The sequence below is a fragment of the Peromyscus eremicus genome, chromosome 7, assembly GCF_949786415.1.
Source record: "Peromyscus eremicus chromosome 7, PerEre_H2_v1, whole genome shotgun sequence".
In the NCBI taxonomy this organism is placed as follows: domain Eukaryota; kingdom Metazoa; phylum Chordata; class Mammalia; order Rodentia; family Cricetidae; genus Peromyscus; species Peromyscus eremicus.
In genome coordinates, this window is record NC_081422.1 from 10,427,038 (window position 1) to 10,499,126 (window position 72,089).

General features: G+C 45.6%; 1 protein-coding gene across 1 annotated transcript; it reads right to left on the reverse strand.

Annotated features, from left to right (window-relative positions):
* Positions 1–1,874: 1,874 nt before the first annotated feature.
* Positions 1,875–46,968, reverse strand: LOC131914612 (uncharacterized). The gene is given in 3 exon segments (XM_059267220.1): positions 1,875–1,979; positions 41,774–46,456; positions 46,616–46,968. Coding segments are annotated over 3 exon segments (5,094 nt in total). The 5' UTR covers positions 46,922–46,968.
* Between the last annotated feature and the right edge of the window lie 25,121 nt (positions 46,969–72,089).

The window sequence follows — 72,089 nt, forward strand, 5'->3', positions numbered from 1 at the left end:
ATCAAGATGTCAGGTTTTTCTCTTCTCTCAGAAATAGAGCACAGAAATGTGAAGGTTAATAAAAATAACATATGAGATTTCTATGAGTCTGTTGCTCTTACAAAATAAACAATTTATAAACCTTGGGTCTTTACTTGTGGTAACAGTTTGTTTCTAGTACAACACAGAGTTATAAAATCACTGTTTAGCTGACCCTGGCAAGAACCCTCAGATTTCTGAGTGGGTTTGACATCCTTTTCTTGCTAAATATTCTATCTAGCTCTGTGTGTGTGTGTGTGTGTGTGTGTGTGTGTGTGTGTGTGTGAGAGAGAGAGAGAGAGAGAGAGAGAGAGAGAGAGAGAGAGAGAGAGAGAGAGATTGTAAACTATAGATGGAAATACATATTCATTTTGAGAAGGGAGTAGACTAACCATTGGGGATGACCAAATAAGTCATCCCCACCCCTGTGTGGGATTCTGATGCTGTTTGTGTGGGGTCCGCCTGTCCCAAGGCTCTGCATCACTACAGTAATATTGAGGAAGTATTGATATACTTTTTATTTTCTTGGGTGGATATTTTCAGCTGCTTAGTTCTTATCTTTGAGTTAAGAAGGCCACAGTAGACATTTTCCTTAGGTTACATTGCAATCTAAGAACACGTAAGAATGGGTGACTGAGAATACCCAGGTACAAGTTGACATGATCTGCAGAGAGAGTATACTGTTTGAGGCACATACAAGCTGGGAGCTCAGGGGAAAACCATTGTCTAGGTGTGGTAAACTGGCAAATCATCATCTTTATGAGTCTTAATGTTGCCCTCCAGAACAATCTAATCATACACAGAAGACATTTACCTGCCTGGAGATTTTAAAGCCCACACTGGCTGGTACTTTTTGACTACAATAACAGTATTAGTACTTGAACTCAGCTAGGCAGTGGTGGTTCACGCCTTTAATCCCAGCACTTGTGAGGCAGAGCCAGGTGGATCTCTGTGAGTTCAAGGCCAGCCTGGTCTATAAAGCGAGATCCAGGACAGGCTCCAAAACTACACAGAGAAATCCTGTCTCGAAAAAACAAAACAAACAAACAAAAAGACTTGAATTAATTTTATTGATTAAGTAAAATAAATTGTTAAAATCCCATCCTATGCTTAAGGCATGGATTCCGCCAGCTAAGGGAATGAAGAGAACTGGAGACAAGCACAGTGCTGGGTCCTACTCCCCATCATCTCACCAGACACCATTGCTTTGCCTAGGGTTCCTCTTGTCCACTGTGTAGTTTCCTTTCCTGTTCTGCTCTGGCTCACAGACTGCAGCCTCTCAGGGTAGCCAAGTCACAGTGGCAGGAGTTTGAGGGATAAACGCAGAGTCGAGAAACATGCTTATCTTTTTCTCCATTGTATACAATCCAAGATCACCTCAGGAAATAGCCTAGCCCACAACCAAACTGGGTCTTCCTACTCCAATCAATCAAGATAATTCCCCACAGACATGTTCAGGGGCTCTCTCAGGTCCAGACAAGTTGACAATTAATATTGATCATCATATCCATTTGCTGAAAACCGTGTGTGTGTGTGTGTGTGTGTGTGTGTGTGTGTGTGTGTGTGTGTGACTTATGGGAGGACTAGAAGATAATTTTCTAAGACCAAGAGAAGATGGTGACATGTGCCAGCACCCTCAGGGCCTCAGGCTACTCTGAGAAGTCTGAGAGACCCACAGAAGCTTCTAAGGGAGATGCAGTGAGGAATGGGTCTGTGGAGCACACAATACCTCCAGAACAACTTAAAAAATGGCAGGTCTTATGGGGAAATGCTTTGAAAATGGTTTCATGGAATCCGAAAAAGAAGGTGGCAGAGCAGGTGGCACGCAGAGTGGAGAGAGGTGGATCTGGTGGCTCTCAGCAGTGGGAGCCCTGCCGTAGACACAGGAGCATGTTGTTCATGAGTGGGTCGGGTCCTTGGGCCACCAGCTGCTGCTGCCACCGCGTGTGCTGCTCCCCCTGCTGTGGGGAGCAGAGTGCAGAAGCATGATGATCATGCCAAAGCTGCCAGCAGGGTGTCTGGAGCAGAGAGCAGGGCGGTGCACAGCAGCCTGGAGATCTCGCAGGTCCTGCCTCCAGACACACGGTCACCCTGACTGAACAACAACAAGATAGCTGAGATAAAGAACGGTTCATGTTCTGGACTAAGTCTCCTTGAAAGACTTTGGTGGTCTGCGCTGCTGTAGGAGGCCTTGCTGGTGTCTGTGGTCCATGTTGCCACTGGAGGCCATGTTGATGTCCATGGCCCATGCTGCCAACCAAAGTCATGTGGAAATCCATGATCCATGCTGCTGCCGGCTGCTATGGGCTTGGAAGTGTCTTTTGCAATGGTGTGGATGACTGCAGACCCATACTGAGAATGAGGGATGTTGAAGGCCTCTGTTACAAGTACTCCCCCAACAACAACAACAACAAAAACCCAAAGGGGTTATGACCCACAGGACAAGGAAGCTGTACTTATAAAATCTCAACTAAATGGTTGTTTAAGCAAGACCAGGACAGTGACGACCCAGCTGGTACATCCATGAGGTTGGGGGGAATCTCACCGGCCCCCAACCCTAGATGCTACTGAAAATCAATGGCTGCTGAGCAAGGGAGATTCAGTCTTCTCTAAGGATGGGCCCCTGATAGGTCATCCAATCTGAACGGTCAGCCCTAAACACATAAACATATAGCCAACACTAAGTGGACTCAGCAGGTTGTATTTACATATACATGTGTATACATGAGTGTGTGTAGTGTGTGTGTAACATGATATTAATTAAAGCAGAAAACCTCATGAATTTAAGAAGGAATTAGGGAAACATGAGAGGAGTTATATGAGGGGCAGAGAAGGGTGGAAATTATGTAAATACAGTACTCTTTTATGAAATTCTCAAAAAATTAAATTAAGAAATGTAAGAGACAAAAGACTTTTCCTCCAGGAATATTTATTCCAACAGACTTCTCAGAGCCAGCCTATATTTCAGAGGAGTTACTGAGGGAGATACTAGGGATGTTGAAGTTGGGAAGGATGGGAGAATAGAGTTATGAATGTAATGCACTCATCAATGTATATGAATGTTATGTACTGATGTACTGATTTTAACATAAGAAAATGTGTCTGAACATACACAAGACACTTTTCCTGGTGGCTGTCCATCTCTTCCTACCACCTCCTCTGGAACCAAGGGTCACAGATAGAAGCCAGAGATCCTCCTTTTGGCTTGGGAAAGAGAAATCTGGGTGTATTCAACCCCACCTGGCTGGTTTCCACGGCCACATAGCAGTACTGTTTACTCTTTCCCACACATTGGCACTCAGCAGACAGTTACCTTTCACTGCAAAAAACTGCAAACTGTACACCAAGGGGAAACATACACACAGGCATTCAAACCAGGCTTTTTATTAAGTGATCACAGTGCAGTTAGTATTCGTTTGAATAATGTGCTGGATTGTCTGTGGGATGTGTGTGTGGAATCAGATTTTCCTTGCATGTCACGTTGTTATAAAGTTCCCAGCTCGCCGCAGAAATCTGTTTACCACAGAAACCAGGCAAGTTTCTGCTGAACTTTGGTTTGGAGAGGAGATGAGAGTCTCAGTCTGCCAGGTCAAACCATTGAAGCACCCGAGTGCAAAAGAACAAACAGCCCAGGTTCCTTCCTGAAATTCAGCAACACTCAGACACCAAGTGATTGAAAAAGTTACCTTGGAATGCAGCATAGCCACAGTTAGTTAGAATCACCCAGAACGGCACAAAGTGAGAAAGCATACTATAATAAGCAAGCATGACACAAATTTCTGCTGGCCACAGCATAGGTTGTAATATGAGAAGTCATGGTTGACCCACACAGTCTTCTGTGGGTCAGTGTCAAGGAGACTAGGTGTGACAAACTACATACCCAGCAACTGGCTTCTGCTTTCAATTCTACACTAATATTATTTATTTTTAATATTGCTTTGGAGACTACATGCCTATGCACACAGGCTACATATGTAGGTGTATTTGTAGACATACAGATGAAATACATGTTACTGTTAATCCCGAAGATGAGAAAGACCACCAACCCAAATCATCATGGCCAAATGAATTAAAGCAAGCCTTTTTGTTTGTGTACACAGGCTGTGTCCCCTCTAAAAGTGGGGTTCAAGAGATCAGCATTGGACTTGAGGAAGACAAGGCCTTTATAGCTCAGGGTAGGGGGTTTCCAAATGGGGGATTTGGCAGGCAAATAGGCGGGGTTACAGGAGCAGAACATAAGCATAACAAGTTAGTCATAACAACCTCCTGAAATAAAAACATGGTTTCAAAAGTGGTCATAACAAGGCAGTCATACAACCTATTGAAACAAAGGCAGGGTTGCAAGATGGTCATTACAACTTTTTCAAACAAAGACGTGATTGTTGTTTCCTGGAACAGGCAGTACAGAGCCATTTATAATGAAGGCTACAGGTGGGGCACAGCCCAATCCGTGAGAAACAGATGTTTATCATAAACAGGAACAGGCCTGGTTTTTCTTTGCTACAAGATGGATTTTAAGCCTAAAATGGAGGCAGGCTCCTTCATCATTACATAAATATGTGATAGAGAGAATATGAAAGAAAACCCCACCTCAAGCGGAGGCTTCTATTTGCCTTTAATAGAGTTTACTAAAGTCCAAGCATTTCATTCTCTCTCTCTCTCTCTCTCTCTCTCTCTCTCTCTCTCTCTCTCTCTCTCTCTCTCCCTCCCTCCCTCCTTCACTCCCTCTCTCCACTATTCCTTTGAGATAGTATTTCATATGTTCCAAGTTGGAATCAAACTCCCTACATAGCCAAGGATAAGCTTGAACTTCTGGTCTGCTGTATCTACCTCTTTAGTGCTGGGATTGCAGATTTACACCACCATGCCCAGTTTGTGGGGTACTGGGGAGTGCAACCAGGCAATGGATACCAGGCAAGTATCCAACCAATTGAGCTATATCCATGACCATTCTCTTTTTCTTGTAAGAGGGTTTGTAAATGAGTCCTTTCAAGCCCTTTCTGATAAGCCCCCATTTGTGTTCACACCCTGTCGGGGGCTTCTCTCATCCTGTAGGAGTCAAACTTCTAGCTATTTCTGCTTATATTGGAATTGTGGCCTAAGGATTCCATTTGTCTTCCTTCCTTCCTTCCTTCCTTCCTTCCTTCCTTCCTTCCTTCCTTCCTTCCTTCCTTCCTCAGACAGAGATGTTTCCCGTTCTTGAGGAAGGCTACATCTGCCTTTCACTCTGTAGGTGTCTTTCTTTGCTCTATTTCACCAGGAAAAGGAATGTACAGTCCCACTCTGACTTGAGCTGTGGCCTTGACCTTCATGAACACCCTGTGCCTTTGTTTGCAAAGCTCTGTTTTGCTCCATGTAGCCCATTCTCTTCTCATCTGCACGGATGGAGTTTGCTGACCTCCCTGCTGACATCCACATCCACCATAGAAAGCAGTGCTCTCTTCTTCCTGTCCAGCAGGAGCAGGAGAGGGAGAGATGAGATGGGTTTGCACATTACTTTTTTCTTCAAAGATTTATGTCATTTTCAAGCAATCAGTATTTTCTTTGCTTATGCTATCAAGGAATCTTTTTTAAATTTACTTTAGAATTTTTCCAGGAATTTGTAAGCAGTTCCTCTAGTCTCTGTCTTTTGAATGTTAGGACAGTATGTGCTTGTAAACTTTTAAAGCTTTGTTTATTCTTGTTATTGGAACTATAGCCTTCTACCACTGGCAGAAAATTGACAGAGAGCCAGAATGTTTAGAAATGGTGTCCAGATCAGAAAGATCTGAACGGCATATGCCTTTAATCCGAGCACTCAGGAGACAGAAGCAGGCAGATCTCTGAGTTCGAGGCCAGCCTGGTCTATAGAGTGAGTTCCAGGACAGCCAGGGCTACACAGAGAAACCTTGTCTCAAAAAAAAAAAAAACCCAAAACAAACAAACAAACAAACAAACAAACAAAAAAACCAACTAAAAGAAAAAACAAACAAAACCAAAAACCAAAAAACAACACAAAACAAAAAACCCCAAGGACTTGACTTCAGGAGACTTTACGGATTTTATCAAGTATATATTGTTATATTTGATGTATCAAAGCCGATACTGGTTGTCAGGCTCTTCCTGTGATAGACTCCTGGCTCCTCTCAGCACTTTTCACCCCGTCCTGAACCCCGTCCTGCAGCTCCTGAGCTCTGCTGCCCTTTCCTTAGCCTCTGACCCCTGTGTAGTCCAGTCGTTTCTGCCTGACCGTCTCTCTTGGCTCCTGGTCCCCTCTCTTGCCATCTCTCCTCTCTCACTCTCCACTCCATCCTCTCACGACCTGTTCAGTCTGCTGGCCGTGTTCAGTGTGGGCTCAGTGGACTAGAGCACTCATGCAAACATGTGGACCCAAATTCAAATCCCTAGCTTGTGGGTCACTGTGCTTTCTCATTTCGTAGTATTTTCTGTCCATGTCCTCCCAGAGGCAGAGTCTCACATGAGGCTCACATGCAGGCTGTTTCTCCCGAGACGTCATCTCTGAGAACAAGAGTGGGACTGGGAAGAGTAACTAAGAAACAGACCAATGCTTTCATCTAATAGGAACCTGTGAGGAATGCCTGGAGAGTGGCCAGAAATGAAGGGGAGAGGAGCTTTCCCCCAGATTCCTTTTCCCACAAATCTAGTGTTCCCTTGGGAAGATAAGGGTGTTGCCTCTGTAGTTTCTACATGTCCCAAGACTTAACAAATAGGACTACATGAAAATGTAAAAAGTTTCTCACAGTAAAAGGAACAGGCAGCCTACAGAAGGGTAGAGAATCTTGGCCAGCTTTATCTCAGTCAGGTGTTAATATCTAGAATAGATAAAGAACTTCAAAAATTAAACATGCAAAACAGTCCAAAATGCCAATCAAGAAACGGGTTAGTAGAATGAACAAGCAGTTCTTAAAAAAGAGAGACAATGGCCAATAAATCTTTTAAAAAGGGTTCAACAGCCTTAACTTTCAGGGAAATGCAAACTGAAACTACTTTGACGTTCTATCTTATTTTACTCACAATGGCTGTCCTCAGGAGATCATAACACCAAAGGCTGAAGAGGCCATGCAGAAAGAAGAAAACATTTCTGCTGTTGGCGGGAGTGCGGATTGGTAAAGCCCGATGGAAACCAGGGTGAAGTTTTCTCAAAAAACTGAACTATCCTATGACCCAGCTGCCGCACTGCAGTCTATGACCAAAGGACTCTGTATCCCATGACTTCGATACTTAAACATCCATGTTCACTGTTCTCTTCGCAGAGGCAATGAACTGGATCCAACCCAGATGCCCATTAACAGACAAACGGATAATGCCAGCTTGCTGCGTACAGCAAAGGCCATTTATTTGGCTATAAAAGGTGAAATGTGACAACTTTGGATTGATCTGGAAATTATTCCTTTAAACAAGGTGACCCAGATTCAGAAAGAAAAGCATCTATTCTCCTGCACACAGTTGTGTGTAGGTGTGGGGGAAGTAAGGAGTGTTGAAAGAGAAGACGACAGGACACACGGATGAAAGCCTCATGCCGGCAGCTGAGCTGGAGAGAAAGTGGAGGGGTGAAGCACAACAAAATATGTTTGGGCATGCTGTAACGAAACAAACTCTTTATCCACCAATTTAGAGTAAAGATTTCAAAAGGAGAGAACAGGCAAGCAAGGGCTCCTGCCTCCTAGCAGGAAGAACAAGCGACTCGGGAGGGTACCAGTGACAAGGAGCGGGTGTGTTTTGGAGCTCCAGGGAACAGCAGTGAGGCAGTGACAAGGCTCCTTGGAGTTCCCATGAGACGGCATCTCTTTTCTTCTTCCTGCTCCTGGGTGTGGTGGGGACATGGCCCAGCTGACCAGTCACCTCACACAAGGAAAAGGCAAGTGATGGGCAGGGAAACCAGTGTTCCTCAAAATCCCTCTGATACACACGCCCAGAAGTTCAAGGTAGCTGAGAGTCTTAGTCATCCAGAAGCAGGACTGCTGGTCTAAATACTCCACTTCAAATGGTAAGAGTGAGGCCAGAAGTCAGAAGAACAGCAAGACGTAAGACTGGGACTTGGGAGGACACACAAAAATACACAAAGCTCTCCAATTACATGTCTAATGTGTGTTTTGAGTTGTTTTGAGGCAGAGCAAAGATGGAAGCAGTCCTTTGGGACCCAGAGGGATGATAAGGAACAACTCCTGGGCTAGAGGCGCAGTGGTGGCCAGCATGTGTGAGACCCTGCATGTTTGATTCCTACCTCCACAAAAAATAAAGTTAGATGGCAAAATAAAATAAGCAAAAGTTAAAATCTGAGTCCCCTATACCATAGGGACACACGTTTAGAGACTGGCTCCACTAGCAAGTTGGTCAGCTGTTAATTGTTTCTTTAAGGGAACTGCATGACTGAAAAATCCCTAAGGCTTTATCTTTTCCACCTCCCAAATCCCCTAAATCTCTGAATCAAAACCAACAGCAATGGACCATGAGGCTTGGTAGAGTGGAGCCATTTGCCAAGGAGGAATCCCACAATGCTCTTTTCTTCTTGGACTGGCTACATACGACCAGGAAGAACAGAGCTGGAGTTGGCCAGAGTGGCCCCAGGGTCTCCCTCCACTGAATGTGAGAGTTCCTATCTACCCGTGTGGGACATGATCAAGGTGACTCCTGTGTGTGCCCTTACCAGGAGAACAGAATGGAGCATTCCTGATTCAATTCTCCCGTCTGTATCAAACAACCTGTTTTGAAGGGAAGATTATTCAGTAAATTTCCACTTAGTGCTGGATTAAGGCCTATGAAGTACCATATCTGGCCTTGCCCTAAAAGAATGCTTGCCAGATTGATAGCCCCAAACAGACGTAGGAAAAGGGAAGCCGGTAATTGAATTTTTCCTGTGGTAGAAAAGAGAATCCTCTCTTTCCTGTTGTGCCGCACCACGGGAAGGCATATGTGGTGACTGAGACATTGTGGGCTACTCAGCACCATTCCACCTCCCTTCTTTTGAGGAATCACCCTAGTTTTATAGGAATTCTGTTCCATCCTGTGGCTGAAGAGCAACTGAATCCTTTTCGCCAACCCTGGGGTTGAGCTGTTTTAGACCTTGTGGATCAGAATTGTTCACACACATGACTAGAGTACTCTATATACAGATGCTCATGACAAACACATAAGATTCTCCAGTCTTCCTAAGGCCTCCTCACTGCTGCTTTTGGCTATATCTAAATAGTGTCGGGGGCTTTTCAAGAGAAACTAAAAAGATGGGCTATAATTTATAACTGCAAGTTTCACAACTAACACTCAGTTTCATATAAAGGGAGCATTTCCTAATCTTCAGAACTGACCAAGAAAGGAGCAGACCCTTTTAAGTTCCCTGCCCCTGGTAGTGATCCAATTCCTGCTAGCTATTATCTACCAAAAGGAGACTCCAAACCTCATATACTACGGTAGGAACTCTAGATTCTTGGGGTGTGTCAAGTCTAAACATGAGTCCATGTGACCCAGAGGAAGATCCTCCTAAGACTTTCTGTGTGAGAAACAGTAGATAAGGGAGTTTGGAGTCAACAGTAGACAGTATGTGCTAGCATGGTAAGATCTTAGGCATTCCCCAAGGTTCCATTCAAACCTGATACAAACTCATCTTGTAAAATAGATGTTGAATAAAATTGGTGGGAAATTGCTTTGTTAAAATTTTAAACCTTTTTTGAGACAAAGATTCATGAAGTCAAACTGGCCTCAAACTCTCTGGGTAGTGGAAGAGGGTAACCTTGAACTTCTGCTTTTTCTGCCTCAGGGTTGTGATTGCAAATATACCACCACCTCCCCCTGCAACTGCTTCTTAGAGTCTTGGTTGTTTAACGTGTACCTTCTTGCCTACTTTGTCTCCAGGTTCAGTGGTCATTGTTTAACCTCTGTTCCTCTGGGCATTAAACTATCTTCACTTTGTAACTGGGAAATGCTTGTTGGGATTCTTAGCCCTCATGTAAGTTGATGGAGATCACTGCCAGGAGTATATTTTTGTTGTGAGGCATCTGTATAAAGTCATTTAAGTCCTGGAACAACTTAGATTTGGAGAGGCAGGACATTTCCTTCTGTTACTCTTTTAAAAAATAATAGTGATCGTGCCTGTGGCTTGTGAAGTTTTATAGGAAGCCATGACAAGAAGCTGCAGTATGGAAGGATGCTTATTAAACCCACATACATTATGCATGAATCTGCCCTTGTTTTGACCTCCTCCCCTGGAAGCCTCCCAATCCCGATTACACCAGGCTGAGCTGTGAAGCTCAGAAAACTGTAAAGCCCTTTAATTGGGGCATTAGAAGTTTCAAAATACCAGTTCAGAAAAGCTTCTCAAGGCTTTAGGTTTCTCAAAATATATAAGCCAAGTTCTTGTACAAGTGCCATGTTTTTCTACCCTGAGAAGATGGATGCAGTCGACACTGAGTGTGTCAGGCAGGCAGCCTATCAACACGAGGGATGGAGCACCCATTGTATGAATATGCAAGGGACCAGCAAAACCAGGGAAGCGGTTAGTGCAGGAGTACAGTTCCTAGTTGGACTTCAAACTACAGACTCTCCACTTGCTCGCATTAAAAAGGACATGGAAGTCACACGGGAAGAGCAGATGCATTTTTAAACACACATTTAAAATTCTTACAACCAGCTGGTTTGGAGTTCTGGAAGAAGCCTGGCTTGATCCTTCATTCTGGTGGAGGTGTGTTTGCCTTTAGTGGAACAGGGGCAGAGAGCTCCAGGCTGTCTCTAGTAGCCGAAAGCTCCCCTTTGATGAGAGGGAATAGCTTAAGTCAGTCATGGCATAGCAGTGTCGGGTGGGTTAGATGGTGAACCACCCATAGCTCCTCTTCACCCACCTTAGCCAGTTGTTCAGTCTGGCAGGCACTCTTTGCCTTCTGAGATCCACTCAGAGATGATACAGCCATGGTTGAGGGGGGGAGGTGGTACCCCAACTTGCTGCACACAAACACAGTCCCACCCTTGGGTAATGGAACACTTTCTTTGGGGATCTGAATACAAAGTTAGATACAAGCGTCAAATCTCTGAAAATGCAATTGAGAAAAGCGAGCTTTGACTTTCGTGCCAACCTCCAAAGCGTAACTGAGCCATTTCGTAACATCATGCCTATCCTATATTCGTTATCTAGTTAAACTTTCATATTGTATTTTGTTCTATACATTAGTTAGCCAAAAAGGAACCTTGAAACAAATTCATTTCATCTTCTTGTTTTTCAGTAAGAATTACCAAAAATGCCTGACATGCTGCATGGTGGTCAGGAGAGTTAGTCAATCCACATCTGTCCAGAGTTTGGAAGCAAAAATCACAAGCATACACACAAAAAACTAAGATTCTAGTTAAAAATGATTGACTAATGATTATATCCTCTTTCCCTCAAATCCTGCTAAAATTGTAGTGAGGGGAGAGAAGATACTAATGCACAGATACAGAAGGAGTAGAAGACACAAGCAAATATGTACATCCTTGGAAAAAAGAAAACAGAGCCGGGCTAGGGAGATGGCTCGACAGTTGAAACACTTGCTGCGTGAGAAAGAGGACTGGAGATTCCTAGGACCCAGTCAAAATGCCGCCTGCAATTCCAACCTAGGAAGACAGATACAGGGAATACATGGAGACCAACCTTACAGGCGAGTTCTGGGTTTCACTGAGAGACTTTGCTTCTATGAATAAAGTAGGAAAGGAAGAGAAAGATGTTAGACATGCCCAAACATATGGATAGGCACCTGCACACACACCTGACAACACACATACACACGTGTGTGCACATGCCATACATACCATCTCAGTGCCAACTGAGAAGGAAGAGAATGAAGAAGTTGTTAGGAGAACATGGTGGGAACACTGGTGGGAACATGGTGGGAACACTGGTGGGAACATGGTGGGAACATGGTGGGAACACTGGTGGGAACATGGTGGGAACACTGGTGGGAACATGGTGGGAACACTGGTGGGAGCATGGTGGGAACACTGGTGGGAACATGGTGGGAACACTGGTGGGAACATGGTGGGAACACTGGTGGGAACATGGTAGAAACACTGTGGGAACACTGGTGGGAACACTGGTGGGAACACTGTGGGAACATTGTGGGAACACGGTGGGAACATGGTGGGAACATGGTGGGAATACTGTGGGAACATGGTGGGAACACAGTGGGAACACAGTGGGAACATGGTGGGAACACGGTGGGAACACTGTGGGAACACTGGTGGGAACATGGTGGGAACACTGGTGGGAACATGGTGGGAACACTGTGGGAACACGGTGGGAACATGGTGGGAACACTGTGGGAACACTGGTGGGAACATGGTGGGAACACTGGACATGACTAAATTCATGACCATCAGCCACTACTTTGAAATTTTCAGTACTGTCAGCCTTGGGTAGAAGCTAATTACAATACCAAATGGATCCCATCCCTTCCAGGACTAAAGGAACAGGGGTGAGTGGGCAGCTGATGGGAACTCCTTTTCACAGAAGATGGAACTAGCTCTGTTTGTGCCTAAACTGAGGGTAAAGGGAGCTGGTATCTTCCATGGTCCAACTGTTCTGTTAGCAGCAAGCTTCAAAATAAAAATAGAAATAAAAAATAAAAAGGGGTTCTTTAGAGGACTGGACTGGTCTTGTTAGTGTAAAACAGTAAGGCCAATTGGAAAGCCAGCCAGGTGGTGAGGATAGCCCTGCTGTTCACATCGTTCCCAAATCTGGAAAAAAGCAACAGGAAGGGAGTTTGGCCCGAAGAACTTACAAACCACATAAACCATCCCAAACTCCTTTTGGTATGCCCCAGCTACCCAGCATTTTCCAAGAACACATCTCCGTTTGTTTGGCATCTAAACAAAGCCTGTCAGCTACAGGGAAGGTAAGGGCCCACCCTCCTGCCTGCTAAGGAGGGACACACATGGATTAAAGACCTGCGGTTTCATTTGGAGTTTTCCCTTGTGACCCCAACCATAAAATTTGAGAATGTTCAGTTGCGCAACTAGGGCTAGTGAGTAGGTGGAGTTTCCATTTCTGCTTTCTTTTTGGATAATTCAATGGGAAACAGATTAAATATTCATGTCTCCCCCCCAGTCTCTTTGGAAGCCAAAAACTGTCAGGCTGTGCATAGAGATTGTGGTAAGTTGTCTAAAGAAATAGAGTGGATAGAATATTGGGTTCAAATCGACATTAAGAACTATATTTTTATTAAGATATTTTTCCAATTTCATATCCACTGCTGGTAATTTGTGACATGCGGAGACACATAAGGTGGATGGTTAGGTGTTGGATGATGGTTGATTGACAGGATATGTACAATAGTGATGGGGAGAAGGTTGAATGGTTTATCAACCTTCTAAGAACGACAGGCTTTTACTGTGATAGATACAGCTTACACCAAGATACCAGGGTACAATTTAGTTTGTTATTTGGAACACATGGGCAAGGCAGGCTAGGGCTTAGGAGAGCAATACAAGGTGGAGGCTCTGACTCGGAAGCCTGCTCAAGCACATGCAAAGAAAACCACAGGGGTGGATGAGACAGCAGGGCTGACAGGGAGGAAGGAAGTGAGCAGAGAGAAATGGGAATTCATGGAGGAGAGGAGATGGGACGTCCAGAGAAGTCGCACAGAACTGGAAGAGAAATGAGAAAATGATGCCAGTGAGCACAGATGCTTCAAGACACGTGGTGATGAGAGGGAGAGGAACATGATGGGTGTACGCAGGAAGCAGATCCAAGAAATAGGATGAAAATCCTGCATAGAACCATCACAACAAGCAACCGACACCCTGCAAGGAATCCTATGGCGCTGGGCTCAGCTTCTTGTTCATGCTCATTTGTGGAAGAAGCTTTGCTTTTTAAAGAAAATTTATTTTTTCCTTTGATGGTTTCATACATGTAGACAGTGCATCTTGACCATATCCACCCTTCACTCTCCCACTATCTGCCTACCTAACACACCTTCCCACCTTCATTCCCTCCCAGCTTTTTATAACCTACTGAGGCCTATTAGTGTCCACATGCTCACAGGGCTGATGGGTGTGGCACCACCCCCCAGAGCATGGACAGCACATCAGCAGCCACATCCCCACAGAGACCATTAGATGCTAATAGCTTCTCACCTGTGGGTGGGGCCTCATGAGCACTTTTATCTGTGCAGAAGTGCTGACTGGCTTGATCTTACACAGGTCTTGGACAGGTAACTACAGTAGCTATGAGTTTATGAGCACCATGGCTCTGCTATGTTCAGAACTTCTCAGCACTTCTCTCTATGCTTCCCTGACATTCTTTCCATCCTTTCTTCCGTGATGTTTCCTGTGGATTGGGGACAGGGAGTAATTGATATAGATGCCCCGTTTAGGACTAAACATGAACTTGTCACACATTCTCACCAATTCAACTAGTTATGAGTCTCCACATAAACCTTTGACCACAGATGAGAGAGCGCTGAGCTATGAACATAAGTGTTTAGAAGGTGGTTTGGCTACGGAGGCTTGACTGTCTAGAGTCAACTCTACACACTCTCAGCAATCATTCAGCTCGGCATCACCGTAGACAGCCAGAGTTTGCCTCATTTAGTCATGTGACTGGTACTGTCACCGGGCACTCCATACTGCTCAGCCGCCCTTCTTCCATAACTCTCCATGGCTTCCTGTCCTGTGACAACCCTCCTCCTCCGTCCTCACTCTCAGCTGGGCGCCTGGCTGCATGCGCCACCAAGAGAACAGTTTATAAAATAATTCCCATTTTCCTGCAAACGACAGACTTCATTCTTCTTTACGACTGAAAAAAAAAGATTTTTTTTTTGTATATAAACCACATTTTCTCTACTCATTCATTGGGCATCTACGTTGGGAGGCACTTGGCAGATGGTGTTGCTGACATGTATGGACTGTGGACTGGTGTCTCTGTGATTTGCTAACTTAGCATTTTTTAGATGGAGGAAAAACATGTTAGGAGCCCCATTCAGTCTTAGAAAGACAGATACTGCATTTCACGTTTACCTGTGGATCCTGGACTTTATAGCTACATCAACTCCCGTATGTACTGAGGATGGAGCAGAGGCGGTACTGGGGACGAGAAGGGCCAGCGGAGGGGATGGAGCAGGGGGATGGACGCTCAGAGCACATTAGAGATGCCTGTGAAAATGGCCTGACTCCTCGGGGCTGGAGAGATGGCTCTGGTTAAGATCCTGTTCTTACAGAGGATCTGGGTTTGGTTTCCATCATCCACATGGCAGCTCACAACTATCTGTAACTCTGGTTCCAAGGGATCTGACACCCTCTTCTGGACTCTGCCAGGACCAGACACACATGTGCTACTCTATTGTTCACTGTTTCAACATAACTCCAAACATGCTCCCGATTTATCTCTCTAGCTCCATTTTACTTCACCCTCATCTGTACATTTTATGTTATAGCAACATAAGTTTAACTATGATTTATAATTATGTGTCTAATTTCTTTCCTGTATGCCTTTTTTCCCACAACCCCTAACAGAAATGATTTTTAAAGGATTTAATTCTAAGTGTGTGTGTGTGTGTGTGTGTGTGTGTGTGTGTGTGTGTGTAAGCGCACACATATGTGCATGTGCAGCACACACATGTTTACAGATGCCTGAGGGGACCACTTTTTTGAGTGTCATTTGGTATTCTTCTGACTTACCCTAACATCTTATATTACCAGATGAGAAGCTTGGGCTGGGACACAGCTCCCGGGGAGAGCACTGTTTATCTTGAAGGATGCTCAGGTCTGGTCCTCAGCACTGCAAAGCCAACAAACAAGACAGAATATGGAATTCACCAAGTACCCTGGAGTTCATGTTTGGACATGGGTATTGTCTTACACACCCAATTCCTTCTCAAGGTACTTGCTTTCTTCAAATCACTTCTCTAAGGTATTTTTATTACATTTTTAAAATATATGTGTGTGTGAGAGCACACATGCCACAGTGTGCTTGCCAGAGGTCAGGAGTCAGCTTTCAGGTCCTTTCCTTCCACTATAACTTGGGTCATCAGCCATCGAGGCAGACACCTTTTCCCCCGAGCCATCTGGCTGGCTCAGAACATCATACCTAGGAAAACAGGCATGATAATGCTCCCCTCAAAGTTCACCAGTGATATAAACTGAGATACTGTATATAAATGGCTTAGAATTCATGGGCACACAATACCAATGGGCCTTTTAGTTACTTCTCCTATCGGCCGAAAAGTATCCAAAACTCATTGACTTGATCTGCAAATCATTTGTGTATTTACTGTAACTCACATGCCAGAGTTACCGATACAGACAGGTACTTTGTGACAGTTAAGTCTTACTCAAAGCCTTGGGGTAGAGGACAAGGAAACCTCAAACTATCCCAGAAGATGAAGTCACAAGCAGAAATCCGAGAGCAAAAATGTTAGAAAGAGGGATCTGGGTAGAGTGGAAAACACTCTTCCAGCCCCCAGTGGGGGTCATGGAAGAGCATCCTGAGAGAGTGGGTCTCATATCACAAGCCTCCTGAAACACTTACTTGTGAAGAGAAGGGCAGTTAGAACAACCAGCTCCCAGGGAGGGAGAGCCTTGATTGGCTCCCTGCATCTGTGGTGAGTTTGGAAAGATAGAGCAAGGCACCAGTCTGAAGCTAAGCCTGCCTGGGAGCATTGTGGGCTGGTGAGGACAGCCACTATTCTTAGCTTTCCCCTTCAGAAGCTTGCTTTTATTATTTATTTTCACTCTCCGTCCCCCCAGACTCTGGCTTCTAAATCACTTCCTTCTCTGACAGGCTGGTGGGACAGGCTTTGCTGCATTCTGGAAGTTTGGCAAGCTCGATTCTCACAGGGTACAAAAGGTGAGTGTCTTGCCTGCAGGAGTCAAAGCCCAGAGTTTGCCAGTAGCCTCTTGGGAGGCACCATCATAGTGTCTGACTATCCTCGCCCTAAATCTATCACACAGAAAATAATGGGCAGAAAGTTACCACCCCCAAGAACTTTCCCTGAGGCCACTCACTTGGAATAAACTGGGTTATCTAAAAGGTAGTGGTGACTCTCATGCTGGACCTTGGAAGAGACTCCTGTCTTTCCACCCCATCCTGTATTAACTGCCTGTCTGTCCCTGTGAGAGGACACCATGACGGAAGCAGCTTATGGAAGGTTTATTTGGGCTTATGATTCCAGAGGGACAAGACTCCATCCTATTTTATCCAAATGGCCTGTCAGAGAAGGGAGTGGTTTATAAGCCAGAGTCTGGTGAACTAAACAGGAAAAATAACAAACAAAAGAAAGCCTGGTGCGGGAGAGTTAAGAGCGATTTGCTCTCTACACGGGCCCATGGTGCTCTGGGGCAGGCTTAGCAAGTAGACTGGTTGTCACATGGCCTGTCCCCACAGACGCTGGTCACAAATCAGGAGGAAGCGTGACTGCTGGAGGCAGGCGTGGTGGTACAGGCAGGGTGCTAGGGCTCGCATCCTTTAGCCATGAAGCAGGGACAGCAAAGCGGTAGTCGGTGAAACTTTTCATTCTCAAAGCCTGTGGTGTACTTCCTCCAGCAAGGGTGTGCCGTCACAGCCTCCCCTGACCACACCACTACCCGGGACCAAGTGTTCAAAAGTCCATGTTTACGGGAGAAGTTTCTCATTCCCACCCTTATGCCTCCTGAATCATGATGCCCGATGGGAAAGCCTTGGTAAGGAGGGCCAAGGCACCTCACACTCAGCTAACTGGGACTTCCAAAGGTTAATCATCACTGAGCAGAAGGGAAGAATGTGAATCAGTGTTCGCAAAAATTTCTAGACAATTTTGCATTTTAATATCTTTCTAAAGATGTTTGTGCCCTGTGAGAAAGACTTTCTCAGAGAAAGACTCTGAGAAAGCTGGGCAGAAAATCAGGTCACAGACTTTGTAGCGTGACTTTGCTAAGACTTAATCTTAATCCACACAGGCATGCATGGCCTGTAGGGTCTGCGGCACGTTGGCAGCAGGGAAAGGGTCTCCCTTGCTTCTTCGCAGACAGAAACCAGAAAACCATTTCTTCCAGGTACTATTGGAATCTATCAAGGTGCACTGCCATAGATGATGCTCCAAGCAAAACCATGAGAAGTCTGGTGTGTGTGAGTGTGTGTATGTGTGTGCATGTGTATGTGAGTGTGTGTGTCTCTGTGTGAGTGTGTGTATCTGTTGAATGTGTATGTGTGTCCCCATGTGTGTATGTGTGGGTACATGTGTGTGCATGTGTATGTGAATGTGTGTATATGTGTGTCTTTGTGAGTGTGTATGTGTGCACGTGTGTGTATGCATATGGATGTGTGTACATGTGTGTATGTGTGTGCATGTGTAAGTGTGTATGTCTGTGAGTGTGTGTGTATGTGTTCTCCATTTGTATGTGTGTGAGTATGTGTGTGTATATGCATGTGTGTATGTATGTATGCATGCATGGGTGTATGTGTGTGCGTATGTGTATGTAAGTGTATCACTGTGTGAATATGTGTACTTTTGTGAGTGTGTGTATGTGTGTCTCTGTGTAGAAAGCTGAATTGTTACACATGGGACCTGACAGAAAAGAATGCCTGCTGTTCTGCCAGGAGGCATGCTTGGAGATGTCAAAATATACGTTTAATTTACGGGGTGGATACTGGGATGACAGGTGGGACAGGGCTACATTCCGGAGGAAGGAGCAGTCTGCAGACGCCCGAATGTGAGATGGAGGCCAGCTCCCTCGTCGGCTCTGGAGCATGGTGGAGCATAAAAACCGTTGGTGACAGAGCTGGAGAGGACCCTCGCAGTCACACACCGACCAGACAGAACGAGCAATCTACAGGTTACTCCTGCCTGCTCCTGGCAGTGGCTAACTCCCTCTCTGCTAGCCCTTTGCCCTTTCCCCATCCCTGGCGATACCTTTGACACACCCATCACAGCTGCCATGGTCCTTTCTTTCGGTAACAGAAACGCATTTCTCACTCATATACTGTGGGGTTTAGATGAAGTGAGAGCCTCTCTCTCCACTCCCCAAACTAGGGATAGACTTGTGACTCAGAACTAGCCAATAAGGTCCTGACATTTCCTGGCCACTGTGCTTGGTTCAGGAACATGTGCAGCTCAGTCTGGACTAAGGCCTGTAAATACTGGAAGTCTGGCTGTGTTAATGGAGAAATGACTCGGGAAATCACAACACCATTACTTCAGTGGGGCAGGTGAACAGAGGAGTGTGAGCCTGGAGCTGTTAGCTGCACTTGTCACCATTGGAAGAACCAGCCTGAGAACAGACCTGCACCAGGACCACAGAGCTGTGAGGTGGAGAAAGATAAACCACGCACTTGGAGTACCCGAGTCTTGCGATGTCTGAAGCTGCTTCACTTCCTTGTCTGTCACTAACACGAAGTAATAAATCTAGTTTCCAACTAAACACATGGTACTCACAGATGAAGTGACTGAGAAGCCTGAGCTCCTGGCCAACCCTGGCCCCTCGAGCCTCGGTGCCCAGAGTGTTTGTTACCTGGACTTGACCCAAGAGCTAGAGACTCAGAGAAAAACGTAAGTGTACAAGGAGAGTGGTCACTGAAATAGGACATATTAGTCTCCATGGCTCAGATGCCTTTAACTACTTTGATTTCCTACCCTGAATCTTTCTTTTAATCCGTTTGCTGGGACATGTGGCATCCAACAGTAGATAAGGACTTACCCAGAGTAGGGTGGCTTTAAGAGTCTTTGTGCGTCTATGTGGTCACCTTGGATCTATTCTTTAATTTACCTATTCTAATTTCCTTGCCCTGCTTAAAACATCATTGTACCTGCTGGAATATAGGGAATTGGTCTGTATCAAGACCCATATGCTTACATGACACCATGAAAGAAAACCACAGCTCTTGGCCAATTAAAATTAACCATAATCTGGTACCATCCAGCCACTGCCACATAAACCCAGCCTCACTGTGAAATCTCAGCCAAGCAGGACTGCCTCTATCTGCATGGCAGGGATTTCATGGGGGGAACTCTAACCCAATGGATGGTTCTGAAGTAAAAGCTGCCCATCGTGCCTTGAAGGTAGCTCTCCTGCCAGTGCCTGTCGCTTTGGCTTTCTTGTAGTGTGTATGAAAAACGTGGCCTTTTCTACTGTGCCCTGACGTGTGCAGACTTGTTTCCACTGTATAGATGTGTGGGACTTTAACAACCACAGCAACAGTTTCCTAAGCCTGTGAGGCCAATCCACTACACTTCCAAGGTGCCAGCATAGCTCCATCCACAGAAACCACCTCATGCCCTGATGAGCTGGATCCCTTCCATCCCGGTACTTCTGGGACTGACACTTCCTTTGCCCAGAATGTCCTCCTAGCCCTCTTCAGGACCCAGATCAAAACCATCTCACCCAGCAATTAATCCTTCTTAGACTAGGTCACCTTCTTTGTGAACACCCAAAGAATGTCTGGGGGGGAAGTTACCCACTTACCATCTTGAATTGGCTATTTATTTATCTAAACAGGGTAGCAGTTCTCAACCTGTGGGTTGTGACCCATGGGGGGTGTCAAATGACCCTTTCACAGGGGTCAAATATCAGATATCTTTTGTATCAGATATTTACATTACAATTCATAACAGTAGCAAAATTACATTTATGAAGTAGCAATGAAAATAATTTTATGGTTGGAGTCACCAGAACATGAGGAACTGTATTAAAGGGTCTCAGCGTTAGGAAGGGTGAGAACCACTGAGACAGGGTCTCAGGCTACAGCTCAGACCGGTCTAGAACTCACTATGTAGCCCATGCCGGCCTCGATCTCAATGAACTTCCTGCCTTTTGAGTGCTGGGGTCATAGGTTCGAGCCACCATGCCTGTCTGAATATGCGCTTTCTTTTATACCTTTCCATCCCCGGCTAGACTTCATTCAAACCTCCTACACAGAAGTGGTCCTCAACAATTGTTAATACTTCCTTTTCATTCTAACGGATCATTTTTTTTCATTGGGTAATGCTGAAATTCTAAGTCAATTTAAAAAGAGACCCTGCTTCCCCCGCACCCCCAAGGCTGCACAGCTTGCGTTCAATCCTGTCTTCTACTTTTGGATTCGAAATTAGAAACATATGTTGATTTGCAAGACAGCCATTTTTTCTTTGTTATTTTCTCCCCCCACTTCTGAATAAACCTTTACAACCTCACTAAGTATGTCAAGAAACAGCAATGAAAATGTCAAGAAATTGTAATAATGCTCTCTGAAACACACACACACACACACTCACACACCAACACACTCACACACATATGCAGAGCAACATACATACACATACTCCCAGACATACATACATACACACACACACACACACACACACACACACACACACATACACACACACACACACACCACTGCTGGTATATTTACAAAGATCTAAGTTGAGAAAACAAGGGCTAATTTTAGATTTGGATTTTTCCCTCAAGTCATAATAAAAAAAAAAAAACCCAAACATTAACTGAAACCCCCGTGCACAAAAACTCTTAGTCAGAACCACCAGGCACTTTGAAAAAGCAATTTTCTAGAGAAAAGATTCTAATTCATAGCGCATGAAATCATGATCCCTGCCTCCCTGATGAAATGAAGTGATGGAAAATGCCACCACCAGGGGCCAGTTTTCATGGAACCATCAGGAGTAGGAGCAGGGCCTGATCTGCTGTTTTCTAGGTCATTTCCTACCTTGATGACATCCTACAATGTGAAAGGATCCTTCTCTGACCCCAACCCAGAAGAGAGTGATGAGCTCTCACAGACAGCCATGCCAATCTTAGGACATCCCATAATCATCACAGCAATCAGTAAATTGTGCAGTGAAATTTTGACCTCGTTTGGGAAATTCCCCACCAGTGCTGATGTGGTGTCCATGGATGACAGCACTTGGACTTTCTAAACACAGTTGATAGCTCAGGTCTCAGTGCAGACCACAGAGTGGCCAGGGAGGCTGTTTCTTGGTTATCTTGCTTTCTATGGGAGGAGTTCCTGTTGTCTGAGCTACGGGGGTTCCAGAAGCAATGCTGCCTCCTTCAGAGTGTCTTGCAGGATGGCCCTGGGCCTCTGCCTTCTTTTTCCTCCACTTCTTTGAAATGTCTTAGGCCAAGGCAAATGGATACATTGAGAAGATGTCTGTGTTTCATGTGATGTCTGCTCTTTACAACTTTCCTAGAATAAGCTGTTTCTTTCTCTTTGTTGAAATTGTGGTCAATGGGGCTTTGATAATGAGAGATCTCCATTATGGGACAAATTGTGAGTCAAGAGCTGGTCCAAATCTCAGCTTCTTTGTGAGCCTTTCATTGACCTCAGTCCTCTGGAAACCCCTGCCTCTCAGCCTTCAGAGATGGACTGATTGTACTGTATTTGTTACTAACTATGAACTTCGTATAATTATCAGGACTGGAAAAACAGGCTCACTGAGACATCATTGGAAAGCTACAAGCCGTGTAGAGCAAATTAATTTCTGAGCATAAATTAGAAAGGAAAGGATGAGGAAGGGTGCAAGTCTGTGGATGAGTAGGCCGTGTCTGTCCTGGGCAGGGCCTCCTGCCTTTTAAACATCCCTTCATTGAATTCTCCCGAAAGCGTATGTGTCAATTCCAGCTTCCCAGTGCTGTCCAGTGCAACTTGACCAGTGATTTAATCTGCAGAAATTTCATTTCCCCAACTGTTTGACCCATCCTACCCCTCTGCCCCCGAGGCCTCTGGATCTCTCTGCATTTTGGGATTAGAATAGATTTGGTCCCTAAAGTAGCTCCACAGTATTCCCTAATGGTGTGTGAGAGCAGATCAGGAAGAAGTCTCCTTACTTTCAGGCTGTCATCCTGTTTGACGTTGGCTTATGAAAATAAGAGCCCCGCCCCGATAGCCTCCCAGGAGGACTTTTATGATAGGAAAAACTGGGGTGGGGGGAATTTTTTGGGGTTAGGTATAACCCTGTGGTGCCTGACAACTTAAAACAGCAATTTCAATCTTGTTCTAGGAAGTGATTTTTTTTTCCTTCTCTTTCTTTTCCTCAATGGCTCTCTACAACAGTTTTTGATACACAGTCTCTCACAGAACCTGGCTCTTACACATCTAGCTAGATGACTGTGTCAACAGGACAAGGAATCTGCCTATGTCTACTTCCTCAGCACTGAGATTACAGATGTGTGAGGCCACGCCTGGCTTTCACTGGTGCTGGAGATCTGATCAAGGCGACTGAGCCATCTCCCAGTCATCGTCTTGAGTTTTGAACGAGGATTAAATGAGTTAATGCAAGCAGTACATTTGTTACATTACCTAGTGTATTTTAAGCACACAATTCTGTCTTTTAAAAATCTGTTTGTACAAAAACTTTTTGTTTTCCCTGCAGTGACTAATGCATACTGCTGCTTTTTAGAAGGGACTCTGGACAGCAAACACAAACATGGATCTTTGCTGACACGACACAGCGGCTTTTGGTTGAGCAAATGGTAAACTTGGTGAGTCTCTACAACAGCCCGACTCATCATAGCATGTTGGGTTGTGTTTGGTGGTTTGTTGTAAATATTCACAAGACTTGAACTCATCAAAGTTAGCTCAGCAATTACAGGAAACAGTTCCTGGCTGAGAGGAGCTTAATGACTTAAAAAAAGGCAGCACCAAGTCACACTCCCTGCAATTAAAACAGGCTAGTTTGACCTGAATGACCACAGCGGGGATGGACGGGGTGTGGGGCTCTGAAGAGAAATTGGAAAAAAGCTGTGTTCTAGTAATGTGGTATGCGCTGGATAAGGATAAGAGGGACCCTTGCTCTGGTGTATTTGTGAATTCAGGAAGCACCTGTGGCCGGAGCTGGGTAGGCTGGAGGCTGTAGATACAGATCTACCGTTCCTCTACATGAAAAGAGACCAGAGTCTCTGCAGCAGAACATATGTGTGTACATTGCATGGATACTGAGACTCTGTATTTCCTCTAAGGAGACCACCTCTCTCGCCACTGTGGGGGCTTCCAGCACAGAGCACAGCATGAGACATGAGCGGGGACTTAGGAGTCCTGTTGCATTTGTGTGAATGGAATTACCCGAAGTTTATGCCCCAAAACAGATCCATCTTTAAGTTCTTGCTCAAATTGCATTTCTTTTGTATTGCCCAGAGGAACCTATTACTGTAGTCTTATTTTATTAATGAAATGATGCTTGCCAGCCCAGGGAATAAGTTAGTGATTTCCAAAGTATGGTCTGGGCCATCTGGATGCTCATTTATTCCAAGAGATAGTAAAGTGTGAAGTTCAAAAAAATAGATATGATTTCTGTGTCAGGGATTTGGACTCCCCTTTTGACAGCAACAGACGACAGAGCTCGGGTGAGAGAGTTTTTCATGATTGCTTCCTTTCCCTGAACTTGAAGTGACTCATCATACAGACTTACAAGGTCAGTCTTTACTGGATTTACAGAAAAGGCCCTGTTAGTTGGGCCCTTCTATGCCCCTCAACTTACAGCCACTTATCCTTGCGTGGTTTGAAGAGGGTGCTTAATGGGAACTTCATTTTAAAGGCAAGAATTTTGATTAAAAAAAAAAATAATAACTTGGTCACTGACAAACACAGAGTAGGAGGCAGGACTTTCCAGTTCCCCAGCAGAAAGACAACAAAGGAGCCCTAAGGAACAGAGCAAGCCCCGCCCCCACAAGTAGCTGCCTCCGAACAAAGGGAATGCTTGGTCCTTTTCACCAAAACTGCCCCCTCTTTCCTCACTCTCTAGCTTTTTCAGCTATAAAATGAACCAGTTCTGGAGAACTAACGTGTAGGCATGGTAAATATTGTTAGCAGTTAGATATGCATGAAATTTGCTCAGAGAGTAGGCTGTACGTGTACACTGCACACATGTGTGTACACACACACAGACACAGACACACACACAAATGCACACCCAGACACATACATATATACACACACATACAGACAGACACACACGCATACAGACACATACACATGCACATACATATGGATACACAGACACACTTGTCAGATAGGTAGTCATACATGAGAGGGATAGATAAGTTAATGAGTTTGCTGGTGACGACCATTTCACACTGCTACCAAGACATTAGTATTTGACAATTTGTTGTTACCAAAACATCACACCATGTAACTTAAATATATGTAATTTTATTGGCCAATTCTATATTATTAAAGCTGGGGGCCAACGATGCTTCTAAAAACATAACAAAAGCCATCTTTGCGGAAAGAGGAGAGGCACTATGATTTCCCTAGGTCTTTTAGGAAACACAGAAGTGTTCCTTTGGCCATGAGAATCTAAAGAATGGTGATGTTGTAGACATGAAGGGACTGGGCACTGTTCACAAAGTAATGTCTGTAAGTGTTGCCATGGAAGCCAAGAGAAGGGCACCTGGGTTCAGCTGAAGTGCCAGCCCGCTCCACCCGGAGAACCAATGGAAGGAGCCTGAGCCGCTGGAGCCCACTCCTTATGAATCATGGCTTAATGTACAAAAGGAAGTAAAGAACTGAGACAGAAAAAAAAACCCAGCTGGCTTCTTTAAACTTAAAAATAAAATACAATAAGCACAGCTGTTCAACGTCACGCCTCAGGCTGACCCTGGATTGCCATACTCTCTGATCTTGGTTCTGCAGTCACTCTGTGTTTGGTGGGGGAAATGAAGTTCAGTTCCTTGTGGGCTCTGACTCCCTGGTGGACATAGGGTGTGCCACCCCGATACCTCTACATGGCCAGACCACCCTGATGGCTGTGGAGGTCCCTCTGACTGAGACAGCCAGCATCCATTTGGGAATCTCCTCCCCTTAGTGGGACCACCTGGCCAAAAGAGACAAGTCTTTCCAGAGATTTTTACATCCAATGACTGGTCCAAGAGGGAATGAATACAAGGGCTGAGGACCCTGGCTAAAAGATAGAAGAATAGACAAACCCGACTAGTCGCCCAGCTTCAGCATCCCTCTTGGGACAGCCGGGTTCTCCAAAGAGATTGAACTCAGGTTGACCTCTCCTCTGGCCTGTCCATTCTGGTCTTCTCTTCCACGGGCTTGGATCTCAATATCAACCCTTACAAATGACGTCTACATGCCTGCTGTTTTTCAGGCTTCTGCAATAAAGCACACAAGGCTATACAGCTTATAAACTACAGAAATGTGTTCTCACCGTTCTGATCAAGGGGCTCAGAGACTTGGCCTTTGTGTTTCACATCTGGCCATGTTCTAGCAATGTCCTCATGCAGCAGAGGAAGCGAGGCAGCCCATTCATGAGAGCTCCATGCCTCACACCCCCAAAGGTTCCCATTCCCGATCTACTCCAATAATTATTAGGGCTCAGGATATAAATATTGGACAGACTCAGCACGCCTCCTCCACCCTGGACCTGTTTCCCAGGAACTTCGGTCTCCTCTTCGGTGAAGATAGGGAGACATCAGGGAAAGGAGGGACCTGGTGACACTCATCAAGGCCCTGGCCTGGGTTTACATAAGCACACCCCACTGATCCATAGAAGGTTCCATCCCATTGGAGAAGTCGGGCTTAAATGTCATTCTTTCTTCAAATTGTATGAATGAGTCCATTAGTCATAGAGAATTTTTTTCCTAGAGAGTGATATGTCCCAGAAATTTTATGCTGACACTCCAAATGCCACATATAATCTCCAGAAATATCTGTTAGACCTTCTACTGAGTTAAGAATGGCAGGGTTTGTTTTTGTAAGGGGACAGAAAATATAGTTAGAATTGATTGCTTCATTGATTTTTTCATTCATTCTCTCATTTACTCATCCACTGACAAATAAAATTTGGGTGTCTATTAACATAATAGGGACTGGGAACCAAGAACATGGTCTCTTCAAGTTTACGTCACAGACGAGGGGAGACAGAAAATAAATACAAACACAGGAGGGTGCCAATTAAGGATCAGTGCCATAAGGCAGTAAAGGAAAGCAATGTGACAGAAAATGGTTGTACACAAAGGAGGCTGTGAAGGAGGGACCACGTACACGTCTAAAACTAAGATCTAGGATGAGAACCAGATAGTTGAATGAAGTCCCACACAAGATCTGCATGGAGGCAGCAGGGCTTGTGAAGGCCTGAAGTGGGAACAAACTCAGAGAGGAAAAAAGGAGAAAAAGCCAAACGGCTCTGTGTGAGTATGTTAAGAACGTGTGTAAAGATGAGGTCAGCAAAGAACGCCAAGAAACTTCTGGTAAAGATTTTATTTTAGGTTAAATTGCAATGCATGTTTGTATACGTATGTCTGGATGTAAGTGTGTGCACATGAGTGTAGTGGCCTCAGGGGTCAGAAGAGGCCATCAGGTCCCCTGGAGCGGGGGTTACAGTGATGTGTGCTGTAAAATGAACCCCAGGATGTGTTCTTAACTGCTGATCCACCTCTCCGGGCCAGGAGTGGAAGTGTTAGGGTATGAGAAACTTTGGATTTTATTTGAAGGACATTAGGAAAGCCCCTGAAATATCATCAGCAGAGGAACGGCTGCATTCCACTTACATTTCAAAGAGATAGCATCCTTGAAGAAGACCAATGGTAAAGAAGCTAGCATTCATCCCAGAAACCAGCCAGGAGGTAAGAAATGGGGGTGCTTGAGCCATGTGGGGACTGGAAAGATGTGGGTGGCTTGGGAGGATGACAGAGACCCCGAAGACAGGGCGTGACAGTAGTTTGGATGTGATACTTAAAGGAGCTAAAAGAAAACCAGAGTCGTCCCAGCAAGGTTTCCGTCCTGTGTCTGCTGTCGGGTGGGTGCAGGTGCTACTTTCTGAGAGAGTGAGGCTGTATTTGAGAATCCCTATAAATGACTGATGTGTTTTGCCCTGAGTGGCACTGGCTCTTCCTGAGAGCGGGACTGTCAGCGCCGAGCCTGGAGTTCCCATTCTTCCCCGGTCTCACCCGCTAGCCCCAGGGGATTGGGTACATGGTGGAGAGCCGTTCCGTGTTCCTGCAGCATCTCTCCTGAAACTTGCCATGCTTTGCTGTTTCAGGACACTTTATTATAAATGAGTAGCTAAAGGCAAAGTGTAATTAGGGACGAGGGCAGTGAGGCATGGGAAGCTGGCGTCACTGTGAGGTCTGTATCTCCAAGCAGGTGCCGGTTCTGTGCTGCACTATTGCTTTGCCACAGGGCACCTGCCTTCTGATGCCACTAACCACCACATGCATCCTGATGGTGGAGGCGGGGCACAGGTAATAGTTCCTCCATATCAGGAGGCTGCCTTTCCTCAGGCATTGATAGAGAAACAAATTAACTGGCTTAACCAGGTTCACGCGTTTCTTCTAAGGACAGCAGAAAGTACATGGGTTACTAAGAGAGACTTTCAGAGCCCTCTTATTTCTTTAACAACAGCGTGTTTTATCAAACGGGTTCTCTATCTGTACTGTGGAAACGTTCCGGTGGTTTTCATGGATGCTATTGCATTGCCATGAGGCTTTGAGTTTGGGCTGCAGTGATTGGGTCTCTCCCCATCTCCTTGGGTTTTCATCTCACGTTGGGGTGTTCATGTAAAATGGAAGGAAGGAAGGAAGGAAGGAAGGAAAGAAGGAAGGAAGGAAGGAAGGAAGGAAGGAAGGAAGGAAGGAAGGAAGGAAGGAGAAAAGCTGACGCTTGCCTGAAGTTTTCAATGAAGAGCAGCACAGACTGATCTCCAGGCCTTCCCTGTGCAGCTGTGCAGCCTAACTTTCCTGCAGAGGATGAGATGGAAGCCGTTCTGCTAGAAAAGGATGCTGAGATGTTGAAGCCAGGGACAGCAGCACAGAGGGCAGAGAGTTAACAGTCTGACTAAAAGTGAGACCAAGCCATCATGGAGGCTTGTCAAAGGGAACCAGAGAAAGAGAGAAGCCACGGAGAGCAGAGGAAGCCCCAGTGGACCTTGTATGGGTTAGGATTAAGCTTTTATGTAACACGTGCTTGAGAATTTGAGGCTTTTCTTTTTCAATTAAAGTCTCACCGCCCTTAGTATGCAGTCCAAAGACAGCCATGAGACGTCTGAGCTTTCTTTTGGCTCCAGAGAACTGCCTCAAAGAGAACCACACCTCTTCCCAGGGTAGCTCAATGCTTGAGCACCAAAGATTGGTCATCTCTGCCTCCTCAGGAACACACTGCAGGGCAAGCGTGAGGGTTCCAGCAGATTATTGTAAGAGAGTTGAACGGCTGGACAGTGAAGGCAGAACAGCCAACTGAGGGCCCATAAATAAATGACCAGAGGGGCAGCTGGTGCTTCCAGAAGGACTTCGTTAATTCTGGCCAACAAAAAACACATTCCTGGAAAATGTTAGATATGCAAAATTTAGTGGACCAAGTACTTGCAAAGGAAAAAGAGGAGGGAGCTTGAAGATGTGGGGCCAGCTGGGCAGTTCCATTCCAAACCTCAATCCTGTGAAAGACAGTGGGGAAGAAGGCTGGGAGGTGTCTCAGCCGGTAAAATGTTTGTTGTCCAAGAAACGGGACTGAGTTTGGGTCCCTCGGACAGATTATTGTTAGGCATGGTAGAGTATGTTTATAGTCCTAGTTCTGGGGAACAGAGACAGGGAGGTCCCTGGAACTTGCTGGCCACCAGTCTAGCAGAATTGGCGAACCCAGGCTTGGTGCAAGAATATCTCAAAAAATAAGACGGAAATGACCATGGAGGACACCTGACATCAACTTCCAACTCCCACGTGCACTCCCATAGGTATGTATGTGTGCACATACACAAACATGTACATGTGAATACATTATACATACATTTCTAAATTAAAAATAGAGAGTTAGGAGGTGTGACTCTCAGACTATGGTGCGATTGTAGATGTAACTCTAAACAGTCTTATTAAATAAGAAACACAGAGCCAAGTAAGGAGTTAAAAGTCCAGAGATCAGAGCAGTAGCCAAGAGCTAAGACCACCTTATCTTACCACTCGCTGCCGTCCTTCCCCTGAGAGAGACCTTCTTCCTGTGTCCTGCCTTTTCATTGCCTTTCTGTTCTGCCTTCTCATTGGCTCTAAACCCAACCACATGACTTCCTCATCACTGCCTGTCTATACAGACCTCCAGGTCTCTATGGTTGGTACTGGGATTAAAGGCATGTGTCACCATGCTGGCTGTGTCCTTGACCACACAGAGACTCTGCATGCCATGTGATCGGATATAGGGTGTGTGCCACCATCACTGACTTCTCCTAAATGCCTTGCTCTTAGCTCTGATCCCCAGGCAACTTTATTTATTAACATACAAATAAAATCACATTTCAGCACAAATGAAATATCACCATATTTCCCCCTTCTATTCTAATAAAAAAAGAAAAAAGGAAAAAAGTTATAACTAACATAAGAAAAACTATAAACAATAAGTACAATAACTATATACAATATATATATAAACAATAAATAACTAAACAATGTCTAGTCCATTTGCATTTGACAAGCTCAGAGAAAATATTCCATTATCTATCCTGTTTTGGTAAATCTAAAATGTACCTGATTCACTTTCTATCCTAACTTATATTACTAACAGAACTATCTTATAAGTCTTTCAAATTTATACACTTACACCTCTTTAGTGAGTTTCTTTTCTAAAATTCATAACAAGGAAAACTATAACTATAACTACTAATTTTTAACTATAACTATGACTATAACTATCTAATCTTCAACTCCCTCAGAGACCCTAGAAGGAAATAACATTACCTAAAAAAAAAAAAAAAACAGGAAGTGCACGCAAGTGGCTTCCAAAAAAAGTTGTGAGTTGACAGAAACAGCCAGCTGCCTGGACAGTCACCTGAGGTTTCTCCGCAGTGCTGGGGCATCATCTTCAGCCTATAGGCTTAGCATATCTGACAGACTCATTTGTGAAGCAGGATGTACACAAGGCCAACAGTTCGACCTCACATTTGGTGAGAGCAGTCCATGTACCAGAAACACCTGAATTCCACTAGTGTCAGGTCATGATTCAGGATTTTAAATTCTGGAAATTGTTGATGTTTTTTTTTTTAATTCAGCTGTCCATTCTTCTTGGCTTGTGGGTGGCTTCATCTTTTTTATTAAATGCCAGTTTACCATTGAGAGGTTAGACTCCATCAGCTTAGTTACTCTTCAAGAATAACTGTTTCAGCTGCTGTTCCACTGCACACCAGAAGCCACTGGTCCACTGCCAGTTCAGCTGCCTTCGAAGAAAGGGGTACTGTACCTTTTCTGGATTGCAAAGGCCACTTCAGGGATGGTGCCATATTGCTCTGGCCTCAGAGGATGCCTGTTGCTAAAGCCACAACCACACTTATCTTGGCAAGAATCGGTAGTCCTTTGTTTCATGTCCTGTCTGTCCATTTTGTCCTGTTTGTCAGCAGTCGATTCGAGGACACTTTGTTGTCCAGTGGCTAACTTTTGCCACAATGAAAGTTAACTCCATATGCAGTTTCTTCAATGCCCATATTTTCTCTGAAGTAGATTAGTACTGCCAGGATTTAAAATGTTTTAATAACTTAAAATATTCTGTAGATCTCTGAAGGGTTTGAAGATGACCTGTCTATCTAAAATATATCTGCTTGATCTTGAAATTATACCTAATATGACTACCAGTTCGACTGTAATGTCTGTTAACTTTCATTTCTTTATATTCTAATAGTTGGTAATAATAACATTCAAGGATTAGCAAATTGCATTACATTGTTAAATGAACTGCATTAAGTACAATATCTTGAACAAGATTAGAAATATACGAATGGCATTTTCTAACAATATCAATATATATATATATAATTTGTATACAATATGCAAAAATCCAATCCAATGTAAAGTATTTAAAACTAGTAACTGTCTTTTAAAAGTAGATTAAATAATCTATCTTTTATCTATATCGTATGTATATCTTCTCTTTACTTTTCAGAGTAGATTCAATAATCTACCCTCTAGAACCTCAAATCTAATCTCCTTTGCTTAGCCCTTTTCCTAACCCTTAACAACAACTTGTAACCAGCCCTCCTAAACAATGAAAATTATCCCAGACCCAAAACCCATTAAAAAGACCAAAAACCACCTGCCCCACACCACCTCTTTGGGAATGTGGGTGTCGTGTTCTTAAAATTGCTTCTTTATTCTGAAAAGAAAACTTTTGGGTTAATTGTCAAATTCTAGGAAAGGTAGCTATATCCTTTGCTGTCCAGTCTGTGCATAATGCCAAAGTTCAGGGCTTATTTCAAGTCATTATTCAAGTAGTCTGTGAAACTGGATCATCTCAGCTAGCCCTCTCAAAATTGCTCTGAGCAGTTTGTAGTTCAAAGCTGATCTGTAGATGATGTTTGTCAGCTTAGTGGTATTATTATTGTCCACGTAGAATTGTTGTTGTTGTTGTGGGGCCCCATCTTCTTCCTGGAGACTTCAAATTTGATGTTAGGCCTGGTCATGATTTCCTGCAGAAAACTGATAGAGACTCAAACACAAAGACATGTATAGGCAGGTAATTGAAGCCTTTGTTCTAGAATTAGTACTCTATATGACCATTAATGTCTTAACAAAGTTTAATATATATATATATACATTAATCTTGTAAATTTTGATATAAAATTCATACTTTAAGAAAAGTTTAAAAGATCAGAATAGAATCAAAAAATTGAGATTAGTAGTAATAGAATAGTCCCTTAATTTTTTTTGTTTGTTTCTTTTCTCCTGTCCCATATCAGAAGATGGCTCTTTCTTCTGGCATGATACAAGGAGTTTGCATTTTCCTTTTAACAACATGCTTGGGTTTAAAGAAGGAGAGAGCCATTCTCCAACTCCAAGGCCAGCTTTAATTTTTAATTGAACTGGGGTTACAAGAAGACCATTAGTGTTAAATGTCTTTAGAGAAGAGCAGAAACAACATTTAGGAAGACTTATGAAATTTTATAGATGATATACCAATAGGCCATTTTACTCTTTTTCTGGGACATTTTTCTCTAGATCATTTGTCCTTTTTCTTCAGATGTCTCATTTGTCCAGTGTTCTTCAGATTCCTTAGATTTCATTCTCCTAAAAGACAAAAACAAAAAACTTTTCCTAAGACTAATTTTGGGGAGGTTCCCTTTTGGCAAGTTATATCTGATTAAATGAAAAGGCATGTGTTAACGGTATGTTAGTTTAAATTGGATGGTCATGCTGGTTGATGAACTATCACCTCCTCTAATTAAGAGGTCTGTCTTGTTCAAATTGAACCTTTATCGATTTTGATGGTATCCATAGCTTATCATCTCCTGTAGAAACAAAAGCAAAACCTGGTCCCCAACATAACACATATCCTGGTTTCCATTCTGAGGTCAGCACGTCCTTAAAGTATATAGGCTGATTTAATTCTGTAGTTTTTTCTATTATCCAATGTCTCTCTGCAGCTGTTGTTCCTTTCTCATTGGCATTGAGAAAATTCAAAGTTAATAGAGCATTATGCAGTCTATTTCTGGGGGGTTTTGTTACCCCTTTCTGTTTATTTAGCATATCATTTAGAGTTCTGTTTGATCTTTGTATAACTGCTTGACCTGTAGGATTATGTGGTATACCTGTAATATGCTTTATATTGTAATAAGAAAAAAACTGTTTCATTTTAACAGAGACATATGATGGAGCATTGTTAGTTTTAATTTGTGCAGGTATACCCATGATGGCCATAACTTCTAGTAAATGTGTCATTACAGAATCAGCTTTTTCAAAACTCAAAGCAGTTGCCTATTGAAATCCTGAATAAGTATCAATGGTATGGTGTACATATTTCAATTTTCCAAATTCTGCAAAGTGAAACACATCCATCTGCCAGATTTCATTCCCCCGAGTACCCTTTGGGTTACATCCTGCTAGTAATGGCGACTGATTGTAAAAAGAACAAGTAGGACATTTCCTTACAATTTCCTTGTCTTGTTCTCAGAAAATTTAGACCTCAACAATGAAGAATCTGAGAGAAAGCTGTGGCTCAGAGAAGACCAACATACCTCAGGAATTGCTTGCCTTAATTCCTTTATGAGTCCAGTCACTGGTAGGGAAATTATTTATCTGAATTATAACTTTTAAATAAATGCAAGCTTTTTCTTCATGGTTGCTTCCCCCAATAAATCTCTTACAAGTTTGACTTATCTTCATGTCTACTTCCTGAAGGACCTAATGAACATAGGCAGTCAAGAGAGTTCTCAGAAAAGTGAAATAGGAATTTGGGACTGGCATGCTTGTCATTGGTCAGGAGAAGAGGCTGCTGTTCAGATGACAGGTAGACATGGATGGTCCCTGGCACAAATATAGATTGTTCGCTAACAATTTCTCCAGTGGTAATGGGATCATGTCCTCATAGACATAAAGAGGTCACTTCACAAGCAGTGCAGTGATTCAGGTATTTGAAAACTTTGGGGAAAAGCATTCTTTATGGTCTGCAGAACTGGCTGGGTTCTGCTAACTTGTACTGATACCTTGACTGCTAACTTGTACTGATACTTTGACGATGGATAACGCTTCTGTGGGTCACTGACAACAAGTAGTTAAGGCTAAGGAAACATCTATCTCCTTCAGTGGAAAAGCACACACAGCTGGTGAACACATTGAAGGCCCAGAACAGACACAGCTCAAGGTCACTGAATGCTAAGCAAAAGCAGGCTTGTCAGTTTAAAGTTAGAATCTTGGTAGAGACAACTTTGAGATCCTAAGACATGTATTTGGGAAACTTGGGTGAATATTCCTGAAGGCATTGTCTCTGAAGATCCCCGTGGATGACTTTCACTCTGTTGGAGAACACAGAAGAAACCTAAAAGGCAACTGATGTCTTTCCAGGATCTGCCTGGCTCTGGTCCTGGCTGATAACTGGGGATAAACTCTATCATAGTCCACCAGGAGTTTTCTGAGCCTGATAAAGATGGACAAAATTCCATGCCTAAGAAATTCACTAAGCAGCTGACATGTGTCCCAGGAGCGAAGCATTGGGAGGAGACTTTCAAAGTCCTTACCCAGAAGGGCTGAAATGTGGGTAAGGCTGGATGGACAAGGATTCACTGATCTGGGGTTACTCTCTTGTGACATGAGAGTTAACATTCTGATGAGAAGCCCAGATGTGAAAATGTGCTTCAAGGGTGCCTCTTTGACACTTGCAGAAGAACTAACCAATGCGGGATGCAGAAGAGCCTGGGTCTCTTCGCCAGAGTTGAAGACAGGACAAGGGGGCAGAGAATACATTTTTGTGAGGCCAGAAGACCCACCACAAGAGGATGCATCACAGAAGCAGGGGCAGAGCCGGGGGACTATGCAAGCCACTAGGCCACCAGCACTTGCAGGAAGTGACGGCAGGAGAGGCAGCCGTGGAGCTTTACTAGGTAGAGAAAGATGTGGTCCCCGAACACAGGGCAGGTTTGACAAACCACCACCACTTTATCGTAATCATGAGGATGGACAAAGTGGTTTGACACACAACAGAACTGACTAAAAAAGCATGGTTTTCTCGGAAGAAAACGGATAGAAGGCTAGCAAAGGTTCGCTAAGCATCCACAACTCAATGGAAGAAATGGACCAAAAAGCAAGGGATTGTCCCAGGCCAGTCATTCCAACTGGGTCACCAGTCCAGAGCAGAGCCAAATACCCAGGAGGCGAAGTTCTATGAACCCAGAGCAAAGACAGACTCTTTGAACTCCCCAGAATGTCCTTCTAGAAATTATTATGTGGTTATATCTTGCAGAAATTAGGATACATAGAGATTTTGAGGGCTGTGAATTCAGGGTCTGAAGGAAGCTTCAGCTACAGACTCACAGCATATCATGGCCCTTCCTATGGGACTCAGGTAATATTGTAGAACATTATTTTAAAGTGTGTTACTTTTGTTTAACTTTGTGAAGCTGTGTTACTTTGCCTGTCTAAAGCACCTGATGGTCTAATATAGAACTGACCGGCTAATAGCAAGGCAGGAGAAAGAATAGGCGGGGCTGGCAGGAGAGAGAATACATAGAAGGAGAAATCTGGGAGAAAAAAAGAAGGTACCCAAAGAAGGAGGAGGATGCCACCCAGCTACACAGTGAACCATGGAGTAAGAGTAAGACTTACAGAAGTAAGAGAACGGGAAAAGCCCAGAAGCAAAAGACAGATGGGTTAAGTTAAGGAAAATTGGCAAGAAACAAGCCAAGCTAAGACCTAGCATTTATAAGTAAGAAAAAGACTCCATGTGTGACTTATTTGGGAGCTGGGTGGCTGGCCCCCCAGAAGAGCAAAAACAAACAATAACAGGTAATGTGGAATTCTGGGTAAAATATACTCCCCAGGAGGATCAGTGAGCTAAGGGACTTACCCAGTAAATAACTCCTCAATTCTAGAGTAGATAATCGAGACCAACATACTTATATCCTTGGCTTATCATACAAGATTTATTACAGTAGGACTTGTGAGCAGATACCTCTGAAACTGCCCCCAAGTTAGTAAGTTCAAACAGCATTCCAACCTCTGGGACATGCCAAGGGTTGGTACCACTCATAAAGACCTACAGGACACAGAAGTAGTGGCAGTAATTAGGTAACTGAGCAATTTACTAGTCTTACTCCTGTAGAAACCAGGTAGGTCCTAAGAGAAGAAATGATTTCCTTGCTGTATCCAACTCACGGGGGGCACAGCCACGTAGTAACTCAAACTTTAGCTGCTGTAGCAGAGGTATGCTGTAGCCAGAGAGTACAGATAAACCTTTGTGGCCACAATCTGATAACACTGACCTAGAGTCGAGGATCAGAATGACTGGGTTTATGCAGAGCTGACCACACCACTCAGAACATGTGGTTGGAGTCTGCACACTTTGCTGGCAGAGTGGTGACCACTCTCCTGCTAGGCCATATTCGTTAGGCAAATGTACAGCCTGACTGTCCCTTACAGGACCATTGGTGGAATGGCCTAATACTGTTCACACAGGACAACAAGGGCACCCGATTTGCTCAAGGACTTGTAAGACATGTGAGCTGTAGAGAAGATAAGCCTTATGAAGATTCAGGAAAACTGTCACTTGGTCATTTTCAGGGGTTTTGGGTCAGGCCCACTTAAGTACTGGTCCTGCTTCGAAAGGTCCAGCTTTGTGGGTAAGCCCTCTGCTGAGCCTCTGGTACAGCCCCACAGCTCCACGAGACTGTTTTGGTGGAAGGAAAAATTGCATCGGAGCCTTTGAGCAGGGCAAGTAGTGGTGTGGTCACACATTCTGGTCTGCAGCGCTGTGGGCAGCATCAGTTACGGGGTTTGTGGGATGCCGGGTTCCAGGCACGAATTCTCTGATGGCAGAGCAGCCTTTTCAGGGGCAAGGAGCGGGGGGTGGGGTGGGGTGGGGGCTCTGTCATAGCAAGAAGATGCAGGAACACAGGGCCGAGGACTGAATTTTTATGGAATCCTTAAGACCACCCCTCAGATCTGTCCTCTGAGGAGGAAAGAAAGCTGGAGAGCTATCCACCAGCTCCAGTTCCTCACTGGCTGTTCAGTCGCTTCTGAGGCCATGGCTCGACCCGTCTACTTTCAGGAAGGGCACATTTCTTTGGCTGATGGCATACTAGCCAAGAGACTTGGGAAGTTAACCACATGCCTAGGCAGTCTGCCTGTAACCTCCAGTAAAGGCTGAAAGGATATGAACAGGAATCCAAAGGTGCCTTCTATACATTCACAAAATCTTGAAATCATAGCAAATTTTTGTCGGAGATAGATGTGTGGAGAATAAACAAGCATCTTTCAACTCATCTGCCCTCTCTCTTCCTGTGCTCCCACTTCCTGGTGAGTAAGAGGCTTAATTGGTGGAATGTGTAATTTGATTTAATCCCAGTCTGACTCAGCAATGTCCATAGTACTTCCAAATACCATCCATTCCTGTCAGATAAAAACCATCTCTCCCTGACCTTCCCAGGCATCCTTGAGATGGCAGAAAACAGCAGACCCCGCATGTCCAGGGTCTCTGTCTCTTGCCCATTGTCCCCTCTCCCCCCTCTGCTGGCATGTGAGCCTGGAGTGGCTTCGGATGTCTTCCTGGCCCACCCTGGGGCTTTCCAAGGTTGCTTTGGTCGTTCAGTTGAAGGGTTGGCTGGGGCTGCCACTCATCCTCTCACCATGGCAACTTTCAATCAAAGCTCCCGGAAATTTTATCTGCATCTCCTGTTCTCTTTCAAACCGTCATCGTGCCTCAACTTCATTCCCTTCCCACTCTCCCAGGGACCAAAGGAATCATTGGGTCCAGGTCTGGTATTTAATTCACCACTGCACCCCTGTCATTTAGTACAGTCTGACACGCAGGCTACTCTGGAAAACTGATTAATAAACAGAACAATGTTAAGGGAGACATCCCAGTCACCTTTGAAAAGTTCACTTCTCAAAGGAGCACTCCATAGGAAAAATGTCTTCCTAGAATACAAAAGTCCTTCTCTGTGATGGTTCCCCTACCTCCCCATTCTGTGACTATGCCTGGCAGGGACAGAGGTGTCTCCCCAAAGCAGCCATGCCTGTCCTAGAAGACTCCTTAACCACATTAACCATGTTAGTGCTTTGCTTCCTGCTGGCCAGTGGGCTGCAGAGAGAGCCGAGTACTGGGAGAGGAGAACTTGAGATTCTACAGCAACAGGTTCCATTAGATCTCAGCCTGGTACCAGGGCCTCTTCACCTTCAACTGTGGGGTGACTACCCACACCAATCACCAGGCTTCTGTAGTTTTGAAGCCTAAGTATACATAATAGCTTAGTCATGGTGGAAATTTAAAGAGCCAAATTGAAGACCTGCATTAAGAACAGGTGTGGCCTTCGGGTTGACTGGCTGGCTGTTTAGGCCTGGAGGCTCTGAAAGAACACACAAGTCTTCTCCCTAGCTCCCCACTGCTGGCATACCACACAGAGATCATTGTGTTTGAACGCTCCAGTAGCTTTACCTTCAAAAGTCCCCAAACTGGCTTGGAAGCCCTTTTATTATCAATGTAGTTGACATGGTTACCAATAGCTCATGTTCATTATCAACCTTGACTCTGTGTGTGTGTGTGTGTGTGTGTGTGTGTGAGAGAGAGAGAGAGAGAGAGAGAGAGAGAGAGAGAGAAAGAGAGACAGAGACAGACAGAGAGAGATAGAGACAGAGACAGAGAGACAGAGACAGGGTCTCCTGTAGCCCACTGTAGCACAGGCTGGCCTCAGACTCTCTTTATAGCAGAGGATGACTTTGATCTTCCTGCTCCCTCCTCCCAAGGGCTGAGATCACCCGTGTGCACCATCAGGCCCCAGTTTACGCAGTGCTGGGAATGGAACCCAAGGCCAGCACACTCCCCTTGAAAGACCCCCGAAGGCAGTCTTCCCTCAGGAGAGACCCTCACCTCCAAGGAAGACACCGAGACCACGAATCAGATGCAAACAGCAAGAGGCTTTATTCAGGAACATGGGTACCCGGGGCGACACAGACTCTCGAGAAGCTCAAGGGACTGGCGCGCCCACGGGCTGGAGCAGAGGGTTTTTATAGGGTCGGGCACGGGTACAGAAACAAGAAGCCTGGTTACAGAGTCTTGATTGGATGATGCAAATGAGGCCAGTTCTGATTGGATGATTCATATGAGGCCAGGTTCGAACCCAGGTCAGCTCGTGGTTTCTCCCCGAGCTCGCCCACGCCTAGCTTCTGTCTAGGGTACAGGGTGTTTTTCTGACCTTTTAGTTCCTTGCTCTGGGGCCTGGTGGCTAAGTACAAATGTTCTGTTTATCCCATGTCCGTTAACTGAACTCCTCAGTACCTCTCAGGCTTTATTCATAAGCAGCTGAGCTAAGCTATGTTAGGCGGGGAGGCTGGGGGTCTTTCATTCCCCCATTTTCTTATCTCAGGAATGGAATCCTCCATTCATGGGGAAGATTGGTGACGCGACTCGGGCTCCGTCTGGTTGAGCCTTTGATATTGCTGGGTTAATACCAAAGTCTGAACAATAGAGATGCGTTCCCTGATAAATTGGACAAGTCTATTTATGATACAGGGCCCAAACGTCAGGAGGAATAATAGGATCAGAAGGGGTCCCAGTAGGGTGGAAATGAGGGTGGTGAGCCAGGGGGACCTTCTGAACCATCCTTCAAACCATCCCTGTTGCTCTTCAAAGAATTTTTGTCTCTGTTCTAGTCTTTTTCTTAATTTCGCCATACTATCTCGTACCACCCCAGTGTGGTCGGCATAGAAGCAGCATTCTTCCTTGAGGGCGGCGCATAATCCCCCTTCCTGTAAAAACAGAATGTCTAGGCCTCTTCTATTTTGTAGTACTACTTCAGAAAGGGAAGTTAAGGATTTTTCTAGAGCACTTATTGACTCCTCCAAGGCCTGTAAGTCTTGATTCATGGCCATTTGGAGCTGCCTAAATTGCTGGGTTTCCAGCAGGGCTGTGGTACCGGTCCCTACTCCGGCCGCTATCCCTCCCATAGTCAGCCCTCCTAGTAATACTGCCAGGGTTAGGGACACCGGTTCTCTTTTATATCGATGGAGGTCCCTTCCCAGTTCGAAGTGTGAGTAAATCTCCTCTGGGTTATGGTAAACTATCCTTGGGTACAACTCGATGAGCACACAAAAATCAGAGGTAGCATTGAGGGCCGAGACTGAGACGCAGGGGGTGAGCCCAGTATTACATGCCCAATAGGTACCATTAGGGCCGGTGACATAACCAGAGACATCGCTTACGGACAGGATGCGGTTACACAGGTGTTGGTGGGTGCGGGGGATGCTCCCTAGACATAGTCCTCGTCCTGACACCTCTGAGATTGTGAGCTTATGTTGGGCTGTCCCTAGACATTGGCTTGGAGGGGGACTGTGGGCGTTAATATAATTACCCTGGGTTGCTATCCCCTCGTAGTAGGGAGGTTGGGAAACCAGACATAGCCAACATTCTTGCGTTCTATTTGGGTAGGTTAGGTTTAAGGCCTGGTAAGCCCCTGCTAGCAGACCCAAGAGCCGATCTCCGGTTCCTGGTCGGGGTGGCTTGGTAGTGGCTGGAGTTATACCTGGACTAGTAGTCAAACCGGGTCGAGGGGTAATCTTCGGGGGTGCTGGAATAGGTGAGGAGGGGCGCTTCTGGTCAGAGAGAACCTGATTGGGGCCCATGGGGGCGGAGGCCTCCTCAATCTTAAGTCTGATAGTGAACCTTACGCCCCGATCATACCCGTATTCATATAACCTGAGTCCCCAAGTGTGCCCCCGTTGCCAGTTTCTATCAGCCTTCCCCGGGCCAGTGAAAGTTATATTTAGGGGGAGTGAAAGCCCGGGCTTGAATCGGCTGACCTCGGGGGACCCATCTGAGCAAGGCCATTTGCCTGTAACCTTCCTGAAACCTCTATTGGTCTGGATCAGGTCCCAGCTTGAGCTTGGACTCCAGTATGCTGCGCCAGTGGTCTCGCAGCCCCATTTGGCACAGAAAAAATCTCCTTCCCCCCCGCATTTCTTTGCGAGGGCCCAACCCCTCCCATCCCCCGGACAAACATAAAAGTCCGACTGGGCGAATATACATCTTGCTTGAGGGTGACGGCATCCCGGATCCGGCCAATGCACCCCCCCCCCGGGTGGATGGAGGAGTTTAAGGCATCAGGCTTAATGCCCTCAACTCCCCAAAATCCCGAATTCAATGCCAACTGACAGAAATCAGGGGTTAGGGGGGGCCACCATGTAAAGGGGGTATGGAGGGCGGTCGTCTGCCAGGCCGTCTCCCCAGTTTGTGAGATGACCTGCCAAGTGAGTTTCTTGACTAGGTGCGGGCTCTCTGCCGCCCTAGTCCCCTGGGGATAGACTGAGCTCAAAAGGAGGGGAAGGAGGAGGGGGAGCCGCGGGCCAACCTTATTTTTAGGGGGTTCTGTGAGCGGTACACTGTCCATGTTGATTCTCTGGATCCTGCTGGGTCGTTCTCCCCGGCAGCCTTCACATGAGAGGCGTGGATCCATGCAGCAATCCCGTCGACCTTGAGTGCAGTGGGGGTGGTCAGCAAGACAGTGTAGGGCCCCTTCCACCGTGGCTCTAGATTCGTAGTCTGGTGGCGCCGAACCCAAACGAAGTCCCCAATCTGGAAAGGGTGGGGGACCACCGGCTTGTCCAGCTGCTCTCGGTAGGCTTTAGCCAAGGGTTTCCAAATCTCCTTCTGCACCAGCTGGAGGGCCTGTAGATGTGCCTCCAGAGTGGGGCTGGTGGCAAAAGATGAGATATCAGGATGGAGAAATTTCACGACTGGAGGTGGGGCCCCATATAGAATTTCAAAAGGGGTTAGGCCGTGCGGCCCAGGAGTATTCCGGGCTCGGTAAAGAGCCAAGGGGAGTAGGAGCACCCAATCTCTAGTGCCAGTTGCAAGCGTTAATTTGGTTAAAGTCTCCTTGATTGTCCTATTAGCTCGCTCTACCTGTCCTGAACTCTGGGGGCGGTATGCGCAATGGAGTCTCCAGTCCATCCCCAACAGTTTGGCCACCTTCTGACTTACCTGGGAGACGAAGGCAGGCCCATTGTCTGACCCCAATATCTGAGGCATCCCATACCTTGGGAAGACTTCCTCCAACAGTTTCTTTGTGACTATATTAGCCGTCTCATTCTTGGTTGGAAATGCCTCAATCCAACCTGAAAAGGTGTCCACAAAGACCAGGAGGTACCGGTACCCATAGAGTCCGGGTTTTATTTCTGTAAAGTCTATCTCCCAGTGTACACCGGGACAGTGGCCCCTCAAATGGGCTCCTTTGGCTAGATGTGCTTTACCTGCGTTGACCTGGGCACATGCGGGGCAGGTAGAGGCCACCCGTCGGAGCACCCGATTCTGGTTTAGCAGAATTGTTCCGGTGTTTTCTCTGTCTATCAGGGTCTTTATTTTTGTCTCACTCAGATGAGTTAAGGCATGGAGGAATTGTAACATATACTGGGTGTGGGAAGTAGGCATAACCATTCGGTCCCCCAGCATGTAGGCTTGCCTCTGTGGGTCCCAGTTCGCCCCCATTTTCTTTGCTAGCTCATGGTCTTCGGGGCTGTATGGCATGGGCTCTCTCCCGGGCGGAGGAGGCTCTGGAGTGTCCTGTATAGCCATTAACTGGCTATTCCCTATTGGCTGGGATGCCACTGTCCGGGCAGTCAAATCCGCCAGCCGGTTCCCCTTGGCTATCTTGGAGTTGTCTTTTTGGTGCCCCGGGCAGTGGACAATGCTGAGCTGGAGCGGGAGAAACAGGGCCTTCAAGAGGTTCAGGATTTCTTTTTTATTCTTGATCTCCTTACCCGCAGATGTCAGCAGACCCCTCCGTCTGTAGATTTCACCATGGACATGTGCAGTGGCGAAGGCGTATCTGCTATCTATATACACGATGAGTTTCTTACCTTCTGCCATCCGAAGGGCCTGGGTGAGGGCGATCAGTTCCGCCCGCTGAGCCGAAGTCCCAGGCGGGAGGGCCGAGGCCCATACCACTTCGGACTCGGTGGTAACAGCTGCCCCGGCCCTGCGTTCTCCTCCGTCCAGGTAGCTGCTCCCATCTGTGTACCAGACGACATCTGGGTTCTTGAGCGGCTGATCTGTTAGGTCAGGGCGAGTGCCATGCGCCTCGGCTAAAATCTGGAGGCAATCATGCTCTATGGATGGGCTAGGCAGCGGCAGCAAGGTGGCAGGGTTAAGGGAGACAACGGGTCCGAACGTGACCCGGTCTGAGTCCAAGAGTAAGGCCTGGTAGTAAGTCATTCGGGCGTTGGAAAGCCATCTGTCTGGTGGTTGTCGGACCAAGGCCTCCACGGCATGGGAGGCCAGTACAGTCAGGGGCTGACCCAGGGTCAGTTTCCCGGCATCCTTGAGTAGAACTGCAATGGCTGCCACCATGCGGAGGCAGGGAGGCCATCCTATGGCCACAGGGTCCAATTTCTTGGACAAGTATGCCACAGGTCTCCTCCAGGGTCCCAGTCTTTGCACCAGCACCCCTTTAGCAAAGCCCGAGTTCTCATCTACAAACAGTTCAAACGGCTTGGTAAGATCTGGCAAACCCAGAGCCGGGGCCTCAAGTAAGGCCTTCTTGATCTGTTGGAATGCTTCCTGCTGCTTCTCTCCCCATTGGAACATTACCCCTGGTTTTGTGAGGGGATATAGGGGGGCGGCCAATTCAGCGAACCCGGGGATCCATAAGCGACAGTACCCAGCCGTACCCAGGAATTCCCGAACCTGGCGGGGGCTGCGAGGAGGGGGAATGGAGAGTATTGTCTCTTTCCTGGCCTCCGTCAGCCATCTCTGTCCCCCAGTCAGGGTATAGCCCAGGTACGTGACCTTGTCTCGGCAAATTTGTGCCTTTCTGGCCGAGGCCCTGTAGCCCTTCTGTCCAAGCCTGGCCAGTAAAGCCCGAGTGCCCTCTAGGCACTCGGCCCGACTCCTGGCGGCCAGAAGTAAGTCGTCTACGTACTGGAGCACGGTCAGGGTTGGATGCTCGACCCGGAACCCGGCCAGATCTGCATGCAGGGCCTCATCAAAGAGGGTTGGGCTATTTTTGAAGCCTTGAGGGAGCCGTGTCCAGGTCAGCTGTCCCGAGAGTCCCTGTTCTGGGTCTCTCCATTCAAAGGCAAACAGTAGTTGGCTTTTAGGGTGCAGTCTCAAGCAGAAGAAGGCATCTTTCAGGTCTAATACCGTGTACCAGACGTGCGTCGGTGGGAGGGTACTCAGGAGGTTGTAAGGGTTGGGCACCGTGGGGTGTATGTCCTCCACCCGCTTATTGACCTCTCTCAAATCCTGGACTGGCCTGTAGTCCCCTGTCCCCGGTTTCTTTACGGGCAAGAGAGGGGTATTCCATGGGGACTGACAGGGCTTTAGTACCCCTTGGTCCAGGAGCCTCCGGATATGGGGTTTAATTCCCTCATGGGCTTCCCGTGACATTGGGTATTGTCTAATTGAGACGGGAGTCGCGGAGGCCTTTAATGGGATCATCAGCGGTGGCTGATCGTGTGCCAACCCCAGACCCCCCGTCTCTGCCCAGGCTTGAGGAAACTCTTCTAACCAGTTCTGTAATTCCTCAGGGGCCTTTTTCGAGGGTTCTGACTCAAACAAACGGTATTCTTCTTCTAGATTGAGGGCCAGGATTTGTAGAGGGCCCCCTCTAGGACCCGTGACCCTTGGTCCCTCTTCATCAAAATAGATTTGTGCTTTTAGCTTGGTTAATAGATCCCGTCCTAACAGCGGATGGGGGCATTCAGGTATGTACAGAAAGGAATGGGTTACTTGCCCTGAAGCCAGTTGAACTTTTCTCTCGGTAGTCCAGTAATATCTCCTGTTTCCAGTTGCCCCTTGTACCAGTGCAGAATGCCGGCTAAGGGGCACTCCGGCATGGGTTAGGACTGAATGTTCGGCACCAGTATCAACCAGGAAGGTCACGGGCTGCCCCCCGATCTTGAGGGTTATCCTAGGCTCAGGGGGGGGCTCCTGGCCTCGACCCCCCTAGTCCTCCAGACTAAGGAGGTCCGCAGTCTTGGGCTTGGGCCGGCGGGGTCCTTGTGGCTTCTTGGGACATTCCCGGGCCCAGTGTCCCTTCTCCTTGCGGTAAGCACATTGATCTTTATCTAGGGGTGGCCTCCTTCGTCCTCCCGGCCTATCTCCCTCTCTCCGCTGTCCCTGGGATACAACGGCGGCCAAAACTTTCTTTATCTCTCTATGCTGTTTCCTATCCCTTTCCTCTTGTTTCTGCCATCTCTTTTCCTCTCGCTCTTCAGGAGTTTCTCTCTTATTAAATACTTTCTCTGCTTCCTTCACTAGGTCTGGCAACCCTAACGCCTATAGACCCTCCAACCGCTGCAATTTAGTTCTGATATCTGAGCTAGACTGATAGATAAATGATAGGATAATACCTGGAGCCTGACCTGGGTCTTCCGGATCATACGGAGTATACATCCTATAAGCTTCCTTCAATCTTTCTAGAAATGCAGCGGGTGTCTCTTCCTTTCCCTGTATTACATTTCTAACCTGAGCCAAATTAGTAGGCCTTCTAGCGGCCGCTCGGAGACCCGCTAAGAGCAACTGGCGATAGAGGCGTAGATGCTCCCTACCTTCAGGCGTATTGAAATCCCAGTTAGGGCGAGTCAAGGGAAAAGCCGCATCGATGATGTTCGGGAGTTGGGTGGGCCTCCCGTCATCGCCCGGAACCTGTTTCCGGGCCTCCAGGAAAACTCTCTGCTTTTCCTCCACTGTCAAGAGGGTCTGCAGGAGCTGCTGACAATCGTCCCAAGTTGGCCTGTGAGTCACTAGGATGGATTCAATTAGGTTAGTTAAAGCAACGGGGTCCCTGGAAAAAGGGGGGTTATGTTGTTTCCAGTTATAAAGGTCTGAAGCAGAGAAGGGCCAGTATTGTAGTTGTTGGTTCAGCCCTTCTCTGAGTGGGAAAGCTTGGGACTCAGTAGGGGGTCCCTCCCGGTGGCCGCGGAGGCGGCCGGCAATGGGGGATGACACCTCATCTTCCTTGTCTTCATCTGAGGTCCTGCTGGTTGGAGAAACCTTAGCATCTGCCAACGGCCTGATGGCGGCCGCTAATGCGGCCGCCGCCTCCACCGCGGCGGCGGGAGCCACCCCTGCGGCGGCGGGAGCCGCTGTCGCTCCGCCGGGTCGCCGAGTGGGTCCAGCCTGATAAGGAGGGGGCTCCTCTACCAGGAGATCTATGAGAGGGGAGTTAGGGTCCGGGGGAAGGACAGGGGGCTTGGGGGTCTCCTTGTGAGGGAGCACAGGGTAGAGGGAAGAGTCCGGGTTGAGGGGTGCGGAGGGCCCAGAGACTGGAGGGGGCTGTGGAAGGAAAGGCTTGACCCATGAAAATGGATTTTCGACCAGAGATCTCCAGATGGCAATGTATGGGGCCTGGTCGGGGTGTCCATTAGGACTAGGGGCAAAAACCTTGCCCTCCACCTGTGAAATAAGAGAGAGGTTAAAGGATCCCTCTCGCGGCCAGCCAACATTCATCATGACCCATTCGGCCTCGCAGAGGGTGATCCATTTTTTCTTTTTAACAATGACACCTTCACTGTTTCCTCGGGCCTTAACATCGGACCAGTGGTCCGTGGTTAGGCTTAATGGGGTGGTGACGGTCTGTCCCATGGTGGTCTCTAGATAAAGGAGTGTTAGACAAGTAACGATAAACAAAAAGACAACACAGACGACAGAAATTTGCGCTGCGCGGCTTCGGCGTAAAACCGAAAGCAGAAATTCAGACGGGGAAGCGGAGGAACCTCGATCTCCGTCCCCTACCAGAAATTCAGACGGGGAAGCGGAGGAACCTCGATCTCCGTCCCCTACCAGAAATTCAGACGGGGAAGCGGAGGAACCTCGATCTCCGTCCCCTACCAGCACCACGTATCCCTCTGATACGGGAGTGGCCCCGAAAAACCGTGCCCCAGAGGGGACTTCAGTGACCCGTGGAACGTCTTCCAGGGTCGCGGTGGGCGAAGTCCGAGCTCGTCAGCTCCTTCAGCCCCCACCGACTCAGACCTGACTTAGGGCGCTCAACGAAAACAGAAAACAAATAGACGGACTGAGACGAGACAAACAGTGGCCGGCCAACTTACCTCCTGACAGTGGGTCAGTGGTCCTGAGGCAGGGGGTCTCAATTCCCGGCCAATGCACCAAATGAAAGACCCCCGAAGGCAGTCTTCCCTCAGGAGAGACCCTCACCTCCAAGGAAGACACCGAGACCACGAATCAGATGCAAACAGCAAGAGGCTTTATTCAGGAACATGGGTACCCGGGGCGACACAGACTCTCGAGAAGCTCAAGGGACTGGCGCGCCCACGGGCTGGAGCAGAGGGTTTTTATAGGGTCGGGCACGGGTACAGAAACAAGAAGCCTGGTTACAGAGTCTTGATTGGATGATGCAAATGAGGCCAGTTCTGATTGGATGATTCATATGAGGCCAGGTTCGAACCCAGGTCAGCTCGTGGTTTCTCCCCGAGCTCGCCCACGCCTAGCTTCTGTCTAGGGTACAGGGTGTTTTTCTGACCTTTTAGTTCCTTGCTCTGGGGCCTGGTGGCTAAGTACAAATGTTCTGTTTATCCCATGTCCGTTAACTGAACTCCTCAGTACCTCTCAGGCTTTATTCATAAGCAGCTGAGCTAAGCTATGTTAGGCGGGGAGACTGGGGGTCTTTCACCCTCAGCTCAGCCACAGTCATTGGCCAAAGGGGAAAGTTATACATCGGAAGTGGAGTCAGGGAGCCTGAACGTGGATCTTCATGGTGTCATTTTAGGTGGGTCTCTAAGTTCTAGTGTCTTCATCTATAAAATGTTGAAAATAAAAATTACTTCCTCATGAGGCTGTGAATTTCCCAGGTAATGAAGGTGAAAAGTTATTTGTAAAATGTAAAAGCTTCACTTTATTATATAATAGTTCATGATATATTGTGTAGCCAGTAATGCTCTGTAAGAATCTGTGGGCATTTCATTATTTATAAAACATGATCTTTTGGGGAGATGAAAGAGGAAATCAATGGGGTGAGTCAAAGCCAAATGTGGTAGCTCACTCTTATAATCCCAGCACTTGGGAGGCTGAGACAGGAGAATTGCCCAGGCTTTCAAGGCTAACTTTGTCTACATAGTCTGAAATCCAAGCCAGTGTAGTGAGAGTGGAGAGAGAAAGAGGGAGGGAGGGAGGGAGGGAGGAGGGAGGGAGAGAGAGAGAGAGAGAGAGAGAGAGAGAGAGAGAGAGAGAGAGAGAGAGAGGGAGCTCAGCAAATGCCTTCAAAGTATAAATGGATTTTTTGGAAGTCTATAAGAAAAAAAATGGGGCTAAAAGACATCTGTTTAACTTTATCTGAAATCTGTGCAAAGTGGAGAGATTAAGTAAACAAGAATGACATGTTTCCTGTTGGCATAGCATGGTATTTACTGTTGATACAATAACATAGTGATTGAGTCTGGTTTGTCTAAAAGAGGACATCTTATCTTCTGTTTAGAGTGGGCGAAGATCTGGGGCTGCTTTTCAGTGTCTGGCTGATTTGTCCTTGAGGTTTCCAGAACAAAAGCATCCCTTACTAAACAGCTGGCAGGATCCTGCTAGGGTCAGAGGGTAGCGTGAGAGGCTGAATCAGAAGGATCTCAAGTCAGTTATGGCACTGATTAGGCTCAGTGGGGCGGAAGCTGAAGACAAGAGCCCTCCTAATCCCACTGTTCATTTTGTTCTTATAGTGTTCTTTCAACCCCCTGGCCCTTCCCTGTTTGATTCAACTTTGTGGTCTCCAAAGCTGGAACATAGAAAAATATCAGCCTTCAAATTTTACAAGAAGGAGGCCTCAGGGGAATGGAGGAATTGCGATATATGTGGGGGATGTGCTCTTCACACGGACCTTTGGGTGGCTGCTCCTTCTATGCCTGCCTTTTGAAGTCGGTCATAACCAGAGTAGTGACAGTTGACTAAGTAACTGATCCCACTCATGTCCAGTGACTGTCCCCTCACTAGGGTGGGTTCCTGTTCACACTCCAGGACCAGATAAGCTCCTGAGGTGGAAGCTGGGGCTCTATATCCTAGGGGATCATGGAGAAACACAAAGTATGAGCCACCCTGTCCCCCAGTACATGTTCTCTCCTCCTTCTAGGAATTGGTACCACACCACCAAAAGCACACATAGCTGTCCTCTACTGAAGCTTCATTCCACCTCAGGTAAGGAGCTCCAGCTCCATTTCACAGAGTCCCTGTACCCAGGAACATCCATGTATTTAGGGTGTGAGTAGAACCCAGTGCAGACTTGGAGCAGGAGGGAAACACCGAAACACCTTTGGCCATCTCTTCTTCTGCAGGACGACCTTGACAAGGCCCTTTGGGAAAAAGGAATGGCAGAGTGGTAGGGAGAAAGAAAGAGACTTTGAGAAGTGTCTTCCTCAGCTACACCAGGGTTCCTTTCCCTCTTTTAAAGCCATTGTCATTTTAGCAGAAAGAAGAACCCCAATTCCCCTGTACTTATGCAAGAGCCAATGGAGAGAGCCCAGGGCATCTCCCAAGGGCACAGACACTTTGCTGGAGGGAAAGACACAGTCGCAGAAAAGAGTGAGCTGTCTCTGCCAAAGGAGAGGAGACCAGAGTGGATTACAGCTGTGCAGGGCCAGGGCTGCACCAGCTCCAACTTGCAACCTCTTGCACCATTGGTGAGGTGTGGTGGGGACTGGCAAACGACACGTGGACATCTTTCTGCGTGAGCCTTTTGTGGGTGCCCTTTCTCCAGAGAGGAGTCAATATGACTGATCTGCTGTGATAGCAGCTCGGGCGGCCTCACTGGGACACAGGTTACACAGAGTGTTCTCTACACAGCTGGCCACAGAGCTGAGTTCCCTCTTAGAACATAGTAGAATTTCCACATTCTTGCAAAGGGAGAACTAATGAACTGTGGAAGGTTTCAACACCCATAACTAGACATCAACACTGAGTCTGTTGCTGGCAGAGCATAGGAAAACAAAAATCCCAAGAAAACGTAACATTTTTGTGGGAAAATGTTTCTCACTGTTAACCACCCCCCCCCTTTGCCTTCACTGCATTGAGTAATTACCACAACACATCAGCTGCTAGTTCCATCTTTGTGCTAACGGCATTCTGAGGGTTAGCCCAGAGCAATCTGACAGCAGCCCACCAGCTTTTCACAAGGATTTGTTTTTTTCCTAGTACAAACAACCTCAAATGCTTCGCAGCCAAATGAGGGCATCAGCCGTGTCCTCTGTGCAAGTTCTCGGAAACAAACGCAAATCCAGAGGAAATCACATAGGTCCAAGTTTTTCTCCTCTTCCCAGCTTGTCTCTACATTTGGAGCTACCGTACTAAAATAAGGTCCCTTGCTGGCTGCTATTTTCTGCACTGAGTTAAAAAACAAAACTTCTTTTATATTGAAAACACACGTAAACAAATGTATAAGTGCAATAAAAACAATTAAAATGGTGTGGTACGAATGGGGTGGCTGACCATGTACAAAGTACAGTTACTGCTAGGCCAAGACTTGAGTTTGCAACTTTCTTTTCATTTTCATTTTCCTCTGTTTCTCATCTTTCTGTGTCATTTTTCCTAACTTCCCATCAGGCACGTGACAGATTCAAGATTCTACTTTGTTTTGATTTGATCCACTATGGTATTTGTGTGTGTGTGTGTGTGTGTGTGTGTGTGTGTGTGTGTGTGTGTGTATCTGGCTCATCAAACTCTACAAATGGGAACATTTTACCAATCTGAATAAATTATAGAAATCTTACTTGCCTCTAAATCCCTTTACCCTCACTCACATACAATACAGGTGCTATGAATATTTTCTTTACATACATTGACAATCATATCGAACACTATGATAATTCTTCCTGCATAAAGTTTAGGAAACTTGAGAGGAAGAAGTCTCTTGAACTTGTATTTTTAGGCATTTTTTTCTTCTTCAAAATATTTGAAGAGTCTTTAAAACAAAAACTTTGTCTTTCTTTTTCAATAAGCCCCTTTAATTTAAATTTAGCCATTTACTCAGATAGATCTGTGGTAACATATTCCCTTAGGTTTTCTTTATCTGAGAAATGTCTGTTTCCTTTTCATTTTTGAAATGCAGTTTCACTATGTATAAGATTCTGGACTGACACTCTTGTCACTGGGAAATCTCATGTGACACTGTCCCTGGGAAAATACGCACGAGTGTCTATTAGCCACAGAGAGGAAACCAACAGTGAACGTAAGCCAACCTGGTGAACTGGTGAACCGATGGGCTTTGTCAGGGTTACAGGAATGTAGGTGAAAGGTCATTTACTGGGGCAGAAATAACTCAAAGACGGCTGATCCCCAAAAGCCCAGACAAACATGGGTGACAGGTCACCAAAGCTGGGACCCTGGAACTCAATGAACAACTTGCAGGCAATTCAACAGGTGAGAGAATTTTCTTCCAGACAGCTCTGCTGCTCTCTGTGTCTTTCAGGCAGTTTGTGTGGCCTCTGTCTCTTCCAGATGCTTGTCTTGTCTCTGCCTATTCTAGGCAGCCCAGCTGATCTGAGAGTTTTCCAGGAAGCTCCACAGGTCTTTTTCTCTTTCAGACTGTTTGGCTGGTCTCTGACTCTTCCAGGCAGCTCAGTTGGTCTGGAAGAGTCTCTCCCTAGTCTTTGCTACACACAAATGCTAGAGGGAGGGACCTAGTATATCTGCTCAGTTTCGGGGACTTCCTGAGGCTTCTGAGTTGCTTACTTCCTGAGTCTTAATGGTGTTTCCCTGTAGGATGTAATATATGAAGGAAATCGTTACACAACTTCCATTCCTGTGTTTTCTCATAAGGATGTTGTAGCAGATGGTAGATTGTGAGTAGCAAACAGGTGAACCAAAGAGTGTATCCCAAACAGATTTTGAAAATTAGGAGATGATTATACATGTCAAAAGTAGCAATAGAGGGGCGGTGAACAGTGGAATAGGAGAGGCGAGCTGAAAAACTGTTAAGAAAAAGTGACAGAGATTGAGGGCTGCTTATGAAGTGACACCATGGAAACTCATGGGATGTGGAGGTGGGGAATCAATTTCAAGGTCTATTACTGCTTACTTGACACTACCTTAGGGCAGAGAGGCTTCCCATCTGAGTCTGTTTCCAAACTGAGCAAATGATTTGTTCACTTTCCTGTGACTTGATTCTCATGGTTTGTCACAGAAAGCCATGTCATGGGATTGAGGTTGTCTACCTGTTGTTATTTTATTATTTTTATTCATGTATGTGTATGGGTATGTGCTTACAGTTGCGTGCATGCGTGTGTGTGTGTGTGTGTGTGTGTGTGTGTGTGTGTCCTCAGAGGCCAGAAAAGGGTGTTGGATCCCTTGGTGCTGGAGTTATAGGTGGTTCTGGGCTACCTGACATGGGTGCTGGGAAATGAACTTGGGTCCTCTGCAAAAGCAGCATTCGCTACCAACTGTGGAGCCATCTTGCCAGCCCCTGTCTGTTTAAATCAGTTTCCCAACATGCCCCTCCAACAGTGGCATCTCTCTGTCTAATTCACATGTGACTTATTTAACATGTGGAGATTCAGGGCTGAATGTTGTGAGATTATGAAAAGATTTCTGTACCTCTTCTGTGTTTAAGCACTGATAGGCTGAATGTCAAGTTTTTGTTCCAGCTAGCCTCTGACTGACAGCTAAAGATTGTCATTTATTAAATTAATGCACATAAATAGAAGATCCATATAAGTAATATCATGCATTTTTTCCTTTGGCATCTCTTAAAAAGATCAAAAAAATGTTTGCAATTCCTTTAAATTTTACTAAATTTATGTAACATTTTCTCTCGAATTTTCTTGCATAGTAAATATCACTGAGCACCACCACCACTTCATGCAAATATCACTGAGTACTATCACTTCTTGCAAATCAGATGCAGAAGTACAGGATCAGCTTCCATTTCAGGTCAAGATGCTAAGGTGATGCTATGTTTTATGTCTCTTGTCTCTTTAATTCTGTAATAATAAAAATTGCCACAACCCACTTCTGCTCATTTGACAGAGACTGAGCTTTAAAAAGTGACAACCCTTTCAGCATCTGTGTCAGAGCTGTATGCCGAGAACCACGTGCTGGCTGCTGTCCTGAACTCAGTCTCCACCACTTTATCATCACCTGGGACATCACTGCAGTTGTACAAATAGCACAGACTCGTAGTCACACCTCAGGAGCCTTCTGGAATGCCCCATATCTCCGTCCTGTTTCTTCCATGAGCTCAGTTATTCTTCCACTTAGAAATTCAGCAATGAGAATGATTGTCACCACCTTCGTAATTAGTCATAACTTCTGTTAGGCCCCAGGCATGGCAGCACATAGTTATATATTGATATTACTTGTATTGGGCTGCTGCTGTATCCTCCAAACTGGAGTATGAGCTCAAGAAGCTTACAGTTACTCCTGACCATCATAAACACCAATGTTCTTCTCCACATAGAATCGCAGAGTCTCCCTCAAAACCCGACCAACAAAATGCATTTAAGAAGGGTAAGTTAAAATTTCCTCTCTTGAAAACTGCTTTTTTTAAAAAACATTTTTGCAGTCAGCTGATGGGCAAATAATGAGCCTAATTCCTTTTCCTGTCTCTCCTGGACATAATGCATCTGTGGCTGCCACAGGTCCGAGCCCTCTTCCTCTAAGAAACAAAGCAGGCAGCGAGCGAAACAGGTTGCTTTTGTTGGATGATGTCATCCAGGTCCGCAGTGAGGGATCTGCTGTCTGCCAGCACTGGTTTTCTCTGCACTAAGAAGCTGTCTTGGTTTTCTCTCTCCACAGGGATGCAGCAGGGCTGGGTGGGAGATGAGGGGGGAGGATGGTACCCCCACTGATGGCTCTAAGAGCACATGACAGAAGAAAACCAGGCTATTACTAAAACTGATCAGCTCCGAGGCAATGCAATCAAAGCCTTCAATTACACCTGGGTGATTTAATCAACTCCCTGTCAAACTCGGGCTGGGGCTCCTCTAGTACTGTACAAATACAGTAATTACCACACCAGCTTGCAATAAGATATGATTTCAGTGGATTAGAAAACACATTCTGTCCTCAATTACCAACAGCCAATTTATAGGCCCTGAAACAAGCAATATTTTTTAATTGCTGCCTTGTGTCATTATCTCAAAATTACTTCTCTTATGAGGCATTGAATCATCTCAGCAATGTGGGGAGTGAGGGCAGGGGGGAGAGCCAAAACCTTGTGCTCCGTTCTCTCAGATGAAATAGGAATAGAAGCATCAACCTTGTTCCCTGCTGTGTTCGATTTTGAAATAAGAAAACAATCCAAACCCCAGAGACTCTCAACTATGCAAATGACCATAAGCAAATCCCAGGGGTCCAGAGGGGATGGAGAAAGAAGCCTGGGCCTTTTCTGTCTCCTAGCCAGATTTTCCCTCATGTCCCTATCTTTCAAGATTCCTTTCATAGAGACATTTATTTATTTTGAGAGTATGCTTCAGTTTGTGCCAGATATGGCAACTGTCACTGGAGATCTGCATGTTTGAAAGATTTGAAATCTCTACCCCTTGCCTTCCAAGCCCAGGTACCCTTCCAAAGAACAGGAGTGACTTAGCTCCACTCAGCCATAGCAGAGCGCCTAGATCCCTCACTTCCTGGTTCAGTGCACTTCAGATACTCCCTGCTGATTTCCTCCACCCTCCCAGGCTCTGCTCAGAGAAATGGGAGAGCTAGTTTTCATAGGAAGTACTTTTGTTTTACCAGACAGCAGAGTCCAGAAAAAAATTATTATTATTGTTAGTACTAGAAACCTTCCATAGAATTTCCAACACCAGACACTGTTCTAAGTACTTTACAAATACTGTAGCAGTCAGTTGTAGTGTGCCATTGTTCTCACTTCCTAGGTGAGGAGCTCATGCCTTGAATGGTTCAAGGTTCTGGATGCACTGATGTCATACGACACTGAATGAAACCCAGAGGGAATAGGTTTTGATCCTCATTCGGTAGCTAATTAGCATCTTTAGTAGCACTATTTATTGAGAGTGCCATGCACTTATAAAGCATTTCACATGTAGTGTCACATTTAATCCTCATAATGACTCCATTAGGTAGAAACTACCCCACTGAATAAGCATAAAGTTGCAATGGAGAGAAGCAACTAGCCCAGGGTAACACCACAAGGAAATGGCACTTCTATGCCCTGTTCTTAATAACCATTACCTTTGCAGTGGTGACTTCTCTCAGGCTCTGGTGAAATGCCTGACGGAGAAATGGTTTGACAGTCTAGCCCTGGTGGTGAAGCCTGGGGGAGTTCATGGAGGTGGGAGGGTGGGTCTTCTCACATCTCGATGATGAGAAAGCAATGAGTGAGGAATGCAGAACTCATGCAACGTCTCCTTTTTCCATGTTTATTCAGTCTGGGACTCTAGCCCATGGGTGGTACCACCCCCATCCAGGGTAGGTCTTCCATACTCAGTTAAGCCTCTTTGTAAATACCCATACAGAGACTTCTAAGAAGTGTGTCTCCATGGTGATGTCAAGTCTAGTCAAGTTGATAATTGGGATGCGCCATCACTGTGTCATGACTGGCTGTCTCTAGCTGTGATCTCCCAAATCCATAACTTCACGTTATATTCCACCACTTGGACAATGTCCTAGAGGTCTCAAAAACATGTTTCCCATCTTGACGACACAACTTTCTTGATCCCAAACCCATATATTCTTCAATATTTCTAATATTCTGGAATAGATCCCTTTATCTGCTTGGTTATCTAAGCCAACAGCCTAGGCATAATCCTGGGTTACCAATCACTTAGAGAATCGCCATGATCTTCTGATAGAATGACTGATGCCAGTTGAATCATTTTTAGAGACACACAGTTATCTCACTAACAACTCCCTGCTCCTGGCTTATCAACAACTGTGTCTTGGGAGGTTCTTAATAATCTTCATGACAAGCTCCTGCAGACAGCTTTGTTTACAGTAACAATGCTGCCTTTTCTGGTCTCTTTCTTGCCTTTCTTGGTTTCATGCCGTACTCCCTCCCCCAGCTGCATCCTTCTCTACAGGTTTCCTTGCTTCCTTCCAGAGGCATACAGAGGAAGGGAGGACTGTGATGTTGCCTCAGCTCCTGTCTGACTTCAGCACTACTCACCCAGGGCTTGAAAGCATCACAAACTCCCGGGTGCTGTGGGATGTATGGCAAATGTGTTGCTAATTAATCAATAAAACACTGATTGGCCGTTGGCTAGGCAGGAAGTATAGGCGGGGCAAGGAGGAGAATAAAGCTGGGAAGTGGAAGGCTGAGTCAGAGAGACACTGCCAGCCACCACGATGAGAAACAGCATGTGAAGATGCCAGTAAGCCACGAGCCATGTGGCAAGGTATAGATGAATGGAAATGAATTAATTTAAGCTGTAAGAAAAGTTAGCAAGAAGCCTGCCACGGCCATACAGTTTGTAAGCAATATAAGTCTCTGTGTTTACTTGGTCGGGTCTGAGTGACTGTGGGACTGGCAGGTGAGAGAGATTTGTCCTGACTGTGGGCCAGGCAGGAAAACTCAAGCTACACCCGGGAGTTCAAGGATTTGAGTCTAAATGACTGGGCCATAAACCTGGAGAAGATAGTGTTGCTTCATTTAGTCAAATCCCCCAGTGTTCAAAGGAGCAAGGGACACAAAAACTGTATGGATAAACACATGGGTTGCCGGGAAGTGGTGGCACACACCTTTAATCCCAGCACTTGGTAGGCAGAGACAGGCAGATCTTTGTGAGTTCGAAGCCATCCTGGCCTACAGAGCTAGTTCCAGGCTGGCCAGTACTGTTACAAGTGAAACCCTGTCTCAAAAAATCAAACCAAACCAAACCAAATCAAACAAAACAATAATAAAAAAACCACAGGGGTGAGTGGGGAGCTAAGTCTTTATAAGGTTCAGAGTCCATGTTCTGCTTCAAGGACAGATCTTCCTGGGTTAAAGTATAGATCTGAGTGCTTTCTTTCCATGGAGAATGTCATTTCCCATTTGGAGTGCCTCGAGGTGGACATAAACATGTGCTTTATATGGTTAGAGAGATAATTCAATTGTCCTCATTTACTGAACATCTATCTGTATGTTGAAATTGTGCAATATCAAATAATTTTTAACAGAGTCCTTGTCTCAAACGTACAGCTTGTGGATAGGTGACTTAGGTTTGGAGGTTGACACTGGAGGAATCCTACAAAAAGGAACTGAAGTGGACCATGATAATCTAGACACCAATTCCATTTCAAATGCTCAGTAGCTGCTACAAGTTTATTGGGCCATATAATTTAAATAATTAAGCCTATTAAGTTAATTAGTCAAATGATTTTTAAAAATTCACCATTTGCTTATACTTTCACACACTATTTTGCCTATTTTTCATTCTGAAAGTGTCATGCCTCAAAGAGAAAAGGAGAGAGAGAGAGAGAGAGAGAGAGAGAGAGAGAGAGAGAGAGAGAGAGAGAGAGAGGAGGGCGGGGGAAGGAAAAAAGAAAGAAAAAAGGAAGAAGAAAAAGGAATCTGCACGCAGGCTATGTCAGCACTGTGGCATGCTGGAAATATTTGGACAGGGTAGGTATTAAACTGTCTCAGCATGGTCCCCTACAAACATATGAATCTAGGCACATTTTTCAGGAGTTATTTACATTAAAAATAGTACCTTGCTTGTTCAGTCACTATTCCTGCAATTTAATCCGTTCGCTGGCTGTGTAGACAGTCTTGACCATCCACCACATTCATGCCAAACCAGGGAACAGGTTAGAGGAAACCACAGCACTCCTTGCCCTGGGATAATGGAGTCAGATTTGCCACCATGGCGTCGGGCCAGTTCTGTGAAGGTTGCCCGCCCTTGAGAGTCCGTCTCCCTGGAGAGACGGAATGAAAGAAGGTAAAAACAAATAGCACTGGATGGACTCATAAAACTTACCCCAATCTTTGGAGCCTGGCATTTTTGATTTATGGGGTTCACAAAGCATTACCAGATTAAAACAAGGAATGTCCTGCAGAGTGCTCCTTCTCTTGCTGAGAACCCCAAATGTCCTGCAGAGCACCCATTCTCCAGCAGAGAACCCCTCACGGCAGCATCGGCTAAAGGTTATAGAGTGGGCCAGGAAGCCAGCCCCCACTCCCACCCCAGAACCGTCTCCAGCGTGCCCCAAGCCGTGCACATCAGCAGAGCAGGAGCAGGGAAAGTTACTGGTTGTCCTTTGTTCTTCACCCAGAGACAAAGAACTTACAAGCACTCTGTGGAAGCTTGTTGAGAGATGATTTGCTTCAATCTCTCCTCCTGTGGAGGGAGCCCATTTCTTCTCTCAGTCCCAAGAGGAAGGAAGAACAATTCACCAGCCCACTCATTCTGACCCTCCACAGTTTCAGAGACTATTGAGACAAAGCAATTTTCCTCAGGCTGTCACTTTTCTGTCATTTGAATGTTAACCCCTTCATTCACACGGAGTTGAAACTCTCTGGATCTCTGACCCACATCCTCACTCAATCTATGCCTTGGCCTCCCTGAGCTTAGGCCAGGCCTTGCTCTTAATTAGCTGATGGAAAACAACAGGATCTTCTCCCATCGGAGCCAGGTGAAGAAGCCCCCTGAAGCAATGAGTCCTCCAGATCTGGCCTGGTCAGCCACTAGAGTAGAGATTCTCAACCTTCCTGATGCTGCAACCCTTTACTACAGTGCCTCATGCTCTTTCTCCCTTTGTTTAATGAACAGATCATTCTCCAGATCTCAGATGAGCCATTATTTTGTCCTCAAAGTTTATGGTTGGTGACCCCCAACCGTAAAATTTTCATTGCTACTTCATAACTGTGATTATGCTACTGCTATGAATCATAATATAAATATCTGATATACAGGATATCTGATATGTGACACCCTCAAGGGATTGTGACCCACAGGTTGAGGAACCACTGCACTAGAGGAAGACTGACCTTACAGAGATTGTGTATACACACACACACACACACACACACACACACACACACACACACCCCTGAGCTATCTCCCCAACCCAGCTTTTTCTCTTGTCTTTAAAATAAACACTTGGTGCATGTCTGCCATATGCCAGGCACCAAAGATAAAACTATAAACAAAAGAGTCTTTGTCCTCGAGGATAAGCTAGAAAAGGAGAAAGAGCAATTGAGGAGTCAGTCACTAACAGATATTTATGTACTCTACATGAGCAGGCCTGGGTTGGAGTGGGGATCATGAGAAATTGTGAGAACAAAACAATGGCTCAGCTGAGATCTGGAGAATGATCTGTTAATTAAGCAAAGAGACAAAGAGTTTCTAGAAAAGGCCACTAACCATGCAAAGGCCCTGTGGTGGGTGGTGACAGAGTATCCATCCCTGACCCCAGAAGCATGAAGGAACGGTAGGACAGTCCAGGATAAGGCTGTAGAGGCTAGACAAGACCTCAGGGCCCCTCCTGAAGGTTTTAGTCTTTATATTGTAATTTAGATGTAATTGAAATAGTGTGTCCTTTGCCTAATAGGAAACCACTGAATTATTCAAGCTAAAATGTACGTTAAGCCAAATGTGAGCTCTAACTTTCCGGCCTTCGGAATGAAGTGTACATTGTTTACTGTTGGTTAAACTCCTCCGTGCTCCAGTCCCAACCCTAACCACCATCTCTTTTATGTTCCAGTTGTCCTGGGATGGTGAATGTGCATGGTCAGTTTGGCTGGACTTAGAATCACGGTGGAAATATGCTCTGGCTGTGTCTGTGAGGGTTTTTCCAGAAAGGTTTAGCTGAAGAGCAAAGGCCTTCCCCGAACATGGGTGGCGCCATCCTCTGAGCAGGATGAAAAGGAGAGTGGGCTCAGTGCCAGGTTTGTCTCCCCTGCCTCCTGGTGTGGAGTCCACGTGACGGCTTCCTCACGCTCCTGCTGCTGAGCCTTCCTGCCACAATGGACACACCTTCGTGGTTACCCAGAATGAACCTCTCTTCTCAAGTTGCCTTTGGTAGGCACTTTGTCATGACAACAAATGCTAACACGCCCCAGGTACAGTAGACTCCGTCTCCGCCATCTTGCTCTCTCACCTTGCCTCACGCCGCCTGGGACGCCACATATTTGATCCTATCAAACCTCCAGTCTGAAATGAATGCAGGCTGCGTGTTCTGCAGAAACTGGAGCGATGTCCGTCCGCAGGCACCCCGTACAGAGCCAGATACATAGTGGATTCTAATAAATGTGAATGAGTGAATGAATGAATGTTTTAAAACTCTGAATGCAAATCCACCCTCTCCAGGCACTCTTTCCTGATTCTCCAAGTTGGAACAGGTTGACCTTTCCTTGCTACTGTCCTGGGCTACAGCGCATTCTGGTTCTAACACTGGGGGTTCTCAGTCCCATGTTTAAGAACACATACCCAGTATACCCGACTCACATCAAGGCTCAGAAGGAGCGCCTTGACACTAGCCCTGCTGTCTCCACCACGTGGCGTCATCCCAGTCTTTCTTCTCTGGCTACGGTTCCCGCTAGCTCTCATGAACTGCACTCAGTGCAGCAGGAAGGAGGCCTTCTGTGCACAGGGCCCACCTTGAGAATGATGATGCTGACCTGGGTTTCTCCCTCTATTTCCTCTCAGACTGCCAATCACTGGGGTGTCGCAGCCTTTCTGTAGCTGCCCCACCCACACGTCTAAGGGGAGTGGTGGGGCTGAGATGTAGCGTGTGCCATCCAAACTCTGTGTTGCACTTTGCAATCAGCTCTGTAATATCTGTGCTTGGAGTCAGCTGTGTGGAGAAATGTCTCCTCAACAATTGACTCTATGTTTTTGGATTGCTCCTTGCACAGTATTCCCAAACTACCCAAATCAAACCAGGGCAAGCCTCCTCTCCAGAGCGTCGCTGACAGACTGGCTGTGTGAAGGACTGACCTTTAGCATGTTTTCTCCAAGCTGCTTCAAAACAGAGCAGCAAGAGCTAAGAAGAAAAGAAGGCTCTGTGTGGTTCTGTCCCTAGCAGGGATGTCTATGGCCAAATCATTATTAGAGCCTACCAGTAGAGTGAGGACAGATGCTTTTGAGCTGTGACTGGTGCCCACCCACCTGTCTCCAGGCAAGGAACTGGATGCTCTCGGGCCTCTCAGACACTGTTAAGAAATGGAGACAGGAACTTTGGAGAGATCGTGTCCTGCTCTATCATATGGGCATGAAGAAACAGGAACTATGCAAGCGTCCTGTTTCTGCTGAGTGAATGTCTACATCCAGCTTGGATCTGTAACTTGTGTTCCTCAGGTCACCCTGGATGACAATAATCAAAGTCTCCAACAGACCAAAATAATACACATTTTTTGGTTCTAGTCAGAGAGGTTTCACTACTCCAAAAGTTCCCTCAGCTTTGGTGTGCCTGTGCTAGCCATTTATTTCTTAATGAGTACACACATGTGGACACACACACACACACACACACACACACACACACACCTAATATAGAGAAGAAGATAGAGTAGGCTATTACTTGTGCAGTCTTCCCTGGTCTCCCCTGCCATGGCTCACACACTCACGGGGCCAGATAGATCTCTTTTAGCACACCTCTAAACAAGTGGATACCACGGTGACTTGCACTGGGGAGTGACATGCTCTTCAGTTCAGATCCACACCAAAGGCTATGTGCATTAATGTCTTTGTGTGTGTGTGTGTGGGGGGATCATAAACTACAAATACTAGCTGGATCGTGTATTAGAGTGAGGTGATAGCCAGAATAACTAAGCATCTTAGAGATACGGATCTATACGGGGACAGTCTTTTGGATCATAACACTTTTGGAGCTGTAGAAGACCCATCTGGCAGAGGGCAGATGATCAGTCAACATCTTTTCTTTTTGTTTTTTGCTTTCTTAACTGTTTTTACTTCAAAGATTTGGGATTTCTTTTCCCTATCAGAAAAAAAAAAGTACTCCTTGGGGAAAATCTGACATTAATTCACAGCTTGGTACAAACCCACACTGCCCACGCTCTCCTCCTTGGTCTAAAACTTGCATCCAATATCAAACTAAAAACTAGAGCACATTGTGTTGTGTTAACAGGATTCTAGGAATCAGGATGAAACTAAAGGGCTATTCTGGGAAGAGGAGGCTCTTCCTCCATGTTCTCCACCCATTCACAGACCAGGGAGTCTGTGCAATGGCTGTATGTTTTATGTAAGCATTCCACATGGGAACAGGCCCTGACAGCACTGTGTAAGAGAATGCAGCTTAAAAGCATGTGGCGTGCATCTTCCTTTTGAAGCTAATAAAAAGCTTGGCCATAGCCCTTCTCATCATGGAAAGAAATCTCACAGAGCCCTTTCCACCTACCCAGTGCCAAGTGGAAAAAGCACAATTCCGAGTTATTTTATCAATAGTTGGGAAACCGAGATAAGGAACGGTCACACCCCTCTGGCTTGAACGAATTTGAAGAGTGGGCTTTCCTATCGCTAGCTCAAGGCTGGAGTTGTTTTCAGAGAACTTTCACATCCTCTGAAACATTTGGAAAAGTTTCAGAACAGTCATGCTATCAGCCTGTTCCGGCATGTACCTATGAGAATAAACTGTGGTGTGAGTGAGTGTGTGTGTGTGTGTGTGTGTGTGTGTGTGTGTGTGTGAAAATAAATGTGAATGTCAAGGCACTCTTGTTGAGGCCAAAGAGCAACTTGCAGAGTTTGTTTCTCTCTTTCTCTTAGTCTTAGGGACCAAACTCAGGTTGCCAGTTTTGGTGACAAAGGCCCTTATGGCTGAGCTATCTCACCAGCTGTTCACCTTAGTTTTTGAGACAAGGTCTCTCATCGGACCAGGAACACATTGATTTGGCCATGCTGCCTGGCCAATGAGCTCCAGGCATCTGCCTGTGTCCTCCCCCACCCACTTAGCACAGGGGCTATACTAGTAGGCCTGGTTTTTCCCTGGGTGTGGGGACCCAAACATGGGTCCTCATACCTGTGCAGTTTACTTACTGATCTCTCTTCACAACCCTGACTCGTGTTTTATGCAAGAAAATACCTTTCACTGTGGCTGCCATGTGAAGTGTGGTCCCCAGTGGGGGCACACATCAGGATGAGGCCATCAAAAGGACTAGAAAAGAAAACATGGAGGATAAAGAACCAGGCAATAACTTGTCCACCAGAAATATCAAAGCCTTGAGAGGAGTAAGAGGGCAGTGATGGGCTGGGAACCTGCGCCCACTCTGGAGGGAACCTGGAGACTTTTTAGCTAAGAAGTGAATTAAAGTCATTACGGTTCTTTATAGCCATTACTCCGCTTTCACAGACTTCGGGAAGCCCATGCATGCTCTTAGTTCAGAATCAGGTCGAGTTAATTCTTGAGAACTACACTGTAAAGTGTAATGTTCTCAGCTCAGGTGAACCCGTGGCAAGTGCTGGCCTTTCTCTGGGCGTGGATGGGAGGAGCTAGGAAGCTGCATCTGAGTTTCCTGAGTCAGAACCACAGTGAAGTCAGCTTTAGGTATAGTTCTGTGTTTAATACCCTCAGTTTGCATTACCAGAGTGACTCTAAAAGTTCTTATGGCAGGTTTCACGGAGCTTCTTGGAAGGTCAATGCAATTTTTAAAAATAGCTAATCTCAGACACTAGAAACTGGAGAGACATCCCGTGTTCATGGATTGGTAGAATTAATATTATGAAAATGACCATTCTACCAAAATCCATTTACACATTCAATACAATCCCAACCAAAATTCTTATCTCACTCTTTCCAAAAATAGAAAGAAAAAAAAAAACTGTTCTACAATTTGTATGGAACCACAAAAACCCAGATAGTCAAAAAATCCTGGAGCAAAAAGAACAGCACTGGAGGGATTACAATTCTAGAACAATACTGAAGACCCAAGCCTGAGTACATGTGACTGTAGTTATCTGTAGTCCACAGAGATGCAAAAAAACATGAGCTGGAGAAAAGACATCTTCAACAAACAGTGCCGGGAAAACTGGATATCCACGTGCAGAAGAATGAAATTAGACTTGAATCTACCACTTTGCACAGAAACTAACTCTATGGATCAAAGGTCTAAACCTAAAACCTGAAACCCAGAAACTTCTAGAAAACACAGGCAGTGCCCTACATGAGATAGGTATAGGAGAGGACTTCCCGAATAGGACTCCATTTGACCAAGATTTAAGGCCAACAATTGACAAGTGGGACTTCACAGAACTAAAAAGCTTCTGTGCTGCTAAAGAAATAATCAACTTAGTGAAGAGGAATCCCAGAGAATAGGAGAGAATCTTTGCCAGCTCTACATCTATCAAGATTAATGTCCACAATATATAAAGAACTGAAAAATCAAATGACCCATTCAAAAAGTGGGATTGAGGTTTGAACAGGGAAAAGAAAATATAAAAATGGCCAAGAAATATCTCAAAAAATGTCACCATCATCTTTAGCAATTAGGGAAATGCAAATCCGAACAGCATCGAGAGTTCATTTTATCCTGTCAGAATGGTAAAGAACAGCCACACAGCAAGCCTGGAGAGGATGTGGGGGAAGGGAGCCTCATTCACTGTTGGTGGGGCTGTAAACTGACAGCCACTGTAGAAATTAGTGTGGAGAATTCTCAAAAAGCTAAAAATAAATCTATGATATGACCCAACTATATCACTCCTTGACATATACCCAAAGGACTCATCATCTACTCCACAGATACTTGCTCAGCCATGTTCTTTGTTCTCTATACGCAATAGCTAGAAAGGAAACAACCCAAATGTCCATCAACTGATGGATGGATAATGAAAATGTGGTCCATGTACACAGCTGTAAAGGAAAATGGCATCATGAACTTTGCTGGTAAATGGATGGAGCTAGAAAAGACCATATTGAGTTAGGTAACTCAGATCCAGAAGGACAGACTTTGTGTGTTCTCTCTTATCTATGGTTCCCAGCTCTAAGTCTTTAGATAGAAGTATAGTTCTCATCCCTCATTAAAGAAGTTTCTCTTTGCAACGGACAGAGACCATTATAGAAAACCACAACTAATCAAAAATGGAGAGATTAAGAAATCACGTGGTGCCCAGTCCCAACTGGTACATCTACAACTCAACTCCTGCATCGAAGGCTCAGGTACTATCGTGGGAGAGAAGAGTGGAAAGATTGTAAGAGCAAAAGTACCAGGAAGTCTGCCGTAAGAGTGTGTCTCCTAGAAATGTCAGAGAAGTTACACCTATGAAATCTCACCAATATGGCGGCCTAAACAAGAGCTGAACAAGAATAACACCGATTGATATGCTAATGTGAAAGGGGGAAAGCTCAGGAGCCCTCAACCCTAACAATAACTACAAGTAACTAAGGAGTACTGAGGACAGAAGGAACAGTCTGCTCCAGGGAAGAGCCTCCTCAGTTCATGGGTTACTTGCAATGGAGTATTTTCTGCTATCAAGTGCTCAGCCCTGAGATGCTGCATACAAGTAACATATGGACTGAACAGGTTGCATTTGTATATCAGCTGTAGGTGTGTGTGTGTGTGTGTGTGTGTGTGTGTGTGTGTGTGTGTATGAGAGAGAGACAGACAGACAGAGAGGGAGAGACAGCGAGATGGAGAGATGGAGACAGAGAACAATTAAACAAAGAGACCATGAATTTGAGAGAGAGTAAGGGAGGAGTCTGTGGGAAGAACTGGAGGGAAGAAGGGGAGAGGAACTGATATGATTATAATTTCAAAAACGAAAACAGTTATATATACATAGACACTAGCTCATTTCCCGTGCATTGGAAAGATGTGCCTCCTAATGGATTTCTCCTGCTCCATTCCCTTGGTTCTTTCTTCCTGACTCCTTCAACCTTCTACACTGACCACCAAAGCAGGGGACATTCGTTAACTCATGAATCCTCCAACGATGCTGAAAGGAAGGAGGGGGGAAAACAGGCAAGAGGAAGTGGAGACTGACTTGCCTTGCTCACCTTCTGGAGGAAACACTGCTTGACCCCAGAAACCCAGTGAGGGGCATGGAAGGAGAGAGAGAAACAGGAGCTGTTGGCACAATGCTATCTACACGTGTCGCACCACAGGGTCGGAGTCAATGCTGGAGAGGCTGGAAGGAAGAAATCTCTGGAGATTCCACGGGATCTGAAGCTGCCCCCCCACCTCACCCCCCAAAAAAACAAAAAACGCCGTCACTTCTCTTTTATCTCCTGTGAGATCTGCACGTCGGCAGTTTTCAGACTGGAGAGGGCATTTGGAGTTTCTTTATTTTATTTTCTGTGTCAGTATCTTGCCTGTATGTGCCTGGTGCCCGTGGAGGTCAGAGAGGGAGCTGGATCTCCTGGAACTGGAGTTACAGACAGCTGTGAGCCACCATGTGGGTGCTGGGAATTGAACACAGGACCTCAGCAAGAGCAACAAGTGCTCTTAACTGCTGACCCATCTCTCCAGTTACTTAGTGTTTCTTAACGAGCCACCCAGATGTGTCCGTCTAGCCAAAGTTCCCCATGGCTATTTATAAACTCATTTCACGAGTGTCACAAGTCACAGCTACAATTTCAGAGAGTTGCCTAAGATCGAAGGGAAGTCTTAGAATTGGGTGTATGTGCCCTAGTCCCCAGGGATGGTATAATCAGTGTGGGTTATTTTTCATAGCAAAGGGCAAAGATAAAATGGAATTCCAGTCTTTAACAAAACTGAGTCTAGCTAGGCAGTAATTAAGTATCTTTAATAGTTTCTGCTCAGAGTTCATGCCACAAGGACCAAATGATGATGAGGAGGACGGTCATATTTTTAAATGTACCAGGCATGGACCAAGAGACTCAAGACACATCATTCTCTTAAACAAAATAGTCATCCAATAAGGTAGCACTTACCATTGCCATAGTACAGAGGAAAGGAGACTCCATTAGGTTCAAGGTGTGGTTAGCTGGCCAGGGAGCCTGGAATGTGAATTGAGGAGCATCTGATTTGACCACTGTGCATACTACCTCACTGTGAGTAACCTGGACTGTGTCTCCTCCTCATTCAGGTGGGAAGGGAGGCAGAGGATTATCTAGCAGTAGAACCTCAGGATGAAATACCCAGAAGGCAGAGAACACTCCTCCACCCTCAGAGGCTTCTCCTTGACAGTGTGAATATTTCTACTTTTCCCCTATGGAAAGCTTCCTATCGAAATCGACTCTCAAGTAGGCATTTAATGTACTCAAACAAACCACAAAATCTGGGCTTTTAAAGAGTCATTGATCTGCTCTCCTGACTCCAACAAATGAATCTGTAGAGACGTTTTCAACTTGGAAAATGGAAAAGAAATGCCCCGCCCCATCAACTCCATAGAAGAGTTCTCCCTGCCCTGTGGGTTGGAAACCTCTAAACCAGCGGTTCTCAACCTGTAGGTCACAGCCTCTTTAAAAGAATCGGAAAACACAGATGTTTACATTGTGATTCATAACAGCAGCAAAATTGCAGTTACAAAGAAGCAACCAAGTAATTTTATGGTTGGGGTCACCACAACATGAGGAACTGTTAAAGGGTCGCAGCGTTAGGAGGGCTGAGAACCACTGCTCTAGACTGTGCTGGTGTACCCATCCTGAAAGTGGGCCAACTTTCATAATTGCTTTTTTTTTTTTTTTTTGCCAAAAAGGTGAAAAGTCGTTCAGCTATGTTACCCATGGCTTCTCCAAATCCACGTCTGCAGCCTCTTAGGAAGTATAAAAATGTCCCTAGGGCGTTAGCTCTGTCCCCTGAAGATTCCTTCCCAGACATTCTGGCAGAGGTCCGGAGAGCAGTTCAACCACCTCTGTTCCATGCTCTGGGAATTCTAGCAGCTGTGTTTGTTTCTGTTCCTTTTGAGCTCAGAAAACAAAGGAAAGAGACTGTATTAAACCACTTCCAACTCACTTCTGTGGATGCCTCACTGTCTCTTTAAAAAAGAAAAAAAAAAGTCTTTCATCGGGTTTCGAAAGGCAGAAAAGAGGTAACTGCCCCACAGTGCAAGTTTTCCTTCCACCTGCTCAGTTGTGAGAAAAGCCCACAACCTAAAAAAGAAAAGTAAAAAGAGCTCTTTCTATGGATCTGAGGTAAAATCATTGCAAATTCCAAATGGCTTGAACAAAATATGTCCAACATAACTGTTCCTAAGTTAAAACCTCAAATACCATCAATTTCACAACTCCACAGGCTTGTGAGCAGCTTTAATCCCCGTCCTCTCCTCTCAAAATTGTTCCAGATTTGTGCTTCTTGTCTTCCAAGATCCATTACTTTCATGAGTCACGTAGTCATGGAGGAGCACAGTGTTTCGAGGCTGGGATCCAGCCAAGCGATGCCCATGTTCCTCAGTGTCAGCATAGACTGCCCCAGCCAGGCTGGTGAGCAATGCATATTTCCTTGATTCTACTATGTGTTGAGACTGCCAGTCCATTTAAAACTCAGTCCTGGTTCTGGACATGGTGATGCACACTCGGGAAGGCAGAGTGTGAGTCTGAGGCCAGCCAGGGCTGCAAAATGAGTTCAAGACCAGTCTAAGCAATGTAGTGAGAATTTGTCTTCAAAAGAAAGTAAATAAAATTCAGCCCTTAGCACGATCCAGTGTGGTAAATAGTACTATCTCCCTTCTTTACAGGTAAGAAAAGGAATGTTTCGAGGCAAGAGACATAATTATCCTACAGAAATGAAAGCAAGTAAGGTCAAGGTTGAACGCAGGCATCTGCTCCGAAGTGTTGCTCATCCTGACTCTGCTCTGGGGAGACTTAGGCAAAGACAGCTTTAGGAATAAATGAATCATTTGAAAGGCTTCTGCCCAGCCAGAGCCTCATATTTCTGCAAGACTTAACTAGCAAACCATGCCCAGAGCATGTGTCCACTGAACTCTGGCTCCAAGTAGCGTTCCTACGCTTATTTACAGTATGCAGCCCATGCTTGATTTATGAGCTGCCCCGGGGCTGCGCCTTCCAGGCTGTGTTCCCCACCTCGGGTGCTGCAGGTCGTTGCTTTCTCTTTCATCGCTGTGCACAGTAGATCCCAACACCTTCCAAATGGAGCAATTAGCGAAGACTATTAAAAGAAACTTCTAAACCCAGTGATTGCAAAACCCATTAGCTGAGCAAAATTTAGAGGGGTGGGGCGGGGGTGGTCCTTCCATTACCTCACTTGAGTTCAAGCAGTAGAGGCAAGAAAATAATAAGCAAATTATAATAACCAAATCCAACCAGATCTAAAATTCACAATAAACAAAAAGGAATCAGAAACCTGTGCTTAACCCCCTGGCAGAGTGTCCCATAGGAAACCTACAGAAAATGCTTGTGACGTCTTCAGCAGCTCTTAGCCTTGTCGGTGAGGTAAAGCGACACTGTTCAAAGACTGCAGAGTGATTTTCAGCTCACACTCAGACACAGCAGGTGACCATGCAGAGGAGAAAGAATTCGTATCAGGCCAATCACTTCAAGTTCCACTCGTATTATGTCACCCTACAGAACCCAGGTAAGGTAACTGAAGGCGTCCGTGACTGGCAAGGTGGAGCACATGGACTTTTATGGACTCATTATCTCTCTTGGCTGAGACTTCACTAAGAGGATTCTCTTCGGACACAAAACCATTTGACAAAATGAATAAAAGGAAGTTGAGAGAATTAAATAAATTTGTAGGATTCAAAAGTGAGTTCAGTGGGTTGAGTCTAGCATATGTAAGGCCCCCGAGTTTGATCCTGAGTCCTGAGAAAAATAAAAAGAATAAATAAGTAGAGAGAAGAAGGCCAACTGACGAGACAGAGGAAGTAGAGGGAGACAGTGTTACATGGAACAGTGTGCAGGAGCACCTGCTGCCCGGCTAAATTAAGAGAGCAGATGGATTTCAAAAGGTGAGTTCGTGCCAGGCGGTGGTGGCGCACGCCTTTAATCCCAGCACTAGGGAGGCAGAGACAGGTGCATCTCTGTGACTTCGAGGCCAGCCTGGTCTATAGAGCGAGATCTAGGACAGGCACCAAAACTACACAGAGAAACCCTGTCTCAAAAAATACCAAGAAAAAAAAAAAAAAAAAACATGTGTTAGGGTTGGAGATTTAGCTCAGTGGTAGAGCGCTTGCCTAGCAAGCGCAAGGCCCTGGGTTCGATCCTCAGCTCTAAAAAAAAAAAAAAGAAAGAAAGAAAGAAAGAAAAGAAAGAAAAGGTGGATTTAAAAGATCACATTGATAGCGGATGGTTTGGATGTACAACTCTTGGCCTCAGCTACACCCCTCCCTCATTTCCAAATGCAATATAAATTAAAGTTCTTGCCTGTAAGCCAAGTAACAAACTGTTTTTCTCTAATGGAATAGAATGGTCTAAGGAAGAACTATGGCAGCCAGTATGGACGGTAGTGCCCCAAAGTAAGGCTGTCTTCACTCATTACCTGGGTCTCCACCATCCTGCAGCATTCGAGAAAGCCTAGCGTTGACACATCTTACAGAACCACGGTGAGTCTTCTTATTGCTTGTTCTGACAGCTGGAGAGACCATCAAAATCCACCAGACATGTGAGGAAAGCCTACAACAAGAAAGACAAACACATCTTCTATCCCTGGAAGATAAAAGGCAATTAGGGAACAGAAGAGAACTTACCAGACAGAACTAACTCTGCATGCCCCCAAATCCTCAAGAATGCACAGCAGCGTGCGTGTAGCAGAGAGGGGATGGTACCTCCTTAAAAGGATCATTGTCAAGCAAAGGGGATGCTTTGGAACTTGAAAGTAAGATGCTGAAATTACAAAGTTACATATCCAGGGAAGACAAAAGATGAGCTAGGCTTAGGGAACTTCTTAACAGCAAAACCAAGTGCAAGTAGGAAGAAAATAAAGGGAGGGAGGGGGAGGGAGGGAGAAGGAAGGGAGGGAGAGAGGGAGCGAGAGAAGGAGAGAGGGAGGGAGGGAGGGAGGCCAGTCCTAGGACAGCTGAGATTTTATGAATGGAATTCTAGAGAGCAAAAAGATAACAAAGGGCAGAAGATTATTTGAAAGGCAAAACACACAAGAAGAATTCTCAGAGCTGACTGGAGGGTATCCTTAAATACCAAGACCCTACACAGTGCCCGGCAAACGAACCAAAGAGATGTGCCTCAACCCATTAGGGTAAGACTTGAAAACAGAAGAGATTAAGAAAATGTCTTGGGACTTTTCTGGAGTTGGGTAAAACATTAGAAACATCCTCCTGTATCACAGTACAAAGCTAACAGCTAAATACCAGAAGTCTAGAACGAAAAACAAACAAACACAAGACAGCCTGTTTCTGAGGGACAAGAACCACAGGATCTGAAAACAGAAATAACAGGAAAAAAATCATCATCTGTGAATAGCTGGCCTGGTAGAGAGGTGAACAGGGACTCACAGCATGTCACCGGGACTTTTTTTTTTATCCCTCTTCAAGTATCATTTTGGAGTGAAAACACACACATGCATAAAAATTATATGATAAAACATTGGCTGTAAAATTATGTACACTACCATAGTAAAATATATTACCTATACATTTATAAAATATCACAGGCCATTATAGAATGTATATTGTTTTTGTGTATGTGTCTAACATGCTTCTTGCCCATGGAGAGTAAATACATGCTTGCCCATCTATTACATCCTAACATCAAAGCCAGCTTTTCAACTGTGTAGAAGCATTACTCTGCACTCATGATTACTGATGAATGTCATACAGAGCCATAAAATAATTTCCCAAAAAGGTCCCCTAGTGGCCTGGAAAGTCAACAAGCCTCCTCCCTGCACAGGCTGAGCCAACAGGATATAAAAAACAGTTGGTTCAGACGTGGAAACTTCAGCTTGAAACAGTTGGGATTTTCTGATCTTAACTAAATGTTTTTTTTAGAAACTGAATTTCGTCAAACCTGTTTGTGTAAATGGGGAGCAAGCCATAGGCGCCCAAGGAGCCTT